The 65,714-nt window shown below is 35.8% G+C and overlaps 2 protein-coding genes and 1 long non-coding RNA gene across 5 annotated transcripts in view; 1 reads left to right on the top strand and 2 right to left on the bottom strand.

Moving 5' to 3' along the window:
• LOC135153919 (small ribosomal subunit protein eS8-like) overlaps positions 1–11,567 on the bottom strand; it is a 12,593-nt gene extending 1,026 nt beyond the window's left edge. The window contains exons 1-5 of the mRNA XM_064098790.1: positions 11,529–11,567; positions 6,955–7,061; positions 2,921–3,020; positions 2,098–2,273; positions 62–191 (exon numbers count right to left, since the gene is read on the bottom strand). Coding sequence (XP_063954860.1) covers positions 62–191; positions 2,098–2,273; positions 2,921–3,020; positions 6,955–7,061; positions 11,529–11,532 — 517 coding nt within the window. The 5' untranslated portion in view covers positions 11,533–11,567. The remainder of the gene's footprint in view (positions 1–61; positions 192–2,097; positions 2,274–2,920; positions 3,021–6,954; positions 7,062–11,528) is intronic.
• An 11,457-nt stretch (positions 11,568–23,024) lies between these two features.
• Positions 23,025–53,855, bottom strand: LOC135153915 (uncharacterized). Of its 3 annotated transcripts, XM_064098779.1 has the most exons (9): positions 53,499–53,855; positions 45,905–46,024; positions 42,724–42,974; positions 41,477–41,747; positions 40,334–40,455; positions 35,022–35,521; positions 33,851–33,978; positions 31,799–33,611; positions 23,025–31,608 (listed from the first exon to the last, which is right to left on the bottom strand). In XM_064098779.1, exons 4-6 carry the CDS (start codon positions 41,687–41,689, stop codon positions 35,518–35,520), a joined length of 339 nt encoding a protein of 112 aa, XP_063954849.1. In that variant the 5' UTR covers positions 41,690–41,747; positions 42,724–42,974; positions 45,905–46,024; positions 53,499–53,855; the 3' UTR covers positions 23,025–31,608; positions 31,799–33,611; positions 33,851–33,978; positions 35,022–35,517. The 3 variants fall into 3 exon arrangements, with proteins under 3 accessions (XP_063954849.1, XP_063954843.1, XP_063954855.1); XM_064098773.1 differs by lacking the exon at positions 23,025–31,608 and having other exon boundaries at positions 31,616–33,611; XM_064098785.1 differs by lacking the exon at positions 23,025–31,608 and having other exon boundaries at positions 31,616–33,611; positions 33,851–33,972.
• Positions 53,856–59,748: 5,893 nt separating this feature from the next.
• On the top strand, positions 59,749–65,054 carry LOC135153914 (uncharacterized). The gene is made up of 2 exons (XR_010293430.1): positions 59,749–60,271; positions 61,477–65,054. It is a non-coding gene; the product is annotated as an uncharacterized LOC135153914 (long non-coding RNA).
• Positions 65,055–65,714: the final 660 nt, after the last annotated feature.

Raw genomic sequence — 65,714 nt, 5'->3', positions numbered from 1 at the left:
AGGTCACTTTTCACCCCAATATATACCGCGATTGGAATGAATATTCAGCACAAGAACTTACCCAGGAGACGGCCAGTACCGAACTGCTCTTCAAGGGCCGAGGCAACCTTGGCGGTCTTCTTGCGTTCCTCAAACTTCTTTTGAACCTTCTTGGAACCAGACACAGTCAAAGCCTTCTGTTCATCTTCAGTCTGTTGATGATAAAAAGAGAAATTTCAAATTTGAAAAGGTAATCAGGGTCAAAATTATAAAATTTCAATACAAAACATGACAGAATCAGAATCATAATTTGGTATTTTTTTCCATATGAAATCTTTGAAAAGAAAATTACTTGCAGGAATTGCAAAGTTACACACAAAACCAGTGGTCAATCTATAATTGGAGCAAAAAAATGAAATTATATGAATTTTGTACGAATACAAAATAAAAATGAGGAACCACAAAGTTTTAGTCAAATTTTATTGCAAGAATGAAAACAAGACAAATGACCCAGACATACCTCAAGCAAATATCTACGGATGGCAGAGGCAGAACAAAAATTAACAAGTGGAACGCCTCTGGCAGTCTCGCCTGCATTACGCAATTTAATATAGCAGCAGTGCTAACTTTGAAAACTACTATAAAATAATCATTCACAAACACACCATTCATATAATGACATAATACCACGTTCATTGACCATAGATGACATTTGAACGGTGACTTAAGACTTGTCAAATACACCCATGTCCACATTTCATTCACTCTATCCATAAACTTTCAAAGTTATGATGGCAATTCAACAATTACCCCAACATGGCCTAAGTTTATTGACCTTAAATGACCACTGACCTTGGTTTTGTGACCTGAAACTCACAGGGGATGTTTAGTGATACTTGATTACTCTTATATCCCAAGTTCTATGAAATAGATCCATAAACTTCAGAGTTAGGATGGTAATTCAACAAAGACCCCCAACACGGCCAAAGTTCATTGACCTTAAATGACCACTGACCATGGTCATGTGACCTGAAACTCGCACAGGATATTCAGTGGTACTTGATTAACCTACTGTCCAAGTTACATGAACTAGATCCATAAATTTTCAAAGTTATGAAGGTAATTCAACAAATACCCCCAACTTGGCCAAAGTTCATTGACCCTAAATGACCTTTGACCTTGGCCATGTGACCTGAAACTCAGGAAGGATGTTCACTAATACTTGATTAACCTTATGTCCAAGTTTCATGAACTAGATCCATAAATTTTCAAAGTTATGATAGTAATTCAACAAATACCCCCAACTTGACCAAAGTTCATTGACCCTAAATGACCTTTGACCTTAGTCATGTGACCTGAAACTCGAGCAGGATGTTCACTAATACTTGATTAACCTTATGCCCAAGTTTCATGAACTAGGTTCATATACTTTCTAAGTTATGATGTCATTTCAAAAACTTAACCTTCGGTTAAGATTTTGAAAATAATTCTCCCAACATGGTCCAAGTTCATTGACCCTAAATGACCTTTGACCTTAGTCATGTGACCTGAAACTCAAGCAGGATGTTCAGTAATACTTGATTAACCTTATGTCCAAGTTTCATGAACTAGGTCCATATACTTTCTAAGTTATGATGTCATTTCAAAAACTTAACCTAAGGTTAAGATTTGATGTTGACGCCGCCGCCGCCGTCGGAAAAGCGGCGCCTATAGTCTCGCTCTGCTATGCAGGCGAGACAAAAATGACTAAAGTTTATTGGAGTAAAGGCAAACAGATACAATACAGAATTATTTCACTACTCTGTTTTGAACTCATATTTTGTCAAAAAGCTTTTAGAATATTTTTTTTTTCAAAAACAGTACAACCCAAATCTACATTTTTACATGCTGCAAAACAATATCACAAAGCATATAGCAGTCAGTGTAACTATGACTTGTCTCCATAAGGCTGATTCAATGTCAAGACGACAAACAGCCTGTCAGAAAGACTAATCTTCAACATCATTCTGCTACAGCTTCAACCAAATTATCCTAAATTAGTGTCATTTTTGGCCAAGACCTTTCACTTTTTGCTGATCTATTGAGTTGCTCCATTTCTTGGGGCAGGAAGAAACTCACCAGCTTAGCTCCCTTCTTCCTGGCAAGAGGTAGAGCATAGTGTGCCTCATACCACTGACGGAATGGCGTGGAGTCAATCTGAACAATGGCATTCTTGACCAGAGTCTTGGTACGCACCAACTCATTGTTGCTTGCATTGTACACAACATCAATGATGCGGGTCTTGCGGGTAGTGTCTGGAAGGGGGAGAAAAACCAAAAGGGACAATAAATACATAGTTTTACTTTGTGTTGTAAATGCATATTGCATACATGTAGTGAATTATACATAGAATGCAGTCAGTGTAACTATGACAATGGTCTTCACCAAGGGTCTACCCCTTCAGAAAGACTAATCTTAAGGCATCATTCTGCAATTCGTAACAAACTATGGCTCTTATCAAATTTAATTATGAATCACTGTAATAACAAATGTAATGAGAGGAAAAACCAAAGACTTGTATAAAAATATCAATGATGAGAACCACCACATTCTAATTCTGCATTATATCAAAATTGAAAATCACTCTTTTGCTTGAAAAACATGAAGACATAACACCAGTGAACAGTCTCTTTAGGAATCCAAAGAGCAATCTAACAAATGCAAAATGGTTGAGAACCGTCCCATCACACAGTATGGGCAGTAATTGCATAAGATCATCTTCAAGCACATTGGGTGCCCATTAAAGAACGAGTTGCAACAAATCATAACTCAAAAAATTCAAACGCAGCTTGACTTTATCCAATCAGTGGAAGGCAATTTGTAGTAATGTTTTATTTTTTTGTCAGGTTTTGTTGCAACTCTTTCAACAGGCTTCAGAGGGTACTTAGAAGACTCTACTTACGTTCTGATCCCCAGGAGAAGTTTCCTGTGTCCAGACGCAGAGCACGGCGTTTGATGTTTCCTCCCATGCATCGTACAAGATGTATCCTCTTGACTCCAATCTACAATGAAAAAAAAAAAGAATCACACTTTCCCTTAACTTGTGTGCATGAATTTAAATATCTCATTCGTAATGAAGGCATATTACTCAAAGTGGACTACCATTATTATCAATTATAAGCAATCAGTCAACAGATTTCAATTCCAACAATAGCATATAGCAATACTTTTGTGCAAAACAAAATAAATTAATAACAAACACATATCCTTATGACAAAATTGAGGAACTCTAATAACTGCATGACAGAGGAGTAATGTTGATAAAATAAATAATATAATAGAGAAGAGCCCCCCCCCAAAAAAAAAAAAAATAATAGCAATATACAACAAGTGGAATGCCTCTGGCCGTCTCACCTGCATCACGCGATTCAATATAGCAGCAGTGCTGATTTTGAAAACTACTATAACTCGCACAAGATGTTCAGTGATACTTGGTTACTCTTATTTCCACGTTTTATGAACTAGACCAATACACTTATAGAGATATGATGGCAATTCAACAAATACCCCCAACGTGGCCAAAGTTCTTTGACCTTACATGACCTTTGACCTTGATCATGTGACCTGAAACTCGCACAGGATGTTCAGTGATACTTGATTACTATTATGTCCAAGTTTTATGAACTAGACCAACACACTTTCAAATTTATGGCTGTAATTCAACAAATACCCCAATTTGGCCGAAGTTCATTGACCCTAAATGACCTTTGACCTTGATCATGTGACCTGAAACTTGCACAGGATGTTCAGTAATACTTGATTACTATTATGTCCAAGTTTCATGAATCAGATCCATAAACTTTCAAAGTTATGATGGTACTTCAACAGATACCCCCAATTCGGCCAAAGTTCATTGACCCTAAATGACCTTTGACCTTGGTCATGTGACGTGAAACTCATGCAGGATGTTCAGTGATACTTGATTAACCTTATGTATAAGTTTCATGAACTAGGTCCATATATTTTCTAAGTTATGATGACATTTCAAAAACTTAACCTTAGGTTAAGATTTTGATGTTGATTCCCCCAACATGGTCTAAGTTCATTGACCCTAAATGACCTTTGACCTTGGTCATGTGACATGAAACTCAGGCAGGATGTTCAGTAATACTTGATTAACCTTATGGCCAAGTTTCATGAACTAGGTCCATATACTTTCTAAGTTATGCTGTCATTTCAAAAACTTAACCTCAGGTTAAGATTTGGTGTTGACGCCGCTGCCGCCGCCGCCGTCGCCGTCGGAAAAGCGGCGCCTATAGTCTCACTCTGCTATGCAGGTGAGACAAAAAGAACAAGTGGAACACCTCTGGCAGTCTCGCATGCATCACAGGATTCGATAAAGCAGCAGTGCTGACTTTGAAAACAGCAATTAAATAATTATTCACAACAGAAAACACTCATATGATAATAAAATACTAAGTCCATTGACCCAACATGACCTTTGACCATGATCATGTGATCTATGACATGTGCAAAACAATCATTCATACTTGATTACCCTTATGTAATTCATGAACTACATGAGTAGATCCATTAACTCTCTAAGTTATGATGCCAATCAACAAATACCCCCAACACGGCCAAAGTTCATTGACCCTGAATGACCTTTGACCATGATCATGTGATCTATGACTATGACATGTGCAAAACAATCATTCAAACTTGATTACCCTTATGTAATTCATGAACTACATGTGTAGATCCATTAACTCTCTAAGTTATGATGCCAATCAACAAATACCCCCAACACGGCCAAAGTTCATTGACCCTGAATGACCTTTGATTTTGATCATGTGACCCGAAACATGCACAAGATATTAAGGGATATACATGTATGGTATCTCTCATGTTCCAAGTTTCATGAACTAGATCTATAAACTTTTAAAGTTATGATCAATGACAATTACACAAATACCCCCAACATTATCAAAGTTTGTTGACCCTAAATGACCTTTGACCTTGGTCATGTGACATGAAACTCAGGCAGGATGTTCAGTAATACTTGATTAACCTTATGGCCAAGTTTCATGAACTAGGTCCATATACTTTCTAAGTTATGCTGTCATTTCAAAAACTTAACCTCAGGTTAAGATTTGGTGTTGACGCCGCTGCCGCCGCCGCCGTCGCCGTCGGAAAAGCGGCGCCTATAGTCTCACTCTGCTATGCAGGTGAGACAAAAAGAACAAGTGGAACACCTCTGGCAGTCTCGCATGCATCACAGGATTCGATAAAGCAGCAGTGCTGACTTTGAAAACAGCAATTAAATAATTATTCACAACAGAAAACACTCATATGATAATAAAATACTAAGTCCATTGACCCAACATGACCTTTGACCATGATCATGTGATCTATGACATGTGCAAAACAATCATTCATACTTGATTACCCTTATGTAATTCATGAACTACATGAGTAGATCCATTAACTCTCTAAGTTATGATGCCAATCAACAAATACCCCCAACACGGCCAAAGTTCATTGACCCTGAATGACCTTTGACCATGATCATGTGATCTATGACTATGACATGTGCAAAACAATCATTCAAACTTGATTACCCTTATGTAATTCATGAACTACATGTGTAGATCCATTAACTCTCTAAGTTATGATGCCAATCAACAAATACCCCCAACACGGCCAAAGTTCATTGACCCTGAATGACCTTTGATTTTGATCATGTGACCCGAAACATGCACAAGATATTAAGGGATATACATGTATGGTATCTCTCATGTTCCAAGTTTCATGAACTAGATCTATAAACTTTTAAAGTTATGATCAATGACAATTACACAAATACCCCCAACATTATCAAAGTTTGTTGACCCTAAATGACTTTTGACCTTGGTCATGAGACCTAAAACTTGCACAGGATGTTCAGGTATACTTAATTGCTCTTATGCCCAAGTTTCACGAACCAGATCCATAAAATTCTTAAGTTAGGACAATTCCACAAATACCCCAAAGATGGTCAAAGTTCGTTGACCCGAAGTGACCTTTGACCTTGGTCATGTGACCTGAAACTCAGGCAGGAACTTCAGTGATACACTATCACCCTTATGTCCAATTTTCATGAACTAGGTCCATATACTTCCGAAGTTATAACAACATTTCAAAAACTTAACCTCAGTGGTAAAGATTTCGATATTGATTTCCCCAACATGGTCTAAGTTCATAGACCCTAAATGACCTTTGACCTTGGTCATGTCACCTGAAACTCAGGCAGGATGTTCAGTAATACTTGATTACCCCTATGTCCAAGTTTATGAACTAGATCCCTATACTTTTTAGGTTATGATGACATTTCAAAACTTAACCTTGGTTAAGATTTCAATGTTGATGACGCCGCCGCTGTCGGAAAAGCGGCGTCTATAGTCTCACTCTGCTATGCAGGCGAGACAATAAATGATAAAACCAATAGACATAGAGAATTAAAAATCAATCAAAACATACAAATAAAGAAAATAATTTTGTTCAACAGATAAAACCAAATAGAATGATAGAACCAATAGAATATTAAAAATCAATCAAATGAAATAAATAGGATGAGTAATCAGGAGACTGCAGTCAGTGTAACTATGACAAAGTCAAATCCACAACGCTGATGAAAGTCAAAACGACAATCAGCCTGTCAACAAATGAAAATTAACATCATCCTGCATCTCCCTTTCCTAATATCCCGTTGGTGATTGAATTACTGAAGGACAAAAGCCTACAAAAAATACTAAAAATATTAAGTGGGAATTCTTTTAGTTAACATGATTATTATTAATCAACATTTGTTGTATTTTTTACCATTCATCTACAATTTGACATTATTCATTGAGGTAATACAAGGTTTTCATTAAGCATCAATGTCTAGTTTTGGCAAATTAAGTTAATTACTACTGTAACATTTATGATTGACAAGTAAACATAAAAAAGCATTACCTTTGTGAGTGCAGGTGGACGACCCAGCTCAAACTTTCGCTTCATGCGAATAGGAGGACATCTTCCTCCAGTCTTTCGTCTTTTGTGCCATCTATCACGTGAGATACCTGTGGAAAGATGGAAAAAAATGTATTATTGGTTTTATTGCCTCGAAAAAGTACCCAAAAAGTTTTTCTTAAATAAAACGTTAGTCTAAATATAAATATTCTTGTCTATGAAAGCGAGTCATACTACAGCAATATTAACACAATAACAGCATAACTTTACTCAATCTTGTCCTACATTCTTGGATAAATTATTCTTGACATTCCTATTTTGATTCATAAATTTCAAACTAATACCTTTCAATTTGAGAAAAAAAATTACAATTTCAACAATCTATTTTCAATAAGAAATCTATTAACAATACTCGTATCATTGTAATGAATAATTGTGACTAAGTGACAGGCTGGTACATTGAACTCTTAACAAAACTGAAATTGTACTTCAGAGGTAACATTGACACCGGTGTCAATGTTACTGTTTTCCTCTATTTTAGTTAATTATTTCAGCCCTAAATCTCCCGGGGTATTTTTATTCTTGTCATTCCCGGGGGGGGGGGGTGGCATTATGGCCCCCCCTTAAGATCTCAGCTGCGGATTGCGCGATCACAACGAAAATTTGCATGATGGTACAGAATGACGTAATCAACGCAGTTGCATTGGTAAATCTCACTGAATTCATATATTTTTATTTTATATGAATTAATTATGCTAATTTATTCATGAAATCATACTTTTTGCTCTGATTCACTAAATAAAGCTCCTAGAAAGCTATTTTTTGGTGAAAATATTCTAGCATTCCTAACAATTGTGAATGAAAAAAATTCTGGAACCAAGACCGATTTCTTATGTATTTTATTGTTTTTTTAATTTCTTATGTATTTCTTTGTTTTTTTATTGTTTTTTCGATGGCAATCGTTCCAGACTTAATTCTGATCATAAACAAAGCCAAATTAATTAAGTTTAATCAGTAAAAGTAGAAATAATGATACATTTATGAATTTTGACTTAATACACAATTTGCATTGGATTTGTACATGAAATCACGTTTATGAGCAATTTTGGGTCTGACATGCACTTACATAATGTTGCGTAATGTCGCAACCGCGTACCCGGGCGTCACAAATTTGGTCTCAAAATTTGCGCGAGACTTGAAAGTAAAAAGTCAGTGAGCGGCAAGGTGAAAAAATTTTGCGCAGCAGATATATCGCGAAAATTGTCGAGGGGGGGGGGGCCATTATGGCCCCTCCCCGGGAGAATTAGGGTTAAAGGTATTGTTTAACTTTGTGAGCAGCTGATTTAAAAAATTCTCAAACTGAGTTGAAACGTGCGTATGAGTGCCTGTATTTGTCCTCAAAAACCCTGAAACAGACCACAATATAGGATGAAAAACTCTAATTTAGATACAAGTAGCAATTTATTAGCCTGATTTTGAGAACCGTCTAGTAGACGGGTTCAGCTTATGACCAGTTTTCTCCAATTCAAAAAGTCCGTTGGCTATTTTGACTGCCTTCTGTTGTGTGTATCTCCTATACACACACTATTAGCTGCACTGTACATTCAGTGTATACCTTGTACACACTGTATGTAGGTCATGCTGTGTTCATCTAGAATTAATGTGTTGTGGTGCACAGATTCCCTGTATACACATAGTCATTGAAACCAACTCCCGATTATTTCAAACTTTGGTTTACATCTCCAAGGTTTTAAAATTGATCCTGTAAATATAATACTTTGAAACTTTTGGGATGGTATTTTTACACTATAAGCCTAACGTTTAGCCCATTTTCAGGAACCAAAAGGATATTTTTTAAAATCAGAACAAAGTGAAATGATCACTTTAAGGAACACATGCTGCCTCTAAAGATGAAACAATTTTTCTTTTTAATATGATGATTGATTCCGACATTTATACATTGATTTCATTTTTAAACAAATATTCATTTAAAAAGCCGAGAAATATATCATGAGAAGGCAGGAAAAAACTTGTCAAATTTACGTCGCCATCTTTTTCTCTGTTAGTAGCTACGAGATGCATAGAGAGGGCGCCAACATCATGAATATTTGTCTTACATGAAATCAATAATGTATAAATGTCGGAAATGAAGTTCTAGCCTATTTACACTGTTTAGGTCTAGAAATTTTACAGGGAAGTAGAATGTGGCGTGGCGAAAATTTGAATTTTGCCCGCCCTGTGCGCACATGATCTAGGCACAATCCGCAGCTCCATGGAGTTCACGCGATTTCGTGCTGTCGCCAAGCGGAAGACAAAGAAATCAAGATGGCGACGTAAACACGGCCGTAAGCTCTTCCCATCTTTTCATAACACTTTTCTCGTTTTTCTATTGAATTCTTCTTTAAAAACGAAATCGATATCGCAGAAATGTTGGAAATGAAGTTGAACCCCATGTACTTTTAGGGCTAGATCTTTTAGAGGGAAAGTAGAAATCTCGGGGGCCAGAGTTTCAGATTTAGTGGCCGTATGTGCGTGAATATACCTTGGCGTCCCCCCGGGGGGGGGGGGGGGGGGGGGGAGGGGGGGTCACTCAGTATATAATGCATAGTGGGTATGTGCCGCGGAGGGGACCCCCATTTTTACACTCAAATTTCAGTTCCAAGGCATAGCATTTTTGTCTTATTGAGAAAAAGAACAAAGAAAGCCGCTCCAAGGCATAGCATTTTCTTCTTATCCAGAAAAAAAAAGAAGAAAGAAATCCGCTCCAAAGCTTCGCATATTTTCCGTTACGCCGTTCCGGTCGCATCGATCTGCTACGATGAGCCGCAATTTTGGTGAAAAGCGGCCGGAGAGCGCTTTCCGACCATCGCCTCTGCGCTGGCACAGCCAGCGCCCGTGCGCCATGCTAGCTGCATGCACGTATGCTCGTTCCATTGGGATGCACACGCAGGCGACCCGTTCCAAGGACCCCCGTTTTCACAAACATTTGTAGTTCCGAAGCCCGTTCCGAGGACCCTCCTTTTTACAATAAGCCCACTCCAAGGCCCCCGTTTTTTTGTCTCGCCCGCGGCACACCCCTGGCCCTACCACTTTTTTGGTCGAGTGCCCCCCCCCCCGGGGGCGTCCCAGGCGTCAGTGGGGAGTAAGCCTACGTAGAGTAGATGACTTTTACTCCCCAGACGCCTCCAGATCCAGGCTACTTCTGACCTAACAAGTTTGGCTAAGTCACAAGCGAGACAAAATTTTGGGTGGAAAAAATATCGATCCCTTGGTTGTTGTTTCTTTTGTCCTTTTTATCAAAGCAAGTTTCCAATATGAGAGATTGTCTCCCCTGTTGGAGTCTCCCATATTGGCCGTGCATACCGGTACGCGAATTGAATCGAAGTCGCCGATCAAAACATGGGAATCTGATCTGCTCAATTTTCTGCACAAATGAGACGAAAACTAGGTAAAACTGATAAATATTTTCGCAGATATGATGCTTAGAAAATTAGGTGGTCGATAAGGGGTAGCTCCAACCATACTGTTGAAATCACCCAATGTGAGGGCACTGGCACTGCTAAGTCAAGTGCTAGCATGCAGATAGACAGCTGGCAGCCGTCTGTTTCGAGGAGTTTTTTAACTTTTTTTTTTTTTTTTAAATTTCTCCTCGTACACAGACGGCTTGCTAGCGTGCAGCCACCATTAGGGGACTTGCAATGCAAAATCCCCCCGTCGGGGCTCTTCAATTTTTGTCTTTAAAGTTTAATGAATAAAAATTTTGAAAATTAACGCGACCAAAATGCAAATTAATATTCCCTCTTGGCATTAATTGCCAAAAAACGGAGAAAAATCAAGTTAAAAGGAACAAAAACAGTGACTTACCTCGGCTGTCGCGCAAATTCACTTCCCCGTTTTATCCGATCTTAAGTACATAAACATATGGCCATTGAGTCCCCTGTACAGATCGCGCTAGAACTTCGGTCTCTGTATTTGGTGAGTGAAGCCAACGGAGTTCAGCTGAACAACCAACATAACAGAGACCGAAGCTTTTGGTCTAGCATGCAGACAGCGAGTGTCAGTGAAAGATGCGCACGGCCGCGCCGCAGACATTCTAAAAATAAATGAAAATCAGTCTCGACCGAGACCGGACTAACTAAGCTCTGCGCAAACTTCAAACATTGTCAAAGTGGGGAATTATTTTACTAATAAGTAATAATCGGGCCTTAGTTCACGATGGACATGATGGACCTTAAATTAACTGCCATCATTCATACTACCGCTTCCACTGTCTGACCCAGTCAGTGAAAGTAGAAATATATATATCTTATTGGTAAGCAGTTCCATGGCAGTCGAATTTAAATAACATTCGTTCGCGTTCAATTGATCGATGCATATGTTATGAACCGAACATCACAGGGAATTCCACACTATTTTCAACAGTATTTCTCGATTAAATAACATAGAATTTGAATCAAATCTTATATATTATGTGTAGCTAGTATTTGATTAGCATTAACATTCATCTAGAATCCTGATAATTACACGGGAAGGGCGATGTTTTAAGATTCTACTCAGAGTTATAGAAATTTTCGTACCCATATTGTACGGCCAGAGGTCAAAGAGAAAGGGGCATGGCAAGGAATTGTGGGTATTGCATGGGTTTGGATTGGCGGTATTCACACTGAGACAAATACAACATCAAAGATTTTCAAAATGGGCCACGTCGTAATTTTGGGCTAACCCTTTTTATTTTGGTCCACGGCCTGATATGACAGACAGGGGCGGATCCAGCCTTCGCCAATAGAGGGGGGGGGCCCGGAATTTTTTTCCCGCCATATTTTCCCGATCGGCTGCTCGAAGATGATTTTTTGAAGGGTAGTCCTAATAGTCAATTCTTAGCTTTATTCTTTTAAAATACATAAATATATCATAATCCTTATTTATATAATGCGAGCGCTTCGCAAGTTTTTTTTGGAAATCTTATGTATTTTTTCCTAAAATTTGAAAATTCTGGGCAATGTTTGTTATCCTTAAAAAGATGTGTATGCAACTAAATAATTACTACGAACGCGAAGAGCGAGCAGAAATGAACTGATGGAAAAGATACCTGTTAATGACTGCGGCATGCAGTTATAATTAGCCATGAAGATTTTTTTTTTTTAATCAAATAATGCGAGCGCGAAGCGCGAGCTGAATTTTTTGACATTTTTACACAAAGAATAGAAATTCTAAGCACTTTTTGTAACTTAAACATAATAGGTATATAACCAAATGATTTATTGATGCGAGCGCGAAGCGCGGGCGGAAAATTTCGAGATTTAGACCTACTGAACGAGACACTATTCATGTTTTGTAAATCATGAAAAGGATGAGTGATTGGGGATCTTCCTAACATTGATAATGCGAGCGCAAAGCGAGCAGACAATTTTTATATACGTTTTGAACAGATCGAAAAGATTCCTGCTAAAATTTTAATCATTTTTTGTAATCGTGAAAAGGATAGCTATATAGGCATAACTAAACAATTGATGCGAGCGCGAAGTGCGAGCGGAAATTTTCGAGATTTAGACATATTGAACGAGACACTCTATTCATGTTTTGTAAATCATAAAAAGGATGATAATTGTGGATCTTCCAATTACATCAATAATGCGAGCACAAAGTGCGAGCACAATTTTTTAATTTTGTGATCTGAAACTGGATAATGATTTAAATAGAGAACAAGTTGAGAATCTGAATAAACATGCGCGCGCGTGTTTCATATTTAGACCTAGAATCTAAGCATTCTAAAGACATCTTTTATCATGAAAATCAAAGCGAACGCGAACTGCGAGCTTAAACTATTTTATATTCCGATCTGGAAAAAAGTGAATTTCAGCTCATATATCAAGCACTTTTTAGGAAAATTGTGAGGTGGATATGAATTGCACTTAACAAAGAGCTGATATTTTTCTTACTTTGAGTTTTGACATAGGACCGGGACATCCTTAGGACATGTCATCATATGAAAATGACGACTATCTTCCTATTCCTCTTTCTAAGCGCGAGATGAAACAAAAGGGAAAATTTTAATTATTCAATTAATATATTATTCATTAATGCCTAATGAGGGCGCGAAATCTGATGATAATATAGCCTGAAAACTGGAAATTTCAAGCACTTTTGTATTCATAAATAGCATGCATCAGTTAATATATTTTCAACCACTAATACGAGCGCAAATTGCGAGCCAAAATTTTTGATAAACTGTCATAAAAAGGGGATTTTAAGTAGTTTGTTGTATAATCAATATTGAGACATACAAAACTCGCCAATCAAAATGCGAGCGTGCAGCGCAAGCTGATTCGTTTTGACAATCAACTTTATGGAATACACGAAAATAATAGGTACCTGATAAATCAAAATTTGCGAGCGCGCAGCGCGAGCAGAAAATGTTAATATTTAGACCATAAAACTGATATTTTTACAGAGCACTTTTTAAAAATCAATTTGTAAATCACACAAAATAATGAAAGTTCGATTTCCGAGGTGAAGTATGTTTTTTATATTGACTTCCAAAATTTGAAATCCAAATTGAACAAGATATGAAAATCACCTAACAGGCAATGCGAGTGCAAAGCGCGAGCGAAAATTTTATATATAGTGACATGAAATATTCTTTTTAATTTCTAAGTCTTCCCCTCATCTTATTTTATTCACTCGTCTTCCTCCTCTTCTTTTTTCTCCTCTCTTCCCCCCCCCCCTTTTTTCTTTCTTTTTTCTTTCTTTCCCCTTTTCCCCTTTTTTGCTCCGTCAATAGGGGGGGGGGGGCCGGCCCCCCTGGATCCGCCTATGACAAACATTTAGTAAAATAAGCAGAATGTCCTACGATCACTCAATTATATTGGGCTATCACAAGAGGAAGACGCCGGGTGAATGAGGTAAGGGGAAGACTTGGAAAATTTATTTAAAAAAAATCTTTCATGTCACAATCATTTTTTGATCGCGCTTCTCGATCGCTTGCATTGCCTGTTCGATGATATTATCTTGCTCAATAAGCTGATATGGAACTTAAAATATCAAGTTTTGATTTTATATACAAAATATATTTAAGCTCGGACATCGATTTTCATTATTTTGTTTGATTTACAAATTGATTTTAAAAAGGTACGAAAGTCCGTTTTATGGTCTGATCATCAACATTTCAGCTCGCGCTGCATGCACGCATTATTTGATTTTGATTTGTCAAGTAGGCCTATACCTATTATGTGCTTAAAGTTCTCACAATATCCCTTTTATTAAGGTCTGATTGTCAAAACGTATCAGCTAGCGCTGCACCCTAGCGCTGCACCTTGATTGGCGAGTTATGCATTAAAGAAGATATCCTTATTTTCATGACAGCTTATCAAAAATTTCGGCTCGCGATTTGCGCTAGCATTAATAATTGTTAAAAATATATTAACCCATATGCATCGTATTCATAATTACAAAAATGCTTAATATGATCAGGGCATGCCTTAATAACAACAAATTTCGCGCTCCCATTAGCCTTATTAAGCTCTCATTGATGAATAATATTACATTTTCATGAATTCCTAATAATCAAATTGTCCCTTTTTTCAGAATAGAATATCGATAAGTTTCATCTCGCATTATATACAGTTATAGGAAGAGGAATAAAAAGATAGTCATCATTTTCATATGATGACATGTCCTTAGAATGTCCCTGTCCTATAGGTCAAAATAATAATATAAAATATCAGCTCGTGCTCGCATTATTAATGTAACAAGATACCATCCTTTCACAATTGATAAAACATGAATAGAGTGTCCCGTTTTTAGTTCTAAATATTTATTTTGTCCAATTAAGTGTTTAGCCTATCCTGTTCATAATTAAAATCAGTGCTTATATAAAGAATATGTATTGTCTTCATATGTATCAGCAAACAGTCTTTAACAGGTTCCTTTTAGATCAGGCCATCGAATGTATGTTAAAAATTTCAGCTCGCAGTAATCAGTTAGTTACATAATAGACCTATATAGGCCATCTGTTGATCAGGATCACAAACATTGATCAGATATTCGATTTTCAGAAAAAAAAGACATGAAATTCCCCCCCCCAAAAAAAAAAATCGCGCTTCGCGCTCGCACTATTTAATTGGGGGGGGGGGAGGTATGTTATACATATCTTTTATGAGAATTAAGCTAAGAAATGACTGTTAGCACTACCCATTCAATGAAACAAACCAAAATCAACTTTGAGCGGCCGATCTGGGAATCGAAAATATGGAAAATATGGGTGAAATTAGTGAAAAAAATTCCCCATATTGACGAAAGCTCGATCCGCCCCTGATGATCATCATCATCAGTGTACGGAGGAAGAAGGTAAGCCTGTCGAGACTTCCGGTCTTTCCGGATCCTTCTAATTAGTGCTTGTTCCAACTTGACTATACTAGTAATTGACTGATAAATTAATTACATGCATCGCATGCAGTGAATTGTTGCGTTTACATTAAGATGCGTAAATGAAATGATTAAGATCTGCAAACTCCTTTATTTCATGTATTTTGTTAAAAGAATGTCATTTTCCATTGCGTTGCCTAAAAATGGAAAATGACATATCTGTTTGACGCAAACTTGCCTGTGACCAGATATTCAATATTGAACAAAAATCGTATGTCATAACAAAAAGTTTAAAATTTTATTTTCTTTTTGTAGATAGGTTTTTAACATTAAAAATAAATTTACAGAAGGTAAAGAAATTGAATTCGAGTGAGTACTATACATTTATTATAATGTAACCGATAGCAGGAAAGTGCCAAAAAATTGTCTGATTTTATCCCCACCCTTTTTTTTTTTGCAGTATGCCAAATTGATTGGAATTCTAGTCCAAAAAGATTCAAACAATAAGAAAAATGTAGGCCTATTCTCATATATATTTTTTCTCCGGACTACCCCAATAACTACATATCCCTCTGATCTTTTTGTCAGTTTTCAACGTTGGATATTTTTATCATTTAGAAGGGGCGGAGGGGAGTGGACAGTGTCTCACATACATTGCCTTTATATACTGAGTTGATCCCCAGGGAAGCCACTTTACTATGTTGTTGTACAACAGCTTTGGCACCCCGCTAAACAAGTTTTATCCATTGGTCAAAATCTATTCAAGTATTTTCGCGTGCATTTTTGACACTTTTGCACCCCCCCCCCCTAAAAAAAAAGCAAGTTCGACCCGTAAAAAATGTACGTGCTTTACCCCACAATCTTACCCTTTTTGCTCGATTTTGACCGTTTGACACCCTAACGTGTTACGCGCGTGATGTGCCATGATCAGCAAAAAGTAACCCCCCCCCCCCCGGTTTACGCGGGGTTTTTTTTTGTGTGTGTTGTCGCGCATATGTACAGCAGCAACATTAGTTGAGTGCGATGCCCCCGGCCCCCGGGAGTTGATCAATTATTTAGGAAACGTTAATATTTCTTTCATCTCAATTAAATATGCGGTGCTGTCTGATAATTTTGAAACACTGATGTATCTGATTCATGCATCAGCCGCAGGCCTCATATAGGGAAATAAATAATTTACTGCGACCGAGGGGGGGGGGGGGGGTAGGGGGTAGAGAGAGGATGGGATGCTGGGTGATGGTGGTGGGGTATTTGCCGGGAGAATCAAGTTCCAATGGTGAAATTGTATCGGCCTTATAACTGACAGCTTGATAAAGAGAGAATTATTATAGCCTAATAGGCCTACGTCCATTTCCGATAATTGGAAAGAGTTTTTTTAAAATTAAAATACAGTGCGTCCCACAAAAAACGAAACCGAGATTTATCGATGATTCATCATAACTTAATCACAAATACAATAGACAAATGACCTACCATTGTAAAGCTTAGAATCTCCTCTTTCATCTGAAATTACTTAAATTATTTCTCATTCACGCATGAGTGAGCAAACACAATTTGAAGAGGGGATACCAAAAAGTCATTTGGCGGGCTATATCTGGGTTTCAAAAAGAAAGCCCCATTTTTAAACGGTTCAATATCTGCTCTTTAATTTGTTAACTCAATTACAGAAAATGGTCAAGAAATAACAAAGTTCTGCTATTTGAAATAAGGCTTGAATTTCAATAATTTCATAAAATTAAGAGGTTCTACAGGCTAGCGTTCAAACTCACTTGACACTCCGTTTTGTTGACGATCAGCCATGCAGTCTTTTGTTAATGCGATAGCTTCTGTGGGGAAACCGGTGAAAACACGTTTATTTAATGAAATACAAGCATTGTTTCGAGGGAACATAACTTTTTTACTTCTTGACCATTTTTTGTGATTAAGGTATCAAATAAAAGAGCAGATACTGAACTTTGTAGGCATTTGATTTTCATTTTGAAATTCAGATACCCCCGCCAAATGAGTTTTTGGTATCCATTCTTCAATTTGTTTTTGCTCACTCATGCGTGAATGGGGAATAATGTAAGTAATATCAGTTGAAAGAGGAGATTCTATAAGCTTTACATTGGTAGGTCATTAATTTTGTCTATTGTATTTGTGATTAAGTTATGATAAATCATCGCTTAATCTCGGTTTCGTTTTTTCTGGGACGCACTGTATATTAGATTGTATTTGTATTGACATGATTGACAGAGAAAATAAAAATAGGTAAGTTGTTTTATGTCTAAAAATCTACCGCCAAAACAGAGCTTTCAAGGTAGTCCATAGCTCGATCTTGTCTTTTAATCATAAGGTTGAAAAGGCAAACGAAAGCAGAAAGCAATCTGAGATGAAAATAAGACATGTTCATATACATGTATAGTCTTGGATATTGGGTGAGCAAAATTCATCATTCAGTTTGCTGATCAAGACGGTGAAACTTGATGAGTCTCTGGAAAGTCTGAATTTGAAATAATAGTCTTATGGTCGAAGTTTTATGAACCTATAAGGGCCCCTATAAAGGCTAAGTCCACCCAAACGTCCATAGTGAAGAGCTTTATCATCAAACACCGGGGGGGGAGGGGGGGCACTTCCATTGACGAGTGGATCATGGCGCGACCACTGATGGGGTTTCGATAAGCACGCCAAACAAATATTTCCCATATTCTGAAAATGCACTCCTTAACATAACAAGTATTGGCGCGTGAAACCTATACCCTTAACAAGTTTTTGAAACAAAACGGTACCCTTGACAATTCCCTGAATTGACCCCCTAAACCAGTACAGTCACTGGTGGATCCAGGGGGGGGGGGGGGCAAAGCCGGACCCCCTTAATTTTGGGTTGAAAACCTTTTTCTTTTCTTTTTTTTTTGCTAGTCAATTTGTTCTCAGGAAAATGTGCCCCTTTTTGGAAAATCCGCCCCTGAGTACAGCGTTATTTGGATTGTATGTCACGGACGTCGGCTTTACCTTTACGTACATTGGATTAAGTACCGCCCCACCTCCCATACCTAGCTTGCTCAAATATAGGACTCTATATATACACGTACGTACAGTTTGGGGGCATAAAGCATTTTTAGTCGATTTTATACCCTCGCAAATTTGGCGGTAAACATGTAGCTTTCCTGGCAAAATAACATGAATATACCACTTTCTGTATTTTAGTGCTTTTGACACTTATTACGTTACGTACGTAACCACGTGCCCAATCTTGAAAATGAGATACTTTTTTACGCGTTTCTTTGTGGTCACGCCTGGTATTCACTCGTCAATGAAGTGAGTACCCCCGGATGAAACATGAAATTGTTGATATTAACACTGATACAAAAGACGATGTATTCACAATCATCACAGATTAGTAGCTTCAAGGTTGTGCATGGTCACATCGATATCGGCTCTGAAGTGCAGAAATAACTATATTGAGAATACAATTTTGGGTGTATTTTTTTTTATTTAAACAATTTTCAACAGGATAAAACATTAGTCAGCTCGCAGGCTATGGTCCTGCCCGGAGAGAAATATGTACATTAACACATGGGCGGAAATCCCAGGGGGACGCGTCCCCCCCTACTCAAATCAGTAGGGGGACACAATATCAAATGTCCCCCTTCTATTTTTGGTCTTTTTTTATGGAAAGAAATACATGATTCAAAGTCGAAATAAAACATGTATTTTGGACGGATTGCCTTATTTTTGGGGTGATAACTTTTTTTCCCCTTTTTTTTGCTTGTCAAATTTACTTTGTCGAAATGACCTTACATTAATTTGGGGTGATAACCCTTTTTTTTTTGCTTGTCAAAATTTTCAGCCCCTGGTCCCCTTACCTTTGGAGAGAGATTTCCGCCCTTGCATTAACAGGAAAGATTACAAATAATTAGGAATAATTGTATACAGCAAAACTAAAGTTAAAATAATTAATACTAAAAGTGAAACATCAGGAAGAAAAAAGAACAAAGAAGTGAAGGAAAAAGAAAGAGGTTTTATACATCGATATGAAATCATGTTAAAACAGGAATAGGCCTCAATCTAAAGAATAATATTGTATTAAATACCAATAAGCAGTGTCATACAGGGAAATCATAATAATCGATAATAACTAGATGTGTATTCTTGGGTAATCATGCTAATAATAACAATACTATAAGTATTTATGAACGAAAATAAAAAAATTCAATTAAAATTGATCTAAGCGAGATTTCTAATATCAATATTTGAAACTTTCAACCGAAAGGGCATTCTGGATATCATCAGGGAGTTTATTTTAAGTTACTGCTCCGGCATATTTAAAGGATTGTTTGAATAGGGATATGTTAAGTTCGGGTAATACTATATTGAGTTGCATTCCTAGTATTCATGCCATGACGAAATACATTTCAATTTCATTTGAAGCGGGGAGGGGCGACGCGTCGCCAGAATTTCTGGCTATTCTCATGTACAAGTGTATAAGGGGCAGAGGCGTCGATCCTGAGGGGAGGGGGGGGGGATGATCGCCCCACCAATGAAAATATTGGGGGGCAAACATATCGTTTTGCCCCCCCCCCCCTTTCCAATGATTCCGCATGTGCAAAAATAAAACAAGATGATATAATGTTACACAGAAATTAGCAAGCGAGATGGAGATACACAACTCGTTCTTTATTTCAAATTGTGCTCAAAATGTCAGCTCTTCAGATTGGAATACAAAATTTTTCAGCTCGCGCTTCGCGCTCGCATCATTTCTGTAGCAAAAACCCATACTTTTCATGATTAAATAGGTGAATAGCATGTCCCGTTTTCAGTTCTAAACCTCAAAAGAACTCCCGCTTCGATATGCAATAACCTTTTGTTGGATAAATATATTGTTCTTTATTAAAAACGTCCATTAAATTACTGTCAATTTTTTCATATCGAAATATAAAAATTTTAGCTCGCGCTTCGCACTCGCATCTATTGTCTTTTTTTAGATACCCATCTTAATCATTGGTACCAAAAATGCTCAGAACATCAAGCTTTCGGGTCAGAATATAACGAAATTTCAGCTCGCTCTCGGCACTCGCATTATCTGTGTAGTGAGATACGTATCCTCCTCATGAGTTACTACAAATAGTCCTAAACAGGCACCTTTTGCCTGTTTTCAGGTCAGGTATGCTTAAAATTTTCAGCTCGCTTATCACGCTCCGCGCTCGCATTAATTTGTTGGTGAGATTATGTGTCTCTATCTCATGAGTCATATATGTATATATAAGCCATGTAAGCAGGTATGTGTGTGTGTGTGAGTTTATTTGTTTTGTGTGATCGAGCGCCTTTGGAAAGTTGATTCATGATTTTGCCCCCAATCTGAAAAATGGATCGACGCCCCTGATAAGGGGCGTCGCCCCTCCCCGCTTATGTATTTTCAAAATAATCCCGACGGTGGTCAATAGTTTGCCAGGAGAGTTGATTTATCAGTGCATTCCCGCTCGCAAGTTGATAGTCAGATATTCCAGATACCGATATCTAGCAGCTCTTTTTTGCAATCTACTTCGGGAAAATTTGTCGGCTGCTGCACAGTTGCCCCAAACAGAGATTGCCATAATAGTACAAGGCTGAATTAAAGGGATTGTCCGGGCTGAAAATATTTATATCTAAATAAATAGAGTAAAATTCACAAAGCCAAATGCTGAAAATCAAAATCGGACAACAAATAACGAAGTTATTGAATTTTAAAGTTTATAAATATTTTGTGAAAACAGTTATATGCACATAATCATGAATATTTATTAGAAGGGCTGGTGATGTCATATCCCCACTTTCCCTTTTCTTATGTTATTACATGAAATCATAATTGATTCATTTTTCATACATGTGTTAATGATGTGTCTCCATTATGATGAAATAAGTTGGTGCAATAAATAACTAATGCACTTAATCAGTTGTCAATGCAATTGTTTTAGTTAATTGGTAGAAAAAATTTGAATAAACCTAATTTAATATAATAAAATACAAAAGAACAAGTAGGGATATGACATTTTCAGTCCACCTAATGAATATTTATGAAGACTTGCCTAGAACTGTTTCACCGGAATATTGCAAATCTTTAAAAATCAATAACTTCGCTATTTGTTATCCGATTTTGATCAATTTTCAGCATTTTGCTTTGTACATTATACATATTATATTTATTGAGATATAAATATATCCAGCCTTCCAGCCTGGACCATCCCTTAAAGCATTTACACAGGACACTAGCGTACCTGGGGGGGGGGGGCAGACTGCTCCCCTGACGAGTCACAACTCATGCAGGGGACGTATTCCTGCCCCCCCCTGACGAGTCACAACCAGTGGCTTACCTAGGATTTTCCACAGGGTGGGGGCAAAACCGTCCGCCAAAAAATTGGACAAGCAAAAAAAAAAAAAAAAAAAAAAAAAAAAGAGCTTCAAGCTCGTCAGGGGGGGGGGGGGCAATAAAGGTCTTTAAGCTCGTCAGGGGGGCAAAAAGGTCTTTCAAGCTCGTCAGGGGGGGACAGGGATACGTCCTTTGCATGGGTTGTGGCTCGTCAGGGGGGCAGACTGCCCCCTCTGCCCCCCCCCCCCGTAGGTACGCTAGTGGTCACATCTGATCCAGGGGACGTGCCCCCCCCTTTTAGAAGCCAAATTAATAATTTGTAATGTTAAAATGCAATGAAAACAGACGTGTGCCCCCTCTTTAGAACCTGAAGATTTTTTTTTTTTTTTGCTTGTCCATTTTTTTTCTGGTAAGAATTAAATCCTTGATTTTTGGTTGAAGACCCTTTTTTGTTTGTTTTTTGCTTGTCAATTTTTTTCGCGGACGAAATTTGTCCCCCTTTTGGAAAATCCTAGGTACGCCAGTGACACAGGATATTTAGTACTTACTCAACTTAATAATCATTCAACTCAGTGCCTAAAGAGTAGACTTTATATAGGCAATCGATACATTCCACTTCAGGTATTCATCTATTACAATGCCTGAATACCTTATAGACTTTGCCTGTTCAATCAAGTCATTATTTATGAATATAAAATGTATCGGATGATCTTGATTTAAGTATAATAGTATTGTTTTGGTTTTGCTTGTTTATACAAGCAAATATATATATATATATTTATATATATATATATATATATATGTGTGTGTGTGTATATTGTTCTCTTCATCCATTTCTTTCACACAATACATATACATATATATATATATACCGTATATATTGATCGGCTGATCGAGTATCATTTTCTGAAGGCCTATTTATTCAAAGCTATTTGTTGGGGTGGACTTGGATTTTATGGGTTCATACGATAAAACTTCGACCATAAAACGATATAAATTTCATAGATCATCAAGGTTAATCGTCCTCGTCAGCTGATATAACAAATATAGCATTTGCTCCATTTATTTTCATAGATGCATGGGATGCAGGCGTACACTTATGCACGGATTTGTCTGTTTCAACGAGAATCTAAGAAGATTTATCTCTCATTATTATTTTTGACATGCATTTGTTTGGTATTGCGGAATTATTAAAAACCAATGTGTCGTCAATAAAAAGCTTGCTTGCATAGCTATGCTTGCATGGTTGACGGGATTCATGGACTCCATGCTGTATTCCACGGACAATAAACCACAGTATACCCGTGGACCTATTGGTATACCAAAGAAGCGTGATGACGTCACCGATTTATATACGGTACAGCGCTCGATGACTCCCGTGCATAATTATACTTTCACGGTCTGCGGTAAAAAAAAAAAGGATATATGATCAGTGGTGTTTCATCCCGGTTTACCTCCGTGGTTTCACATTCATGACATTGTATAGAACTGCAATATCAGACCTTCGCAAGCCGTTGAATCGTCAGCAATTAACAGGTAAGTCATAATGTCAAGTGTTCACAATATATTTAGGAGAAAGTCACTGTATTTTTTGTAGATTTGCGACGTGATATCGATTTACTAGAACATAAACATCACTGCATGACACGCATATACTACTACGTACTAGGTTGTATTTTCACGTGAATTTCGCAATATATTACGAAGTGTATATACGCCATTCGGCCTTCGGGATATAATTCATCTCACGCAGGATATACTCGTCATGTCGATGAATTAAGATGTTTGAATTGGAATGTAATCGTGAATATAAAGCATCATAGGCAGATAGGGGATATATAGGCAGCGTACTAATTATATAGGCACCGAAGACGTACAGAGAAAGTGTTATAAATCAATCATGTGACGTCAATGGCAATTCTATAAAACATATTATGTAGAAATATAAGTCATATTTTTTTTTTATTCCGGTACATAGAACTACACATGTACAGAGCCATATATTTCAATAGAAATTCTTGAAGACTATGGCCCGTACTCTAGCTGAACTCGGTTTTGAATTAAAACCTGGTTTAAAGTTGTGGTTTAACTATATGGAGCTAATTGGGGCACAAATCCCTAACAGTACACATCCAATTTATTGACTCATATGACACCCAAATTGTTTATAATTGTCTGGGAATGATAAATGAAGTATTTTAAAGTATTTTTCTCCATTATGAAAGCAAAATAGTAAACATAAAAAATATACATTAGAAACATAATTTTTGAATTGTTGGCTCCCCATAATTTTAGTACAGAGTTAGACCGTGACTTCAGAATACGGGCCTATGATTCTGTCATACACTATGCGAGCATACTTATGAGCGCCACACCATCAAGCGGGGGGGGGGGGGGGGGGGGGGAGGGTAACACACCGCCTGACGAGCAGATTCACGTGTCAGTAAAATAAATCTTGACACCTCACAAATCCCCAATCTAACTAAGAAAAAAAAATATGGCATGATCACATAATCATTACATGGCCGGAAAGACTAGTATTGTAATTATTTCTCCCAAATAATTTTATACATAATATTATGTCCAAGGAGATATCACCTCTTACTATCTCCTTGGTATGTCTTCATGCTTGGATAATCAGTAGGTACTCTTAGCAGTGATGTAAATTTTGATTTGCGCCAAGGTAACACATGAATGCAATAGGAATCCAGATGTCAATGTAATAATCCTGCAATAGGTGCATTAAAATCCGTTATAATACACCTATTTATTAACTAGCATTTATAGAAGTGTTTAATAAACACTAATTTAGTATCGATTCTCAAGTCAATTTCTGGAAAAAGAATTTTGCCAATAGAGGAGTTAGTATCTAAAAACGTTTATGCAAATTTTATGAAATGTATCCTTCGCAATACCTGATGTTTTCGAATGGTTAAAAAACAAATATAGTTTTTCTTATTAACAGATTGAACACATTTTTATGAGACCAAGACAATGTACTCTGAACAGTAGATTAAGAGAGTTTCAGTTTAAAATGTTGCACAGCATTGCTTAAACAAATCACCACTTGTTGGGAGGTAGAACATCACTTTTTATTTTTATTTTTTTCTCTCTTATCATTTCATACATCTTGTTGATATTTCATTTTGTAATTGCTGAAACGCATTAGTATTAATTTCCAGTATCTTTGAAGTTTGATGTATAATTTGTATAATTATACTTGTTATGGATTTATTGTATAATTTATAATCATGTTTCAAATAGTTTGTACAACTTGCTTATGGAATGTGAATGTGTATTTTGATTTGAGAGAATACAATAACACATCCTTTAAAAAAAATCATTTAAATGGGATTTGCAATATACTTGAATTACTAACTCATGTATATGACTATGACACCATTAATTGGCATCTGGGTTTTGGCGCAAATTGAACTTTACACCACAAACAGTAAATCTTTTCAAAATGAATGAATCTTTGTTCATTTTTCTTCAAATGTTCATCATATTCATTCCATAATATTTATTTCACATTTTTGCACTTAACATCCACTTGTATCACTTGTTCTCTCTTCTACACATTCTCTCCAATCACTCTATTTAATGACTATTGGCAATTCAATGTATGTTTGCAAGTCTCTAACAATAAAAGAAACAAATGGGAACAGCATTTCAATTAATACAACCATTTAATGGGAATAACAGATCAAATAAATATATCATACAAATCTATTACAATTATAAGGATTAGTTCATCCTGCTAATACTACAGGAGGATAAATTTATCTTAATTTCAAGGCTACATGAGGATAAATTTATCCTAATTTCAAGGCTACGCAAGGATAAATTTATCCTAATTTCAAGGCTTCAAGAGGATAAATTTATCTTAATTTCAAAGCTTCACGAGGATAAATTTATCCTAATTTCAAGGCTACATGAGGATAAATTAATCTTAATTTCAAGGATACACGAGGATAAATTTATCTTAATTTCAAGGCTTCATGAGGATAAATTCATCCTAATTTCAAGAATACACGAGGATAAATTTATCTTAATTTCAAAGCTACACGAGGATAAATTTATCCTAATTTCAAGGCTAAATGAGGATAAATTTATCTTAATTTCAGAGCTACATGAGGATAAATTTATCTTAATTTCAAAGCTTCACGAGGATAAATTTATCCTAATTTCAAGGCTACACGAGGATAAATTTATCTTAATTTCAAGGATACACGAGGATAAATTTATCTTAATTTCAAGGCTTCATAAGGATAAATTCATCCTAATTTCAAGAATACACGAGGATAAATTTATCCGAATTTCAAAGCTACATGAGGATAAATTTATCTTCGTTTCAAAGCTACATGAGGATAAATTTATCTTAATTCCAAAGCTTCACGAGGATAAATTTATCCTAATTTCAAGGCTACGCGAGGATAAATTTATCTTAATTTCAAAGTTACACAAGGATAAATTTATCTTAATTTCAAGGCTACATGAGGATAAATTTATCCTAATTTCAAGGCTACACGAGGATAAATTTATCCTAATTTCAAGGCTACACGAGGATAAATTTATCTTAATTTCAGTCTACATGAGGATAAATTTATCCTAACTTCAAGGCTACATGAGGATAAATTCATCTTAATTTCAAGGCTACATGAGGATAAATTTATCTTAATTTCAAAGCTACATGAGGATAAATTTATCTTAATTTCAAAGCTACACGAGGATAAATTTATCATAATTTGAAAGCTACACGGGATAAATTTATCTTAATTTCAAGACTACATGAAGATAAATTTATCCTAACTGCAAGGCTACATGAGGATAAATTTATCCTAATTTCAAAGCTACACGAGGATAAATTTATCTTAATTTCAAGGCTACACAAGGATAAATTTATCTTATTTTCAAAGCTACACGACGATAAATTTATCCTAATTTTATGGCTACACGAGGATAAATTTATCTTAATTTCAAGGCTACATGAGGATAAATTTATCTTAATTTCAAAGCTGCACGAGGATAAAATTATCCTAATTTCAAGGCTACACGAGGATAAATTTATCCTAATTTCAGGACTACATGAGGGTAAATTTATCAAAACTTCAAGGCTACATGAGGATAAATTTATCCTAATTTCAAGGCTACATGAGGATAAATTTATCTTAATTTCAAAGCTACATGAGGATAAATTTATCTTAATTTCAAAGCTACACGAGGATAAATTTATCCTAATTTCAAAGCTACATGAGGATAAATTTATCCTAATTTCAAGGCTACAAGAGGATAAATTTATCCTAATTTCAAGGCTACATGAGGATAAATTTATCCTAGTTTCAAAGCTACATGAGGATAAATTTATCTTAATTTCATGGCTACACGAGGATAAATTTATCTTAATTTCAAAGCTACATGAGGATAAATTTATCCTAATTTCATGGCTACACGAGGATAAATTTATCTTAATTTCAAGGCTTCATGAGGATAAATTTATCCTAATTTCAAGGCTACACGAGGATAAATTTATCCTAATTTCAAAGCTACACGAGGATAAATTTATCCTAATTTCAAGGCTACATGAGGATAAATTTATCCTAATTTCAAAGCTACACGAGGATAAATTTATCTTAATTTCAAGACTACATGAGGATAAATTTATCCTTACTTCAAGGCTACATGAGGATAAATTTATCCTAATTTCATGGCTACACGAGGATAAATTTATCTTAATTTCAAGGCTACACGAGGATAAATTTATCTTATTTTCAAAGCTACACGAGGATAAATTTATCCTAATTTCATGGCTACACGAGGATAAATTTATCTTAATTTTAAAGGCTACATGAGGATAAATTTATCTTAATTTCAAAGCTGCACGAGGATAAATTTATCCTAATTTCAAGGCTACACGAGGATAAATTTATCCTAATTTCAAGACTACATGAGGATAAATTTATCCTAATTTCAATGCTACATGAGGATAAATTTATCCTAATTTCAAGGCTACATGAGGATAAATTTATCTTAATTTCAAAGCTACATGAGGATAAATTTATCTTAATTTCAAAGCTACACGAGGATAAATTTATCCTCATTTCAAGGCTACAAGAGGATAAATTTATCCTAATTTCAAGGCTACATGAGGATAAATTTATCCTAATTTCAAAGCTACACGAGGATAAATTTATCTTAATTTCAAGGCTACACGAGGATAAATTTATCTTAATTTCAAAGCTACACGAGGATAAATTTATCCTAATTTCATGGCTACACGAGGATAAATTTATCTTAATTTCAAGGCTACATGAGGATAAATTTATCTTAATTTCAAAGCTACTTCTTCTTCTTCTTCTTCTTCTTTCCTTGGTTGGCAACCAGTCAGGATTGACTACACGAGGTTAAATTTATCCTAATTTCAAGGCTACACGAGGAAAAATTTATCTTAATTTTAAGACTACATGAGGATAAATTTATCCTAATTTCAAGGCTACATGAGGATAAATTTATCCTTATTTCAAGGCTACATGAGGATAAATTTATCTTAATTTCGAAGCTACACGAGGATAAATTTATCCTAATTTCAAGGCTTCAAGAGGATAAATTTATCCTAATTTCAAGGCTACATGAGGATAAATTTATCCTAGTTTCAAAGCTACATGAGGATAAATTTATCTTAATTTCATGGCTACACGAGGATAAATTTATCTTAATTTCAAGGCTTCATGAGGATAAATTTATCCTAATTTCAAGGCTACACGAGGATAAATTTATCTTAATTTCAAGACTACATGAGGATAAATTTATCCTAACTTCAAGGCTACATGAGGATAAATTTATCCTAATTTCAAGGCTACACGAGGATAAATTCATCTTAATTTAAAGGCTACACGATGATAAATTTGTCTTAATTTCAAGGCTTCATGAGGATAAATTTATCCTAATTTCAAAGCTACACGAGGATAAATTTATCCTCATTTCAAGGCTACAAGAGGATAAATTTATCCTAATTTCAAGGCTACATGAGGATAAATTTATCCTAATTTCAAAGCTACACGAGGATAAATTTATCTTAATTTCAAGGCTACACGAGGATAAATTTATCTTAATTTCAAAGCTACACCATTACATCAACTACATCAACAACAATGAAAAACAGAAGAAATAAACAAATATATATACTCGAGGTTAAGATTTCGATATTCATTCCCCCAACATGGTCTAAGTTCATTGACCCTAAATGACCTTTGACCCTGGTCATGTGACCTGAAACTCAGGCAGGATGCTCAGTAACAGTCAGACCGCAGGTCCCTATGCTAATGAGCAAAAAGGCCAGATTCATCCAAATCATCTCGTGGCTGAATCCTCCTCCTTGCAAAATCTCGTGATTCGTGAGATTTTCTTTCTCTAAGAATTTACCTGTTTTAACCTCAAGTTAAATGGAATATTATTGCACCATCAGGTAGAGTAAAAGTTACTCTTTCATATTGGTCATTTATTTTGTATACAATATTTTGTTAAATAAGTAAATTTCTGGCCTCAAAATGTGCCTCAAAACTGAATTTTCTTCCTCTGTTTTCTTTTGTAAATTGTGCAAAACTTTTTATTTTGAGCCTCAATGATATCTATATCACCATAAAGCTTAACTTCTGTACTTTCTCACAATGCCACTCTTGATATGCGGCACCTTTTAATCGGGTCAAGATCACACTTTCCCCACCAAGGTACAAGACGAGATTTCTGAAATTTTGTACTTGCAAGAAATCCAGAGTTCTGATTGGCTGGATAAGGTTCACAGAACAACAGGCGCGGGGTATTTGAGGAGATTACCACATGGGAAGTGTGATCTTCCCACGAACCCAGGCACTGGGACCGTTGGAATTTGCCATTGTGTGGTCTCTTTGACCAATCAGAGTGCAGTATTCTTGTTTTCAAACTGTGTTATGTACTTGGCAAATGAAAAGTGTGATCTTGACCCGATTAAACCAATTCTTATTTTGAAACCTATATCATTTCAAAGCATACATATTCAGCTTTATCATGATATAAAAATCATTTGGGCTCAAACAAAAATAAAGTGTGAAAATAGCAGCTTTTGTCAGGTGAAAATATTTATTTTGTAGCATATTTTAGATCAAAATTTTAACCTATATTACAAAATCTTTGAATAATTCAAACACATGACCTGAAAGAATGATTCTTCTTCTTTACAATGGTACCAAATTCATGAAATTTGATGCACAATTAGAGCAGTAATGACCGAATGAAAAGAGGTGTTTTGGTCCGCATCAAGCTCATTAAATATGCAAAACATCTCAAGTCATGAATATCACTTGGATGAAAGAAGCCACTTTCTTGGGACCTGCAGTCTGACTGGTAATACTTGATTTCCCTCATAAGTTTCATGAACTGGGTCTATACACTTTGTTAGTTATGATGACATTTCAACAAGTGGAACGCCTCTGGCAGTCTCGCCTGCATTACGCAATTCGATAAAGCAGCAGTGCTTCCTTTGAAAACAGCTAATGAATAATTATTCACAGAAGAAAACACTAATACGTATATACGAAAATAAAATACTATGTCCATTGACCCATAATGACATTTGACCATGATCATGTGACCTAAGACATGTGCAAAACAATCATTCATATTTGATTACCCTTCTGTCGATATTTCATGAGCTAGATCCATAAACTTCCTAAGTTATGATGCCAATTCAACACATACTCCCAACATGGCCAGAGTTCATTGACCTTTAAATGACCTTTGATCTTGGCCATGTTCCTAAAACGCAGACAGGGTATTCAGGGATACATTGCTGCTCTTATGTCAAAGTTCCATGAACTAGATCCATAGACTTTTAACCCTAAATAGACTGGGCTATTTCGACGCCTAAGAAGACTCAGGGGGGGGGGCTGATTCAGCCCCTCCTTATGATCTCGGCCGTCGATCGCGCGATCACGACGAAAATTGGCACGTCCCTTACCCATGGCATTATCTACAAAACTATAATATCAAATTTTGCGAAAAATCTCATTGCTCATTAATTATGTTAATTTATGCGTAAAATCATGAGTTTGCTCTAATTAATAAAATAATGCCCTTAAAATTCTAATTTTTGTTTCACAGACTCAAGATAGGCATCTGATCAAATTTATTTTTCAAAAATTTCAACATCACATTTATTTTCTTATGTATTTTATTGTTTTCTAAATTTCTTATGTATTTCTTTGTTTTTTTACTTTTTGTTTTTTATTGTTTTTTTCAATGGAAATTGTCGGGGACTTTATTTTGACCATCAGCAAGATAAAATTAATTGATTTTAAGCAGTAAAAGGAAAAATAATGATACAATATATGAATTTTGGCTAAAAACATTATTTGCATTGGATTTGCACACAAATTCACGTTTTTGAGTAATTTTGGGTCTGCATGCACTTACGAAATGTTGCGTAATTTCGGAACCGCGTACCCGGGGGTCACAATTTTGGTCTCAAAAGTTGCGCGAGACTTAAAAGTAAAATGTCGGTGAACGACGCGGTCAAAAAATTTTGAGCGGCGGATTTATCGCGAAAAATGTTGAGGGGGGGCTGAATCAATTCAGCCCCCCCGTATCCTTAGGATGATGACAATTCCTCCTATACCCCCAATATGGCCAAAGTTCGTTGACCCTAAGTGACCTTTGACCTTAGTCATGTGACCTGAAACTCACACATGATATTCAGGGATACATGGTTGCTCTTATGTCCAAGTTTCATGAACTAGATCCATAAAGTTTTAAAGTTATGATGATAATTCCTCAAATAACCCCAACATGGCCATAGTTTGACCCTAAGTGACCTTTGACCTTAATCATGTGACCTGAAACTCAAGCAGGATCTTTAGTGATACACTATTACCCTTATGTCCAAGTTTTATGAACTAGGTCCATATACTTTCAAAGTTATGACAACATTTCAAAAACTGGACCTTGGTTAAAATTTCGATATTGATTCCCCCAACATGGTATAAGTTCATTGACCCTAAATAATCTTTGACCTAGGTCATGTGACCTGAAACTCAAGCAGGATGTTTAGTCATACTTGATTACCCTTGTTCAAGTTTCATGAACTAGGCCCATATACTTTCTAAGTTATGATGACATTTCAAAAACTTAACCTTGGTTAAGATTTCAATGTTGACGACGCCGCCGCCGTCGAAAAAGCGGCGCCTATAGTCTCACTCTGCTATGCAGGCGAGACAAAAACTTAACCTTGGGGAAATTCCATAAAATGATAAGCCTTTTTGTACATCCGACCCCCATTTTTCTAAATTCTTACTTCACTTCATAAACTGACCGAATCATGGACGTTATAGAACATTACAGACTGTCAAGAGAACCAGAAATCAGAGACAGAAAATTTCATGAAAGTCCCACATATAGGGGGTCGGACGTATGGAATTACCACTTGGTTAAGATTTCAATGTTGACGACACTGCCGCTGTCGGAAAAGTGACCCCTATTGTCTCACTCAGCTAGGCAGGCAAGACAATAAAACTCATTCAACTATATTGCACTATGCAATCAATGAAAGGTCTTCAGATGGTTCCAGTTGATGTATAATTTCTTTCTCACATAGTCTTGACTTAAAATTTTTGTTTGAGAGATAACTGACATGTGCCATTACAGAAAATCGTTATTTGTGCCTGTTCAGTATATGCAAATGTTGCATAATGAGTTCCATGGTAAGGAGCTTACCTCTTGAGCACTGAGAGGGTAAACTTTCCATTGGCAGTGGAACTCAATTCATTACCTACTTCAGGTACCAACTCTCTATCAATCATTGTGCATTTATCTCTTCTAAATGTAGATACATGTAGGTGATCAAAATTATGTGAAGATAAACCCTGGAAATTATCACCATATCCCAGGGGGGCCACTTCCATTGACGAGTGGATACCATGCACGACCATGGGGTCTCGAAAAGCACCCTAAACAAGTATTTTCCATATTCTGAAAATGCACCCCTTAACAAGTATTGGCGTCTGAAACCCTACCCTTAACAAGTATTGGTAACAAATTAACACTCTTGGCAAGTATTCCCTGAAATGAACCCCTAAACAAGTACAGCGATATGTTATGTCACGGGTCCGTCGGTCGTCGGTTTTACCTTTACACACCATTTGGTGCACAGCCCCACCTTCCACACCTCGCGCAAATCGGACTCTAAACACGTAGTGTTGGGGCAAAGAGGACATCCTTTATAAAACACTTTAATTTTGTTTCATCATGCCCCCAAATTTGACCCTAAACACGTAACTTTCCTAGCGAAATAGATACCCTTTTTCCATTATTTTTGTGTTTTTGACACCCTTGTTACGTACGTAACGTGCCCAATCTTGAATAAGACATCCTTTTTACATATTTTTTGGTCGCGCATGGTATCCACTCGTCAATGTAAGTGGCCCCCCCGGGCACCATATCCAATGTGGAAACATATAGGTACATTGTAATATCACAAAAATACATAATTCAAGTGGCTTCCATATACACATACAGCTTTTGAGTCCTGGACAAACAAACTCATTCCAAATTGGTATGAATACAGTGTATGTTCATACAGACCTAATATGCAAAGTATTCTTCACGTTTTTCCTTCAAGTGACACTGGATATCCTATGGTAATTTGTTTGTTTTAGTGAGACTGTAGGGGAAAGAAATGACTTCTTGAAGAGAGACTTCTTGAAGAGAGACTTCTCCTGTGTACGGCTGACCCTTCTGTCCTTGAACTGATGTGGTAGGTGATATCCACATGGACGTTTCTGATCCTGAGTACCAATGCAGCTTCACACTGTCTCAAGTCATTTCCAACACTTTGCTCACTCGCGGCCACTCATTACTGAACTCTTCTAAGTAGACTGCAACCATATCTCCCAGTTTTAATACTAGCTGTTGAGGCCTTTTCTGCTTAGTACCTTAGATGGACCTGAAATATTGCAATGAGAAAAATCTAAATATCTATTACAAAGGCAATACAAGTTAACAGTGTTTCAGTGCACATGAACATATTATGGGGCACAAGTGATTAATTCTGAGTGTTTGGAATCCCAGCTATGGGTTAACTTTCTTCAGCAAGAAATTGAACCACATTGTGCTGCAATCAACCCAAGTGAGGAAAGCGGGTACTGGCAGGATTAATTTGGCTACTTTTACACATTTACTTACCGCTTGAATAGGTTGCTGTTCATCATTTGAGAATTCCGAAGTTGGATCAAGATGTCTTTGTGGTGTATTCTGAGACTCTTTATCCATCAATATATCCACCAGTGGCCATTTACCAGAGTCTTCTATTCCTTAAAAAAATCCCCAATAGAATGAAAAGAAGTATATGCACAAGTGGTAAGATAAATCCGACCCAAATTTCAAACTATAAGTGCTTGCATAAATGATTGGAAGTTCCAACCATTATCCCCTATTGATATTAATTATACCTTATTATAGTATAAAAATATACCAGGCTTTGAGTGAGTATAGCGGGAATTATTCATACGAGGTTGGACTGGCATTACTATTTTTCCCCGAGGGGCGAAGCCCTGAGGGAAAAATAATGATTTTGCCAGTACAACCGAGGATGAATAATTCCCTCCATAGTTTTCCAAATAATGGCCTGATATATTTGTTTTATATCCTACTTTAATAAGTTAGAGCAATAGATCTTGATAATCTAGTTCTTGTACATCCTTTTTTTAAAATCTGAACCAAACCAGCCCCGCTGACTCAGTGACTGACCTGCTTTTCCTGAAGTGCTTCGCTACGCGCTCAGTGCGCGTATTAGTGCTTGCGAGTGACGTCAGTGATAACGGAATAGCACATTTTCTTCCGTGGGCTTTCATTTTCGACATCACCGCAAAATAATGAGAATATGTTTGGTCACATGATGCTATTTAAACCAATCAGCATACAGGATTTAATCTATGTAGGATATAATAATTACTATTTTCATACAACAGGACTAAGATGCAAAACAGTCATTATATCTCTGATCCTATGAACCTGTTTAGACATGTGAATAAATAAATGCTTTCATTCTTTTAATACTTTTAATTTTAAGGGTGTACGTATAAAGGAGATGCCAGTATTGAGTGACAAACTTTTTATTATTTCCACAGGAAATTCTTCTTCTTTGTAAATTTTGTCCAATACTTTTTAAAAAGCTTTTGCAACACCTGTCAACAAAATTAATGCGGAAAATTACTTCCTCATATACCTAGGACTATTGAAGTTCATAATGGAAGCCACATCAAATTAAAAAATGTATCGGCCATTTCAGCAACCTTGCCCTCCCTCTTACAAACAAAGCCAATACAAAGACATGAAGATGATCTACTGTACTTACCACCTTCCTCCATGCTAGCTAGCAGATTCTCCCATTCCTGTCTTTCTTCAATACTAAAGTAGGGGGCATACTTTGGCATATCCCGTTGGAGGTTGGTAAGTGTAATAGCATCATGTACTTTAGGGACAATGGATGGTTGGCCTGGAGGGTGATGTGTGATGATGTTATCCCATCCAGTTGTAGCCTGCCATTCACTGCTGTTGCTCCACTTCTTGGTGTGTAATGTTCACAGCTTTTCCATTGTGTTTTGTGATTCTAAATTGATGTGGAAAGCTGTGCAGTGACATCTTGTTCAGGCAAGGTTTGAGCCAGTCTCTCACATTGTAGACTGCGTTGAGTCTTTCCGATGTGGTATTTGGTTTTCGATAAGAGAGTGGGATATGATGAAGCAGAGATGAAAGTGTTGGTATGTTTTGCCGTGTTATGAATGTTGAAACCCGGGTGAATAGCTAGTCAATGTCCTCGTGTGCGTGGCCCTTCATTAAAAATCCTACCTTTACCTGCATTGAAAATGATAAGAAAAAGAATATAAAAAATGAAATTATGGTAGATTATTTTAAAACACTTTCCCGGGATACACATTGTTCTGCGAAATGATAAATTAAATATCTGTTCAGAGCTTAACCCTAACCAGCCAGGGGGGGCTGTTTTTGCCCTCTCAACATCTTTCATGATAAATCTTTAACAAGAAAATATTGTGCTGACATGTTTCATGACTTATTTCCTTTATTAACCCTAATTCTCCCAGGGGGGGGGGGCCATTATGGCCCCCCCCTCGACAATTTTTGCGATATATCTGCTGCGCGAAATTTTTTTACCTCGCCGCTCACTGACTTTTTACTTTCAAGTCTCGCGCAAATTTTGAGACCAAATTTGTGACGCCCGGGTACGCGGTTACGACATTATGCAACATTATGTAAGTGCATGTCAGACCCAAAATTGCTCATTTATAAACGTGATTTCATGTACAAATCCAATGCAAATTGTGTATTTGGCCAAAATTCATAAATGTATCATTATTTCTACTTTAATGATTAAACTTAATTAAGTTTGGAACGATTTCCATCGAAAAAACAATAAAAAACAAAAAGTAAAAAAACAAAGAAATACATAAGAAATTTAAAAAACAATAAAATACATAAGAAATCGGTCTTTGTACCTGAATTTTTTTCATTCACAATTGTTAGGAATGCTATAAAGAATATTTTCACCAAAAAATAGCATTCTAGGAGCTTTATTTAGTGAATCAGAGCAAAAAGTATGATTTCATGAATAAATTAGCATAATTAATTCATATAAAATAAAAATATATGAATTCAGTGAAATTTACCAATGCAACTGCGTAGATTACGTCATTCTCTACCATCATGCAAATTTTTGTTGTGATCGCGCAATCCAAGGCTGAGTTTTAAGGGGGGGCCATAATGGCCCCCCCCCCCCCCCCCCCCCCCCCCGGAATGACAAGAATCAAAATACCCCGGGAGATTGAGGGTTAAGCCTCATGCAACTTTTAAGACCAAATTCCGATGTTACGTAAACATTAAGTGCATGTAAGAACAAAATTTGCTTTAAAATGTGATTTCATGTACAAATCAAATGCAAATTCTGCATGCAGCTAAAATTCATAAATGTATCATGATTTTTATTTTTACTGATTAAAAGCAATAGAATTCATGTTAGTTATGACTGAAAAAATTTGCCGATGATTTCCAACAAAAAACAATGAAAAACATAAGTTTTAAAAATTGCCATTTTTAAAACATTTCATAACAATCCTGTCTAGACTGCCCAGATCAAAATCTAGCAGTTTTGGGGGTATTTTTAAAGATTCACAGCCAACTTATGATTTAATGTATAAATTACGGTAACATATTTAATTGATTAAACATAAATTTGAATTAAGTTTAGTACAATTGACAATCGAATTGTGGATATTACGTCTTGGGTGTGTGCATGCAAATTTTTGTCGCGATCAAGCGGAATGAACATCCGAGGTTTGAAGGGGAAAGAAAAAACAACAGGTACGTCTCCCCGGGCTATGCCATTCTAAATTAGCCCAGGCGAAATAGGGTTAAGATAATAAACATAATTAAATGGAACATTGTAAAAGAATAGCCCAATATTGAGAAAAATATTGTCCTGAAATTCATGTCATATTTTCAGTGATACTTGATAACTATTTGTTTTTCTAAAATTCATGGAATAAGAATGTACACTTTTTGTGTATTGAAAATGCAAAACTTAATCCTAAAAGGGGGGGGGGACTTTCCCAGACAATTTTACATCATATCTGTAACATATAAAGCTGGTGCTGACTCATTCTAAGACTTTCTTTCAAGTCTCACAAAACTTTTTAAACCAAATTTGCGACCCCTCAGTCAGTACACATTTGTAAAGTGTGCATCAGGCCCAAAACTGCTCCAAAACAAGATTTCCTCTACAGATCCAATGCAAATTGTGATGTAATGCCAAATTCATAAATATATCACCATTTCTACATTTACTGATTAAAATCAAGTGATAATATTTTCTTTATATTCTGAATAAAGTTGCAGATGATGTCCATCGAAAATGCAAAACAAAAAGTTGAAAACACAATAAATTAAAAAACAGACATCAGAAAAAAAAATTTAATATCAATTTTTGGCTAATTACTCTTTGCCTGTTAATATACCCTTCGCTGTTTACAGTACCAATTTTCTAGCTAAAACAATGACTGGAAAGAAAGGAAAGTTGCTTTCACTGTGACCGTATGACTTTTTTCCGTTTATCCTGCACAATACTAATACATAGATCACATGATTCTCTATGCAATGTTGCTTCCAAACTGTATTTGTTTTCGAAATTAGAAAAGAAGATAATCATTCTCTACTCAGGCGCGTAGCTAGGGGGGGCGGTCGCCCCCCCCCCTGCCCCCCCCCCAAACGTCCCCAAAAAGAAAAAAAAAGAGAAAAAAGAGAGGAGAAAAGGAAAAGCGAAGGGAGGAAAGGGAAGAAAGGTAGCTTTGTGGGTTTTTCTTTTTATTCTTTATTTTTTTCTCAGAAGAGAAACTTCTTCACTCTTGCTCTAAATTTATATATTATGAATTTTGTTTCCGCGCTGCACGCAGTTAAATTACAATATTGCAGTTCTCCTTTGTTTCCCTAACCCTTTCTCTAACCCTGTTTTTCGACCTCAGCTATGTGTTTCTTGCAAGTTAAAGTTAAATGTATACATTAGGGCATGGAAAAGGAGTAAGGTTAGGCCGAAGTATATGAAGTTATCTTTTTTTTTCAAATTGATCGCGCAACTTCTGGTCGGGTCGACTCCGGGCGGGTAAAATCTTTATATAAATTTCTGCCGTCACCTCCATATATAGGCAACTTCTCCTGCTTTTCAGCTCATTACTAAACAACCATAATTTGGGGGCAAACAGGTTCCTAATTTTAAAAGAGGAAGGTATAAAATTTGTATTTAATAAAAAAAGTACTATATTTTTAAAATCAAATTCTATTAAAATTTCCCTGCACATTCATCTCCTGTCCTGTTTTGCGCCCTCAGTTTGAAATTTTGAATGACACTTAAGTTTCTTTATCATTCAAAATTAAGCGATTCAGGATAAATCAAATAAATTATACATCATCCTTTTTTACATAATTTCAATAAATCACAGAAGTTTCAACTTTTTGCGCACTATTTTCCTTGTAATGAAGTTCAATAATCTTAGAAAATCGATTGAATTAGAGCCGATGGGGTAGAGATATCTGCATTTGATGAAACTTCCGCCCTTTGAAATTTCAGAGTTTTATTGCTCTCCTCCCGGCATATACCCTTCTTGTTTTGCGAGTTAAAGATATGCACTGCCGCTAAATTGTTTGTAATCATATCTGATCTTTCCAAGGGAAGCATTCAGTATAACTTAGGGAATACCCTTATCTCGGGACCCTTTTCTTTAGAAAAAACTTGATAAAACGCTTTAGCTTTCGCGCTTCGCGCTGGGTAAATATTATTGTAATTTCCTCCATTTATCCCTTTTTGTGCGTTCACAGTCACTTTTAAAAACAAGGTTCAAAATCAAAATATAGTCAACTTAATTGGAGCTGATATAGGTACTAGAGACAAGAGAGACGGCTCCTTTTCATTTTAATTTAAGAAACACCGAAAGCTTCGCACGGGAGGGGGAAACTCCCCCTCCCTGCACCCACCCCCTAGGGAGCGTGCTTCGCGCGCTCTGTAAGTGTTGGCACGCTTCGCGTGCATTTACCGCCCCCTCCAAAATGAAATCCTGGCTACGCGGTTGTCTCTACTTAGTAAAATAAAAAAGCTTCATGAAATTTCTGATAGAAATAGGAAGTAATTGCAAATTCTAGAATACATTCTGTTAGATTACATGATGGACATCCAGGATTACATGTGGTGTTGAGTGTTCTTATCCCTGCAACTCTCGCGTACCACTGAAATGTGAATTTAAATTGCCTCAAGCATGGACCTATTACGAATGGACATTCAACGAGTGCATTTTATGACCACCACCTGTTTCCAGCTGTCAAAATTGCTGTCTAACCCTTAACTTTCTCTTTACGCGGTTTTTACGACGACCGCCCGGGGCGATTGTTTACACAAGCTCCTTTCGCCCAATGATCGTCACCGATTGATCACTGGCCCTCTTTCGACCAAAGACGGTCATGTTGTAGCCCCGATTGCCAATAGGGAAAGTCCCTACATTACCTAGAATGCAATGCGCAATTCATATCCGGTTTTTCAGTACATTATTTTAGGCTGTCTATAATGTGCGATTGTCGTCTGTCCATCAAAAAAAATCCCGTTAAATTTCATCAATCCTGTGGAATTTTATGCCCAAATGAAAATCAACTTCTGTCTGAAGGTAAGCGCTTCTATCGACATCAATACTGTCCGAAAAAGATGAAATTTTAACGTTTTTCCGCAGATTTTTTCGTCGAATTTCAACTGCTTTTTTGCCGTAGATATACGGATCTGCAAGGTGATGTCAATGCATTTCATTTCCGGTTGTTAGCGATGTACGTAAAAAATATACGTTTATGCACGCCTGTTTTCTTGTTTCTGCTATCATTTTCATAGCGCTAACGTTCGCTGCTGTGCGTTGCTTTTGATAAAGTGAACGAACAACATCGCAATGGGTAGGAGCAGCGTACAATTGATTTCCGCTGTCCATCAGTGAGAGCGAGTTTTACGACCGGCTTGATGGGTGTCAGCTGCCAGCGCTCTGTTTATAAAAGGATTAGCGGCGACGGTCTCTGTGTCAAAGGAGAGGCATGTACATATACACTATCAAATATTTCATTGAAACTTACTTTTGCTGGAAAAGGTGTGACTCTCTTTCTTGCAGTAAAGTTTGTCTCTCTTCTCTGCCAGTTGTCTTCTCTAGGCAAGATTTCAGTTTGGTGCATATGTCGCATTTCGAAAACCGGTTCACCTGGAATAAACAAATAAAGAGAGAATTACACAATGTTTATTTTCTAAATTTTTCAAGGAATAGTAGTTAACATCATCATAGTTGGGTGCTATACCATTGTAGCAGCTGCACTGCTAAAGCCAGCAAAGTATGCTATATTATTGTAGATCACCTAAAGACCTGTGTTTATGTTGGGGAATACATAGTCAAGTATATCAAATCTACTTGGTTTCAAAACAGCTTCATGAAATGTGATAGAAATAGGAAGTTATTTCAAATTTTTCAATAAAATGCAAAATCTCTGGTTTTATAATTAACCCTATGATTCAGATTTCCCCTCAACATTTTTTGTGATATATCTGCCGTGCGAAATTGTCTGACTGCGCCATTGACTAAATTTTCATTTTAAAGTCTCACACAACTTTTGAGAATAAACTTGCGACCCCTGAATACATGGTTCCAAAATTACCCAATATTTTGTTAGTGCATACAGACCCCAAATTGCCCCAAAACATGAATTTTTGTTCAAATCCGATGCAAATATTGTTTTTAGCCCAAGTTCATAAATGTATTACCTTTTCTCCTTTCACTGATTAAACATAATAAATATCATGTTGTCTATGGTCAGAGTAACAATGATTTCCATAAAAAAAATCAATATAAAACAAAGAAATCAATCAGAATTCTAGAAATAATGATATATATAAAAATAATAATTGCGATATTGAATTATTTTTAGCAAAAGGGCCTTATTCAGATAGAGGAAAGGTTTTTTTTAATGCATAAATTAGCATAATACATTGGCATAATTAATTAGCAATGTAATATTTTTGAAAATTGATTTTACCATTTTGTAGATTATGCCATGTGAAATGCGAGTGCAGATTTTCATCGCGATCAATGGCCAAGATCATATGGGGGGAGGGGCTGAATCAGCCCTGCCCCAGTCTTCTAAGGTATCAAAATAGCCCAGTTTTTTTTATGGTTAAAGGTATAATAGTTTTGTAAATATACAGTGCAAATACTCATGAGAATCACCTACCTTTGGAATGGTAACATGAGACATTTCCTGTCTCCATTTGCGGAAGAAGTATTGCTGACTACAAACAGAACCTCCTTGCTCTTCTACTTCCTCCTTCATAATCCAATACACATTTCCACGTGTAAGGCATGATGGAAGATGGATTTTGTTGTTGGTTGGCAGTTTCTCTTCAAACTTATCGACAAATTCACTAAGCCACACCATTGACGTCATCACAGACAAAAAAGTCCTTTATGATGTTGATTTGATGGACGAGATGTCACCAATCCTTCTGGAGGTTAAATGAATACCGAGGTGGTACATTTAAAGCAAAAGAAACTATAAACATGTATCTTCTACAATATTATTATCAATAGAAAATTTTCATATTATTCCCTGAGCTTAATTTACACTGGTCACATGTACAACAATTGCTATCGCTTTAAAATTGTGATCACTTTAAAATGTTATCAATTAATTCTGATTACCTTTGATCCTTAAATCATATCCTGCCTCCAAATATTTGAACTTGGTACCCCTTGTACATGTACTTGGTAATTTTTTACCCTTTGAAATTCTATTTGGGTGAATTATCTACGTTCTAAATTCCAAGCCAAGCAATGGAAAGACTGAGTAAAGAGAAAGGTGACAACCACATTTCTGCTGGTGAAATTTTGGGTGTACTAAATTTTGATATCCAACGTCTTATATATGTCCAATTTTAATGCTTTTAAGTCCATTTTTTAGACCAGTATTCGTCGAAAAAATTTGATATTAACGCACCTTTCATTGTAAGGAGGATTTTGAGTTTCTTTACTCTATCCCTACAATCAAGCATCCTGCAGTTGTCTTATCATATCAGCACTCCTCTTCATTACATGTATCTTTCTCTCCAGCATGCACATATAACAATATGTTAAAGACTTGTTTGAGATTAAAACAAGCAGACTCCCCTTCCCCATCTCCTAAATAAGCACAGAGACCCATTTTCACATGGAATTTGTGCTTGAATAATTGTAATGTTTGGGAAAAGACATCTGTGTCTATCAAGTGAACCAAAGAATTGTCCTTTATAAGCTTGCTGGGTTTAGCTCCTGCACCAATGATTATAGCAGAACCAGATCCTAAGAGACAACATGTAAAACTATAATCCCTTATAAATAAATTAAGTGAAAAAAAAAGAAAGTTTAAAGTACGTATCATGATTTAATTTTACAAGAATGGTACTAGTCATGTTAAAGGATACATGTACCTCTTGAACCATTTACCTGCTAATCCTGACTCCATCTTCCATAAGCGGGTCCTAGTAATCCCAAGGATGAGTCTCCACCCATGTTTACAAAGTTGTGATGTTCAATAAGGTACTGCAAAATCCATAGCCTCTGATCTGCTAGAGTATTGTTCTGAAATCTTCTGCGGGCCTTGCTTGCATCTATTCTTGATATCTTATGAAGACAATAACTTCTGCAGCATTTCATCCTCAGTATTGCCGCTAATTCCAGACAGGCTGCATTTCGCTCTGTAAAGTCAGCAAAAACAAAAACATCAGGGCATGAATGTACCAGGATGTTCAGTAATACTTGATTCACCTTTTGGCCAAGTTTCATGAACTAGGTCCATATACTTTTTAAGTTATGCTGTCATTTCAAAAACTTAACCTTCGGTTAAGATTTGGTGTTGACGCCGACGTCGGAAAAAGCGGCACCTATAGTCTCACTCTGCTATGCAGGTGAGACAAAAATCTCTTAAGCCTAATTTAACTAGGTTATTTCAGACCATGAATTACTGGGGGGTCGAATGACCCCCCCCCCCTTCAGATCTTGGCCGCTGATTGCAAGATCACCACAGAAATTTGCATGCACCTTGAGCCATATGTAAACCACAAGACAGTTGTATAGTTAAGCTTTTTTTAAATTTTGATTTTTTTATTTTATTACTAGTAATTAATTGTGCAAATAAGTATGAAATTTTCCGTAAATCTTTAAGGTTTTTGCCTTTTAGTTAACTCTCACTTTATGTACAGTATGTAAATAGTGTAATATTAATTTTTGGTGAAAATATCAAATTCTTCATTTCTAACAAATATCCCCCCCCAAAAAAAATGCCAAAACATAATTAATTTGTATGCCTTTTATTTTTTTATATAGTGTATGTATGTCTTTGTTTTATTCAAATCATCATTATTATTTTACATGAAATTTGTTGGAATTTGTTTCCAGGGTTGGCGATTTTTTAAGAATTTTTTTTAGATTAAAAAAATCAGATTTATTTTATTTAAATCAGATTTTTTTATCTAAATCAGATTTATTTGATTTTTTTTTTTTTTTACAAAAATTTCTCAAACAGAGTGGAAACACCAAAAATATAACCCTTACACTGAAGTCAGAGTCAAAATCATACATTTTGAAACTAAAATTATTATTAAGTTCTATTCTATTTCATGATAATAAACTCCAGTCAAAATAGAATTTATATTGAGTACCGTATTGAAAGTCATGATGACGAGGCTGTTTTCTGCATCCTCTCGTATAAGGTATTCAGCTCCTACTGAATGGTTTGGGTCTTGGTACAGCAAAGTTAGTACCGTATTCCTATTCAAACATGAAACGAGGATCAGTTTCTTTGGAAGAATTCCATGACTCAGAAACTCACATTCTTCAAAGAGAAACATTCTCGATTTTCATGCCAAGAACAGAAAATAATGTGTTAAAGAAAACTACAATTTTTTTTATTTGTTAAACATCCTTTGTTATTTGAGCCACAATTTGAACTTTTTTACTGTTCAAAGCATTGTTTGCAAAGCTGTGACTTACTGGGAAAAAGTTGCAAGTTTATTTCAATTATTTCTTTTCGTACAATCGGGGAAGTGGGAGGTTTCTAGTAAAATAAACCTGAAATATTAATTTGGCAGTTCTTAGCAGTTTTGCTAGGAATAAGAACACCTGGTTCTACAGCTTTAAATACATGTAATAAAATGTTATACTAATGGGATAAAACCAGGGACAATGCAGATTTTGTGTATTATTGCACTCAATTATCTGTGCATTATTGAACCTTTCTCAGTGTACCTGCTGAATGAGCACAATTGTACAGAAAGTATGAACAGGCCTTGGCTAAATTCAGGCCTATAATAGTATAAATTCAGTTTTTACTCTTTGAATTCCCTTTTTTAAACATATTTTTTTTGTTCTGGAGTACCATTATTGCTGTGGGTGTACAGCTGCGTATAAAGTGTTAACCGAGATAGGCTACATTGCAAGATCAACCTGTCTTAAACATATGATTTCAATTGTTTTGAGTAGATATGAAGGATTTTGTTTCGATGATATAACGTTGATAAAATCTTTCTGTTTTGAGTAAAAAAAAATATTACTGCCACATGTCAATCATTTGTACATGTTTCAATGTCAGTTATTTCAAATCAATTATTTTTTAAAATCATAGTGCAAGTGGAGTAGGGGGCGAGTGTTCACCACTTTATAGGCTATAATGCAATATTATCCTGATTTTTAATGACATGATTTCAATTGTTTGGAGAGTAGATATGAAGTATTTATTCATGTTTTGATGATATAAAGTTGATAAAATCTTTCAATTTTGATTAAAAATAAATTAGCCACAAATAAAAAAAATTTCAATCATTTGAACACGTTTCAATGGAAGTGATTTAAATCATGATTTAAATCAACGTGATTTAAATCGGCCAACCCTGACCCTTTCGCAATCAATAATAGCACAAAACATAAACAAAAATAAAATGTGTATACATTTATGATTTTTGGTTGAGAAACAGAGTTTGCATTGTATACAGAATCACATTTTGGAGCAATTGCAGGTCTTACATGTACATGTACATGTGCTTTAAAAAATGTTGTGTTATTTCTCAACCGCATACCCAGGCATCACAAATTTGGTTTCAAAAGATGTGCAATATTTAAAAGTAAAAAGTCAGGGAGCAGCGCGGAAAAAAAAAATATTCGCGCAGCTGCATAGTGAAAAAATTTGTTGGGGACCCCCTCCCAGCCTCCCCCCCCCCCCCCGTTTAATGCGAGTTAACCTGAAATGACCTTTAATTGTGATATTATGACATGGAAATAGTTTCAAATTAATTTCCCAAATGTTGTGACAACAGACATATGAAAATGCAATGACTACCAAATCAAGATTACTCTTGTCAGTCTAATCAGTTAGATCTAGATTGACAGTTACAAATTAAGATTCCAATTGATTTATCAAACGACAAATGCTCTCATTCGTTCCTTAGCCCATAGTAGCTCATTAAATAACTAGGGTAGCCACTCATGCAGTTCCAAAACCTGATCTCCCAGCGGGCCCTGCTATTATCATCATTACCTTACAAGTTACATTGTGGTTTGTACAGGTAAAACAAAGTGCAAAATGTAACATAAAATGATCATTATGTAAAATTTTAACTTAAAAATAGCTTACTTTTGCTGAAGTTCCTTCTACAGGTACGTGATACAGCTTCAGAGCAATGAGAGGAGTCAGACTCTGTCTCTCTGTCAACAAAATAAACCATCAGACGTTTTCTTCCTCGGGAGGGTTGATCTTGAATAGATAAACAACAAATTAAAATGACTTATTAATACTTCAGTAGATCTCAGAACTGTTGCAAGAAGTCTAACAAAATTATTGCCTAAGTTTCAGATCTACTGTATGGTTTGGTGGGCTTAATCATTCATTCAGAGATCCATGATATCAACAAGGTTTTGGTAACCTATTAACTAAGCATTCTAAAAACTTGCCTTAAACACTTTCAGGATAGATTTCCATTTGTATTTGCACTGATCTTAATCCGCTTGCCTTCAAACCTCTCAAAGAGCATTTTTTCTACTGAACAACAAAAATGTAGGTGATGCCATGGCCCTGGGAAGCAGAGGTGCTAGATTTGCCTTGGGGTGATTCATTTATTATTCTCCATAGGCAGTACCCCTGGAATTCTGGAAGGTGCTATAAAATGGAGAAATGTAACTCAATCATACAAATAAGTGTATGAAATTAAGTAATATCCTTAAAGTCTCTTTAAATTTATGTAGCTTAGTGAAATGGTAATATTTGGGGAAATATTGATTTTGACATTGCTACAAACCCCACAGAAGTCACCAGAAATTAATTTTCAGTTGAATATGCCAACAGAAATAGGGGAATCTTAGCTTCATAATGATATATAATTCATGCATGAGTATGCTACGGGGGGGGGGGGGGGGGGGGGGGGCCAGGAGGGGCACGTGCCCCCCCCCCCCCGGCTGCCCCCCCTGAAAAAATTGGCGGAGCAAAAAAAAAAAGAAAGAAAAGAGAAGGGGAAAGACAGAAGGAAAAAAGAAGAGGAGGAAGACGAGTGAGACTTGCAAAACAAAAAATCTTTCATGTTACTAAATAAAATTTTCGCTAGCGCTTCACGCTCAAATTTCCTGTTCGATGAGATTCATATCTTGCTCAATAGGCTGATATGGAGCTTAAAATGTCAAGTTTTGAAGTCAATATACAAAACATATTTCATCTCGGACATCGAGCTTTCATTGTTTTTTTTTCATTTAATGCACTCTGTAAAATGTCTGTTAATATGGTCTACATAATTATCAACATTTTAAGCTCACGCTGCGTGGTCGCATTATTTGATTGCCAAGTTCCTTGTCTTCATGTATTCCATAAAGTTCTCAAAATATCAATTTTCAGATGTGACTGTCAAAACGTAGGCCTATTTTTTTATTTCTAGTTGTCAAGCCTTAAAAACAAAAACTTCCACGTTGTCATTACGCATGTTAGATAAACAAATCTTTCATTATAAAGTGTGATCCACATCCACTTCACAATTTTCCTACACAGTACTTGAAATAGTTTTTTAAATTAACCCTCTTCAGATCATAATATCAAATGTTTTCAGCTCGCGCTTGCATTATTGATCTTCATGATTATAAAAATGTATTCAGAATGCCAAGATTCTAGGTCTAAATCTAAAATATGCGCATGCATGTTTATTGAGATAGCCTGAATGTTCTTTATTTAAAATATGCTTATCCAGTTTCAGATCAGAATATCAATAATTATCAATGATACCCAATTAACCATATCCTATTCATAATTTACAAAATATGAATAGAGTGTCCCGCTTTTAGGTCTAAAATCTTAATTTTCTTCCAAATTGTTTAGTTACATACATGCACCTATCCCATTTATGATTACAAAAAGTGCTTAGAATGTCAATTATTTAGGTCGAAATGAAGTTTTAGCTCCCGCTTCACGCTCCCATTATTGATATATGTACCGTATTCGTGGGTAGCTGTAAACAGTCCTTAACAGGTCTGTTTCCGATCATGCTAGAACATTCATTACAAGTTTCTGCTCGTGCTTTGCGTTTGCAGTAATTATCTAGTTACATACACATCTTGTTCAGGATTAAACTGTGCCCAGAATGTTCAATTTTCAGGACAAAATAAATGAAAGATAAAAAAAATCGCTCGCGCTTCGCGCTCGCACTTTTTTATATAGAGCTTATGAGATTATTTCATATTTTAGGTTGTTTTATAGAAGTGACTGATCGGGGAAAATATAGGTGAAGATAATTTCGGGCTCCACCCCCATTCGGATCTGCCCTTGTGACATAGTATATACACACACACAGAAAAAAATGTCCCCCCCCCCTGAAAAAGCAAGGACCCCCCAGTGCCCCCCAGGAAAAAATCCTAGCTACGCCACTGGATGTTATAACCCTCATTACCAAGAGAAGAACTTTGACTCCCACAGATGTTTACTTTTGACAAAAGAGGGATTAAATTTGGCAAGTCTATTGAAGCAAGCTTACCCTCACACTATTGTACAAGGTAACAAAAAGAGGATTAGAACTCGTTCAAATCAGCCTAGAGCAACTTTGACACAGTAATTAGGCACTTCCTGTCTTGATTGCAGAGAAGTATCAATGAAAGGTTTTAAGTTTTAAATTTACTGGAATTCAAAATTAGGAAAATACTCTTGTTTTGCATCTTAGGAAGAACAAATTCCAAAATAATTTAGAGACAAAATATCTCAGTCTAAATAATACTTTCAGAACATCAATATGGGTTTGTTTGGTACATCCATTTTGTTAATGGGTGGTCAATGGATGGCACATGGTCATTCTTTAATACCACATACAACTTAATGAATCTGAGTTTCTTTCACATGATACACAAGACTATTCACTTTAAAAAAAAAAGAAATATTTCCATTCCTACTTTTCATACACTAATGATGCTAGAAGTAGTAGTACATGTAGTTACATTACAAGTTATCGGGCCAAATCATAAAATAAGGTTACTTCAGCTACTGGTGGGCTTAACCATTGACTTTAAAAAGGTAAATTAATACAATACTAGCACATCAATGATGTGGAGCTCATCCGGCAACTCGCAAAGAAATTGAACACAATTTTTAATTTCAGCCCAGTTGACAATGTAGTGAATTATATTGGTGACATAAATTGAGGAAACAGAATTGAAATTGATGAATAAATGAGAGAAGCTTTTTTGTGATTTATGAAAAAAAAATTGTATAAGCATAAATAATCTTCTAGTCAAAATTTCTTAATTCTGTGTAAAACCTTGGTGAACCCCATGTAGCTCTCAGATGGAACAAAAAAAATCAAAATCGGTTAACAAATAAATAAGAAGCATTTATTGTGAGTTTTGAAAAATATGCATGAAATACATGCAGCATATTTAATGATTTCTAATTTTGTATCCCCCACCTGGAGGCGCGATAGCTCAGTCGGTAGAGCGGGGGTTTCGGATTCCGGTGACTCGGGTTCGATTCCCAAGTGGTGCGCTAGTGCCCTTTGGTAAGGCATTTATCCTCATTACCAGGTCCCTCGGAGAGGACCTTAAGCCGTTGGTCCCCTGGTTGCTTGCTCACAGGCATTCGTGCTTTCTTAGCAGTCAGGTAAAACAACCTCGGTATAACATATAAAGCAAACAAATTTTGACAAATGAAGGAGAAATAAGCATTTTTTGTGATTTATTGATAAATTTCGCATAAATATCACAAATTAGCATAATTTTCTAGTCAACATTTTAAAATTCTGTGGGGAAGTTTGGTGACCCTCATGTAGCTCCACCAGATGGAGGGAAAAAAAAATCAAAATTGACCAACTAATAAAGCATTTATTTGTGATTATGAATAAATTTTGCATAAATTAGCATTTAAGTAATTTTCTAGTCAAAATTATTTGTTGAAGTTTGTGAACCTCATGCAGCTCAACCAGATGGAAGAAAAAATAATCAAATCAGTCAACAAATAAAGAAGCATTTTATGTGAATTTTGAAAAATATGCATTAAAAAATTTCGCTTCAATTAGCATAAAAAATGTTTTAGTCAAAATTTCAAAATTCTGCGTAGAAGTTTGGTGAACTTCATAAAGCTCTACCAGGTGGAAGCAAAAAATCAAAATCTGTCAATAAATAAAGAAGCATTTTTTGTGAATTTTGAAAAAATGCGCATGAATTAGCATATTTAATGAGTTTCAAAATTCTGTGTAGAAGTTTTGAATCCCCCACCTGTGCTATCATATAAAGCAAACAGAATTGAAATCGGACTTGAAATGACAAAGCATTTTGGAATTGTGGACGGACGAAAGACGACGGATGCAACGCCGCGAAATAAGCTAAAAACAAGGAAAAGTAATCAATGCAAAAGCAAAGTAATACATCAGAATAAATAAAAGCCAGCAATTAATTTTATTTGTCAATATTGTGGGTGGCCTCTATGTTATTTTTTTTTGCATGAAGAACTATTTCAAAGTACCTATATAAAAAAGAACTCTTTTGATATTTTTCTTTGAATGGTGCATTCCTAAGTGAACATTACTATTAATAATTCTATCCATGTTATTAAGCAATATACAACAAAAATTATGGCAACTTAGTAATAATGAAATTTCCAATGCAATGTTTGCAAAATCTACATTGCAAGTGTACAGTGTACTCAGATTGAGTGAATTCAATAAATGTCACCATATAAGATTCACTACTTTGGGGGGGGGTCGGGGGTGGTATTCTGAGATCCATTTCATCTCAGATAAAATAAAATATTTTATCTGTGTTAAAATCAGTGAGATAAATACCCTTAACCTTATCTTAACTGGGCTATTTCAGACCAACATATACTGGGGGGGGGGGTCAATTTGACCTCCCCCCTCAGATCTCGGCGGTTGATTGCGCAATTGCCGCAAAAATTTGCATGTGCTTAGAGCCGGATGTAAACTACAAGACCGAATAGAAAAATTTTTCTAAATTGCTTACACTTTTTAAATTAATTAATTAATTATGCAAATAAACGTATGAAGTTTGCCCTAATTAGGCGTTTTTGTGTATGTTCTTGCCTTTAACTCAATTTATAAAGCTAGTAGAATTCTAATTTTTTACATTTCTACCAATAATCTAAACAAAATTGAAGAAAAATAATCAATTTATTATGTATCTTATTGTTTTTTTTATTCTTATGTATTTCTTTGTTTTTTCAAACCTTTGTTTTTATTGTTTTTTTTCGATGGACTTTGTCGGAAATCCTTTTGCGAACATAAACAACATAAAATAAATCTATCTTAACCAACCAAAGTAAAAATAATCATACATTTATGTATGTCAATTTGCATTGACTTTGTACACATATAATCACGTTTTTGCATAAAAACACTTTTTTCATAACTTTATGAAACATGATTTGCTCAGGGCTAATGTCTTCATTGTTCCTGGTGCTTGCATTGTCTGTTTAACGAGATATAATAGATCAAATATTTTTTCGGAATACTATAGTTTTCAAGTATATTTGAGAGTTAATATACAAGTTAATATACAACAAATACATTTCCTCGCACTTCGAGCTATTATCATTTTATGTAGTGACATATTCTTCTTTTTCATGACTACTAAAAGTGATCGGCCCATTTTACGGTCTTAATATAAAACATTTCCTGTCCGTGCTTACGTTCGCATTAAAGGATTGGTGAGATATCTGCTCTTCATGAATTCCTAAAATCAGTCCTTAAAATGTCCCATTTTCTGGTTTGAATATAAAAAAATTTCAGCTCGCGCTTCGCACTCGCATCATTTAGTTAGTGAAATACATATGGTCTTAGTGAATTCCTACAAACAAGCCTTAGAATGCCCCTCTTCAGGTCTGAATTTCCTTTATTTTCTGTTCGCGCTCGCAATATTTGATTAGTGAGATGCATGTGATAATCATGATTACAAGGACTAAAAAAGTGCTTCATGTGTTTAGATGTAATTCTAACCAAATCAGCAAGTGCTTGGCATTCACATTAGTTGACTATGGTAAGATATGTATACTCTTAATGGATTCTTTAAAAATATTCCTTAAGATGTCCCTTTTTCTGATTTGAATATCAAAAATTTTCAGCTCGCGCTTCGCACTCGCATCATTTGATTAGTGAAATACGTATGGTCTTAGTGCATTCCTACAAACAAGCCTTAGAATGCCCCTCTTCAGGTCTGAATTTCCTAAATTTTCAGCTCGCGCTTCGCGCTTGCAATAGTGAGATGCGTATGTTAATCATGGTTATAATGACTACAAGTGCTTCCTGTGTTTAGATATAATTTTAACAAAATCAGCAAGCATTTAAAAGGGGGGAAAACAGTGACTTACTTCGGCTGTCGCGCAACTCCCACTTCCCAGGTTGATCTGAACTTAATACATAAACATATGGCCATTGAGTCCCTGTACAGATCGAGCTACAACTTCGGTCTCTGTATTTGGTGAGTGGAGCCAACGGAGTTCAGCGGAACAACCAACATAACAGAGACCGAAATCTTTTGGTCTAGTCATGCTACATCTACATTGTAGATCTAGGCTGCGTTTATGCGACCTCAAGCCAGAATCATGATTTGAATCATGATTTGAATCATGATTCAAAACACAAACATGAATCACAATATCAAAAAATCAGCGTTTAGACGACCTTCATTCCAATGCCGTTTCTCCTCAGATTCGGGCCAATCCAGTGCGCATCACTAGTGCGCAGTTTGACAGAGGAAGTTTTTCGCACGTGTTTCGGCTCTCGAAAAATCTTTTGCTTCCAGAATTCAGTCTATACCTCATTTTGTTTACTTCTATCATATATGGTCCATATGCTTCTATTCATCTTGTTAGTTTATCCAAGATGGTGTTCGGAAGTGAATTTCAGCGTAGATCCAATTTAGTATTGATACTGTATACTCAACAACTGAGATCATTGTCTGTCCAGTTAATTCATTTACTATAGAACTTGAAGTTGAAGACATGACCAATAAATGAACAGTAGTGGACGATGCGATGACCAACACAGAGCTTGAACATGACAAGAAATGCATGCGTAGTACATATTCATGTACATACAGCGCATTGAGCTAGGCAAGAGTCAAACCGAAAGTAGCCCGACACAACAGTGAGGTCATAGAATCATGATTCAAATCACGATATCGTTTATTCGAACATTTTCGTACGTGATTCTGCAGAAACGTCTTTCCAAACGCCCCTTTTTTCGTGTTTCATGTTTGTGATTCTAATCATGATTATATTCAATTTCGACTAAACGCAATCGTGATTCTGCAGAATCATGATTTGAATCATGATTCAGATCATGATTCTAGGGTAAAAAAGTGGCGGATAAACGCACCCCTAGACAGCTGGGTGCCGTCTGTCTCAAGGAGTTACTAAATATTTTTTTTAATTTCTCTGTAATTGGTAGGTGGATCGAGCCAACACTAAACAGTCTTTGGTGGCGGAACAACCAATTTAACAGAGACCAAGGCAATTGCTCTATGCTACAATTCATACATGTACAATGATGCATGTAGCCTAGACTAGACAGACTCGAGGATAGCCTAAAAAGGTCTAGACTTTAGTCTAGTACATGTATGTAATCCCCAGTAAAGTAGTACTAAATAAACTAAAAATATAGCCTATATTTAAACTTAAACTTTAAAGGCTAAGCTAAGGCTTAGGCTAGGTTAAGTAACTTAAGTAGGCTTAGCCTTTAATAGGCGCGCCTTACCTCTCTCTTCGCCAACGGGATCTGCTCGAACAACGTCGTTGCTTGTTGCAATCTTCAAACCCGTAGCTGATGTCAAATCGCAAAAACTCGACTCCTAGGCTGGCCTGGGAGTCGTCCCCGCCTAAGGCTAAGCCGTACTCCGGCCCGTAAACTGGTGGCCTCTTCACTTGTTGCAGCATTTTCCTCTTCTGTAAAATAGAGAGCTTCGAAAAGATGTCGCGCTTCGTCGCCATCGTATATTCTTCTTCGTTTAAATTTAGTCCACATTGCAAATGTGTGCTGAATGAAAAGTACTTAGATTTACGAGTGAACAGTTTAGATTTCGAGATGCAATTATTAAGCAGTGCAGTGTCAGTGATGCCCAACGTCAGATTTGTGTACAAACAAAACACACGTGCGATTGATTGCGAAATCAAGCTTCTTGCACGCGTACTATCGTGTGGCCGTGGGCATAGGGTATCTATAGGGTGGACAGGGGCGCCGTCGTCCAGTGTGTGTGTGTGCTGAACATATAGGTCCATGGTGTGTGTGAGGGTGCGTAACTTGTATTGTGTCTCGTATTTTTTTCTTTGTATGTTACTGGTCTACCTCCATGGTATGATCATGGACCTATATACATGATGTACGGTTCCGTACATGAATTTTGAATTTGAATTTATTAACAAACTTCATTCATATGGCATGAATATTTTGTTTTAAAATATATAGGCCTACAATGATAACATAAACAAAAACATTCATAACTGTACATGTATGTCGTATAAACCAGCAATACATCAATACATAGATTTCCAATTATTATAAAGATATACATCTATATATATACAAAGAGAAATGACGAATTGAAATTTAACATAAAGAAGGTGTAGCATAATGCAATATACATAAGTTATTATCGAATACAAATCAGGAAATAAATAAATGTATAACGTTAGAGATATATCTTTGGTAATGGTGGCTTTGGTGGATTTTAGATATTTTGAATGAAATTTAAAAAGAAAATAAAATGTACTTGATGTTAAAACTCACCCCTATTATTTATAATCGCATTGAAGAACTTACAAAAATTATCAATTATGTTAATTTTCATTATCAAGTTTCATTATGAATATAAATTTGTCTTCATCGCTAAGGTTCTTAAACTGTATATACATTTCAGCTATTTTGTCAAAAAACACCACCCTTTCAGTTGTGTGTACATAACATTCTATTATCGTGTGATACTCATCCCCAACCCTTCCTGAATTACAATTATTGCACGTTCTTAAATGTGAGGGTATTTAATCTGGACGTCTATGTCTTCCAGTTTCAATGGGTAAATTATGGGAACTTATTCTGAATCGACAGATGTTTTTCCGTATTTTCTGATTTTTAACAGTTAATAGATATTTCTCTGTTTGTATGTTCTGTTTAAAAACTTAAGTTATCAATTTATTTTGTTCAACATCATTTGCTCGATCATTACGTAAATCCAATAAGAACTGGCGATTGAAAATATCTTCAACTTTGTTTTTTATTTCTTCTATTTCTTCTTCTAATACTCTATCACTATCGATTATCTCACCTAGTTCTAAACAATTCTTATTCACATCCAAATATATGTTAAATCCCTTAAGAAGGTACATGTGTATGTGCATGTCCGTAATAGATGGGAGCGGGTGTGTGTTGGAAAGTGTATACCTTTTTAAAAGAAGGGAAAGTTCTCCCTGAAGAAAAGTTTGTTGTAAAAAGCAGTCGAAAAAAAATATTGGTGAAGGTTTTAGGAATTCCGTTTAAGATTTACCTCAAACGAGGAGCACCATAATAAAACAGGCGCGTAGCCAGGGGGAAGCGATGGGGGTGGTCGCCCCCCCCCCCCAACAAAAAAACGCTCTAAAAAGAATAAGAGAGGAAAAGGGAAGAAGAAAGGAAAAGGAAAAGCGAAGAGAGGGAAGATGGGTACAGCCCTAATGTTTTCTCTTTTGGTATTTTTTTTGTCAAAAGAATAAAAACCTAAATGAGACGTTCAGTTTTCTCTCTTATAATTCATTAAAAAAATTGCTTTCGAGCTCTATCCAAACTATATGATACGGTTTTTCCCCTTCCCATCTATGGGAATTGTATATTCTTGCCATAAATTATAGAGTATACATAAATTTAAGAAAAAATATGATGATTCTTTTTTAAATTGCATTGACACAAAATTTCGGCTCTTCTGTTCGGAGCGGGTCAACACTCCCGCCACTCCCAGAGTTAATTCCCATAATTATTATGATATCTTCCAACTTTTCAGTGAGTAATTTGTGGCAAAGTATCTGCTCAAAAGGGGCTCGAGGCATTATAAATTCGTGCCGTGCTATATGTACGATGAAACTTTATTCTGTATCGCTGTTACACCCATCTCCTGTCTTGTTTTGTGCGATTGATTTGAAATTTTGAATATCACTGAACTTTCTGAATCATAATTAATAATTCTCCCGAAATAAATCACAGATGTTACCGTATTTCACGTGGAAGGGAAATGAAAAGTCCCTCTCATAGTCTGGCTTGCATCACTGGGCCCTTTCACATTTTGAGCTTCCTTTTTCATCGTTATCCATTTATAATCTAAGAAATATCAAAATTAGAGCAGGTTAAAGTTTCAATTCAGAGCTTCAAAACCATTCGCGGAAAGGAATATTTCCTCATTGCATACCCGTCTTCTACTATTTGTGATCTAAAGACATCTACTGTGGCTAAAGTTTTCATCATCAAATATGATGCGACCAAGGTAGGCATTTTATGCCACTTCTGTTCTCAATTTTATAAAACGTTTTAGCTTCCGCGCTTCGTGCGGTATTATATCATTCAACGGTTTTAAAAATCTTTTCCCATTAATTTGGGGAAGCTCGTAATTTCTTTCAAATACATTTGTTTTAATCACAGCAAGTGGGGGCGAGTTGATAAGGATACTAGAGATGCAAGAGATGTCTTCTTTTCATATTAAATTAATGAGATATCAAGAACTTCCCTACACCCTTTCCTTCGAGAGTGCGCTTCGCGCGCTCTGTAAGTGTTGGCACGCTTCGCGTGCACTTACCACCCCTCCAAAATTAAATCCTGTCTACGCAGTTGATATAAAATACATGACTTTCATTTTCATTTCTAACCTATTTTTGTTTTCTTTTCGTGATCGGGTGTGTATGTGTCAGTCAGGGACACTTTTCATCATTTTATGATGGCGCTATCAGGCCCAAAGAACAATCTAAAAAAATGATTTGTCTATTGATACGAAAAAGGTACAGAAAAACCCATATTAATTTTCAGAGAAAATGACAATCAAAAGATATTGTTACTATATGCCATGTAAGGTTTGGTGTCCCCCGGCCTAAATGGCTTACATGGGAAACACCGACTTTTGGGTGTAGAATGCATATTACCTTTCTAAAGATTTTTTCTGGTAGCCATTACATATAGTTTTATGTTTAGAAAGAATGATTAGCAATAATATAAAAAATAATGAAAAGTATGGTCATTATTGTATTTTGTAGATGAATTTGGTGACCCCCCAAATATTACGTTGTGACACACCATGCATTGCTTTCATTAAATCTTATTTTATGTTATTGCTAAAATTTCTACTTAATTTATGCATTATTTGTGGTTTCTATTTAAACATTAAGTGTCCACTTCAAAGTACACTTTGAAAATATTTACTATTTACTTTTTACATCAGAAACATTGAAAAGTATTTTTCGGCATTAAGTTCTCAAAAAAGTATTTGATATGCTAAATGGATTACTCACTTGCAATATGACCACTCTTTCTGAAATAAACAATAAAAATAACATGCGCTAGTTTCTAGAGTATATACTCAAATGGAAATTTTGCATTTTGAGGTCTCCCGTTACACGAGAAACACAATTTTAGCCCCCCTAAACCAATGTATTGATGTATCTTTTCTGCTCTGATTTTAGTTCTTCATAATATCACGGCCATTTTGAAGGAACTTCCTCAAGGCCTATCCGTGCCTATAGCATTTTCAACCAAAAGATGATTAACTGATTTAAGTGCCAAAACAGGCGTCACAAAATTGAATGCCTTATTTAGGGGGAAATACTCATTTCTGAGGTGAAGACAGTCTGATGACAAGAATGTGCGCTCAGTTAAGTTTGTGGAACTGAAAGGACGAACAAAAATGTTTTGCGAAGGGGCGTGTAAGAATACTCAGCCCATAATTATGTGTGGCGTTAATTTTGACTGAACATGCTGAACAGCATGACATGTAAGCTGATAGCAACTGTTAATTTGAATCGTCACATATTCGTGTCCTACCACACAGGGTAGGCCTATATCTCTTCCCGTATTTTGGCTAATATTTTTTCAATTTTCTCTAATATGATTTAGGCCGATAAATAACCTGTGAGGAGCGTTTTTTTTGCAAGCAATATAATTTCTCCACGTCTCATCTGAATAACGCAAAGTAGACCTGCTATATGCAAGAGCTACCAACAGGGGCCGCGGAAGCGGGGGGGGGGGGGGAGGCTGGGGAGTCCTCCGTGGATAGGTCCATGCCATGGGGCGCTCTGGCATTGTCTAAATGAAATCGAAGGATTTTGTGCACAATTATAATGCCTTGATTTTGTTACAATTTCCAATTTCCAAAGTAAAACATTTTCGGTAGGCCCGGCCTATTCCTTTTTTTTTAGGGAGGGAGTAACCCCCCCCCCCACTGCTTCTGGCAATGGGATGACAGACCAAACTTTTGTTCTCTGTGAGGGATTTTTTGTTAGTTCGATGGGGGGGGGGGGGGTGGGGATGCATACATTTTGCGCGGTCCAGACATAACATAATAGGCAAAATCTATTTTAGAAAAAAATGAGAAGGCGAAGCCAGCGAGCAAACATTTTCATCGTTTTAATCGGAATTTGATTTTGTAACAAGTTTTGACATAAACAAATATAGGGCCTATATTTATCAAATTCACCCCTTTTCTTCCATGGTCGATCCTATAGCCCAACATCACGCACGCCAGTAGAGGTTGCAATCCTTATAAGACTACAAGTACTACGCTTTAATATACAAGGCCGGGGGCCGGGGGGGGGGGGGGTATAATACCCCCTCCCCCGGGATCGACACCCATGCAAAGATCTGAATGTAGAAGGACAAGTTAACAATTTAAATTTTAAAGTATATAGGCTAGCTTATAGCAGTTCATCCACTCCCAACTCCCTGGTTTTTATCCATTCGATTGTAAGGAATAAAGGAAAAATATGGAAGACAATGTCATGTAATTTGCATGACTAAAGTAATAGTGGCACATGTTTGTTTTAATAACAATCAAAATTGATAAAACGTTAATGTCAGATGAAATAGATATCATCCTTAATCATCACAAGACCATGGATTTACTCTTTTGAACCAACCTTTTTTTACCACGGCCATTTTTTTTAAAGGACGGTCAATAATGCCCAGTTTTTCATCTTCCATGCTCATGGTCATATGCTATCTATCATGCACACATTCGGGGCACATTGACAATAGCATGATAGTCTGTATACACAGACGCATTTATACTCGAGCACAAGCGATTATTCCAAATCATCCACAAAACATGAGATGCGTCATGCATGTATTAAAGGAGAATGAAACCCTTGAACCCAGCTGAATCCATATAAAAGAGAAAAATCAAAGAAACATATTGTTGAAAGTTTGAGGAAGATTGAATGAATAATAAGAAAGTTATGAGCATTTGAATATTGAGATCACTAATGCCATGTAGATCCTCTCATTGGCAATGCGACCAAGATCTGTGATGTCACACACGTACAACTCCCTCATTACTTTAGTACTTATTTCACTTATATTCTCACTTTTATAGAGCCTATCACAAGGTGAGGTGTTCTCTTTATGAGAGGACAAGTACAGAGGTTTCACAACATTATATCATTGATGAATCGTTTGTCAAGACATATGATTAGAATGAGCAAAAAGAGATGTTTTGGGGTATATTTTCAGTGTCCAAAACTGGACAACTCTCCCCTTTTGGACACTGAAAATGTACCCCAAAACATCTCTTTTTGCTCATTCTAATCATATGACAAACGATTCATCATTGATATAATGTTGTGTTGTGTTGTGAAATAATTTGACATAATTATGTTAGGGTCTCGGTTCGTAGAATAGCTGTAACCCTAGCTAGGAGCGTACTTGCAAAACAAAAGCAGAGTCAGGGAATCGAATGGAGATTAAAGTTTATCGAGACCAATAGAATAATAGCCCTGCTCTCGCTATAACAATAGGGGATGTGTCACGCATGCTGCACATCGCTGCACATGCATTGCCACGGACCTCGAACGCATACGGTACTAGTTTTTTCACAACATGACATCTGTTGATTACAAACCGCTCTCGATAACCTTGTCCTTGATTAAGCCAAAATAGCTCTTCTCGACATTGTTTTTGTTTTGGATCACGTTTTACTGTTTAAGTGTTTCTATCTTCTGAAGTTCTCTTACGCGTTATTATTGACATTTTTAATTACGAGTTAAAACTACGAGAGTTTCATCTTCTTCAGCTGGTACCGGTAGTGGTCGTGCCGTATTTGTTCACTGTCTGTGGTCACTCGCTCCGGCCCGGGCGCGGCCGTCCCAGCAGAGCCAGCCAAGCAGTTCGAGCGAAAGGGACAAGAACTCGGAGTCCACACTTTGTCTTTGTTTCTTCAAGTCAACGGGCAACTTGCTCAATCGAAGAGGACTGGGGAAGTGTACAACAGGCCTGTCGTTTCCGTCCGGCGAAACAAAGAGATGATGGAGGTGAGATATTGTAAATTTTAATGATAATGTGTGCCTGAGTGAGTGAGATAATGTCTAAGTTTAATGTACATGTAGGTCCTAGTCGATAGTCTTGAGGACTCCATGATGATAATTTTTTTATATTTTGACATACTTCTTCATCATGGAGCCTTGAACCACCTGCCATTTAAAGAGACAACCTTGAACCTTGAAGGAATAATCCCTTAAGCAGCTCTTCCAAGCTAAACTGGGATGGGATGTGCTGTGACAGAAGGTGATGGTGCAGACAATTTTGTTGGAATTCTATTTACAATAAAATTGGTGAAGTGCAAGTAAAAATCATGCTCCTAGTGCTTACAGCATCCTGGAACCTACAGGAGGCTTTAACCCTCTGATGACAGGAAGGGCAGCCCCCCGGAAGCCCCCCGGAAGACAGACACTTGTAAACAAAGATGGATTTCCCTAGGAAATCCATCTTTTAAGATAAAAATCACGTAAATGATTTTGATTTTGTTTTGTTTACACCTTCATACGCCTAATCATCTAATGGGTATGAAAGTTTCCAAAATTGGTTAATGAAAAGGCGAAACATGGAAGGTTTCTTACCAGACCGATCTCTCGTAGATCCCTCATCCGTTTGTCAACAAAGCAAATACAATAGGTCTCGCCCATCAACTGCTTCGTTACGTACCTGCGATTAGTGATGTTACAAAATGCCGTTTTGAAGAACAATTTATAGATACAAATTATTATTTAACAAATACTAAAATTTAATATGTGATTATAAATAATTATTATAATAATAATTATATATGTTGCGTGCCCTTGCAAATCATGATATTTCTGGTTATTTTCATAAGTGGGCGAGACACAAAATCGCTTATGTTATGCCTCTCTTAGTTTTGAAAAGTAAGCAAAATCGCTTTGCAGAATACATCTCACATTACCATTGTTGAAATTTTGTGCTCGTTCAGCTGCAGGTTTTTTTTTTTTTTGGGGGGGGGGGCAAGGGTTGGGTACGTGTATACAACCATCTGGCCATGGAGTAGCCACAAAAGCTAGCCCATCTTAAGGTTAACAGTGAATGTGATGTAAATAAAATTGATTACTATCAGTACAAATCATTCATATTACAATATGAAAAACCTTTGCATTTCAAAATTTGACACAATAACTAATTGCTGTATAGAGTTAAAATATTTTTTTCTCCTTAAATGTCATTACAGAACTCAGAAGTACCACAACTGGATTGGGAAGGACATTGAGAAGTCTCTGGAAGACAGGAGATGTGTGTGTATTTGAGTTTTGTCAGACGTGTATCAATCAGATATGATTATTTACGTCTGGGACCAACCTTTAACATCACAATCGAAAGACGTGACCAGGGCTCGAACCTCTGCATCAATTTGTAACTTGATTCCCCACAGCTTGGATTACAGGCGCAAGCCACAACGCCCAGGACAGGAGAGCTGTCACAGATTATTTTACATATTTGTTAACCCGGGTACATAGTTACATACATGTTGTTTACATAATTTTGAACATGCACCACAGGCCACAAGTTAAAGGACAAGTTCATCCCTACAAAAAGTTGATTTGAATAAAACGAGAAAAATCCAACAAGCATAACGCTGAAAATTTCATCAAAATTGGATGTAAAATAAAAAAGTTATGACTTTTTAAAGTTTAACTTAATTTCACGAAATAGTTATATGCACATCCTGGCGGGTATGCAAATGAGGAGACCATGACGTCATCCACTCACTATTTCTTTTGTATTTTATTATATGAAATATTCTAATTTTCTTCTCATTGTCAAGTGGTACAACGATAAATTCCTCCCTGAACATGTGGAATCAGCATTGTTTAATACTCCATGGTTCAGTCAAGTTGGTCCTTATTGTCAAATCTATAAAAAAATGAAATATTGTATAATTCAAACAATAAAAAACTAAAGATATAGTGAGTGATGGACATCATCGACTGACTCACCTAGTTGTGCATATTACTGTTTTGTGAAAAATAAGCGAAACTTTAAATGTCATAGCTTTCTTATTTTACATCTGATTTTGATGAAATTTTCAGCACTATGCTAGTTTGATTTTTCTCTATTGATTCAAGTCAGCATTTTCCTGGGGTGGACTTGACCTTTAATGAAAAACTTACTCTTGTCTACAAGTCCAATGCAAATTTAATCATAAATGTCATTTGCCACCCAATGAAATAACCAAGTGTTAAATTATTCTAAGGTGAATTGTGTAATTGCTGTGGCTTTGAAATTAAGATAATTTTTTCCTTGTGTAGCCTTGAAATTAAGATAAATTTATCCTTGTGTAGCCTTGAAATTAAGATAAATTTATCCTCTTGTAGCTTTGAAATTAGGATAAATTTATCCTCATGTAGCCTTGAAATAAAGATAAATTTATCCTCGTGTAGCTTTAAAATTAAGATAAATTTATCCTCGTGTAGCCTTGAAATTAAGATAAATTTATCCTCGTGTAGCTTTAAAATTAAGATAAATTTATCCTCATGTAGCCTTGAAATTAGGATAAATTTATCCTCGTGTAGCCTTGAAATTAGGATAAATTTATCCTCATGAAGCCTTGAATTAAGATTAATTTATCCTCGTGTAGCCATGAAATTAGGATAAATTTATCCTCGTGTAACTTTGAAATTAAGAAAAATTTATCCTCGTGTAGCCTTGTAATTAGGATAAATTTTATCCTCATGTAGCCTTGAAATTAGGATAAATTTATCCTCGTGTAGCCTTGAAATTAGGATTAATTTATTCTCGTGTAGCTTTGAAATTAAGATAAATTTATCCTCATGTAGCTTTAAAATTAAGATAAATTTATCATCATGTAGCCTTGAAATTAAGATAAATTTATCCTCATGTTGCCTTGAAGTTTGGATAAATTTATCCTCATGTAGACTGAAATTAAGATAAATTTATCCTCGTGTAGCCTTGAAATTAGGATAAATTTATCCTCATGAAGCCTTGAATTAAGATTAATTTATCCTCGTGTAGCCATGAAATTAGGATAAATTTATCCTCGTGTAACTTTGAAATTAAGATAAATTTATCCTCGTGTAGCCTTGAAATTAGGATAAATTCATCCTCATGTAGCCTTGAAATTAGGATAAATTTATCCTCGTGTAGCCTTGAAATTAGGATAAATTTATCCTCGTGTAGCTTTGAAATTAAGATAAATTTATCCTCATGTAGCCTTGAAATTAGGATAAATTTATCCTCGTGTAGCCTTGAAATTAGGATAAATTTATCCTCGTGTAGCTTTGAAATTAAGATAAATTTATCCTCATGTAGCTTTCAAATTAAGATAAATTTATCCTCATGAAGCCTTGAAATTAAGATAAATTTATCCTCATGTTGCCTTGAAGTTTGGATAAATTTATCCTCATGTAGACTGAAATTAAGATAAATTTATCCTCGTGTAGCCTTGAAATTAGGATAAATTTATCCTCATGAAGCCTTGAATTAAGATTAATTTATCGTCGTGTAGCCATGAAATTAGGATAAATTTATCCTCGTGTAACTTTGAAATTAAGATAAATTTATCCTCGTGTAGCCTTGAAATTAGGATAAATTTATCCTCATGTAGCCTTGAAATTAGGATAAATTTATCCTCGTGTAGCCTTGAAATTAGGATAAATTTATCCTCGTGTAGCTTTGAAATTAAGATAAATTTATCCTCATGTAGCCTTGAAATTAAGATAAATTTATCCTCATGTTGCCTTGAAGTTAGGATAAATTTATCCTCATGTAGACTGAAATTCAGATAAATTTATCCTCATGTAGTCTTGAAATTAAGATAAATTTATCCTCGTGTAGCCTTGAAATTAAGATGAATTTATCCTCGTGTAGCCTTGAAATTAGGATAAATTTATCCTCATGTAGCTTTGAAACGAAGATAAATTTATCCTCATGTAGCCTTGAAATTAAGATAAATTTATCCTCGTGTAGCTTTGAAGTTAAGATAAATTTATCCTCGCGTAGCCTTGAAATTAGGATAAATTTATCCTCGTGAAGCTTTGAAATTAAGATAAATTTATCCTCATGTAGCTTTGAAACGAAGATAAATTTATCCTCGTGTAGCTTTGAAATTAGGATAAATTTATCCTCGTGTATTCTTGAAATTAGGATGAATTTATCCTCATGAAGCCTTGAAATTAAGATAAATTTATCCTCGTGTATCCTTGAAATTAAGATAAATTTATCCTCGTGTAGCCTTGAAATTAGGATAAATTTATCCTCGTGAAGCTTTGAAGTTAAGATAAATTTATCCTCATGTAGCTTTGAAATTAAGATAAATTTATCCTCATGTAGCCTTGAAATTAAGATAAATTTATCCTCGTGTAACTTTGAAATTAAGATAAATTTATCCTCGCGTAGCCTTGAAATTAGGATAAATTTATCCTCGTGAAGCTTTGAAATTAAGATAAATTTATCCTCGTGTAGCTTTGAAACGAAGATAAATTTATCCTCATGTAGCTTTGAAATTAGGATAAATTTATCCTCATGAAGCCTTGAAATTAAGATAAATTTATCCTTGTGTATCCTTGAAATTAAGATAAATTTATCCTCGTGCAGCCTTGAAATTAGGATAAATTTATCCTCGTTTAGCCTTGAAATTAGGATAAACTTATCCTCGTGTAGCCTTGAAATTAGGATAAATTTATCCTCCTGTAGTATTAGCAGGATGAACTAATCCTTATAATTGTAATATATTTGTATGATATATTTATTTGATCTGTTATTCCTATTAAATGGTTGTATTAATTGAAATGCTGTTCCCGTTTGTTTCTTTTATTGTTAGAGACTTGCAAACATACATTGAATTGCCAATAGTCATTAAATAGAGTGATTGGAGAGAATGTGTAGAAGAGAGAACAAGTGATACAAGTGGTTGTTAAGTGCAAAAATGTGAAATAAATATTATGGAATGAATATGATGAACATTTGAAGAAAAATGAACAAAGATTCATTCATTTTGAAAAGATTTACTGTACAGCAAAAAAATATCTACTGATTATCCAAGCGTGAAGACAAACCACATAAATATGGTATGAAATTGTTTCGGTATAAATTTATATATAGGACAGCTGATACTGTAGTTTGGTAATTTCGCAAAGATCGTCATTATTATTTAGGCTCGGTGATCTCTTATGTCAAGTTGGGGAAGTTTGGTTGGAAAATTTTGTTTTTGCATAATTATATTCATTTGCAGCTTCTGCGAATTCGTCTTCCGGCTCATGGTAAATTAATGAAATTTCAAATAGTTATCGTCTTATCGATCATATATTTTCAAGAAGAGTATAACTGTAATAAAGTAGTGCCAGAATATTTGTTCATATTAAGTGTTTCTAATTAGAAATTTCTGGGACGGAGTGCAGGATATTATATGTTTTCTAACCATTATATTAAAGAAAGATTAGTTTTATAGTT

The sequence above is a fragment of the Lytechinus pictus genome, chromosome 1 (genome assembly GCF_037042905.1).
Source record: "Lytechinus pictus isolate F3 Inbred chromosome 1, Lp3.0, whole genome shotgun sequence".
Taxonomy (NCBI): domain Eukaryota; kingdom Metazoa; phylum Echinodermata; class Echinoidea; order Temnopleuroida; family Toxopneustidae; genus Lytechinus; species Lytechinus pictus.
This window is presented reverse-complemented; position numbering and strand designations above follow the sequence as displayed.

Coding starts and splice junctions, on each gene's coding strand:
- LOC135153915 (XM_064098779.1), bottom strand. CDS start 41,689: ATGACGTCAATGGTGTGGCTTAGTGAATTTGTCGATAAGTTTGAAGAG. Junction 40,456..41,476: donor CTCATGTTACCATTCCAAAG/GTAGGTGATTCT, acceptor TGTTTATTCCAG/GTGAACCGGTTTTCGAAATG.